The 72,089-nt window shown below is 38.6% G+C and overlaps 1 protein-coding gene across 2 annotated transcripts; it reads right to left on the bottom strand.

Moving 5' to 3' along the window:
• Positions 1–19,812: 19,812 nt before the first annotated feature.
• On the bottom strand, positions 19,813–51,614 carry C4H21orf91 (chromosome 4 C21orf91 homolog). Of its 2 annotated transcripts, none has more exons than XM_030877741.3 (5): positions 51,504–51,614; positions 50,140–50,273; positions 27,556–28,092; positions 26,489–26,551; positions 19,813–24,700 (listed from the first exon to the last, which is right to left on the bottom strand). In XM_030877741.3, exons 2-5 carry the CDS (start codon positions 50,264–50,266, stop codon positions 24,534–24,536), a joined length of 894 nt encoding a protein of 297 aa, XP_030733601.1. In that variant the 5' UTR covers positions 50,267–50,273; positions 51,504–51,614; the 3' UTR covers positions 19,813–24,533. The 2 variants fall into 2 exon arrangements, with proteins under 2 accessions (XP_030733601.1, XP_030733599.1); XM_030877739.3 differs by lacking the exon at positions 51,504–51,614 and adding an exon at positions 51,213–51,321.
• Between the last annotated feature and the right edge of the window lie 20,475 nt (positions 51,615–72,089).

Below are 72,089 nucleotides of genomic sequence, written 5' to 3'. Positions count from 1 at the left end.
TCAAAATATATTATTGTACAAATTTAATGCCTTTTCCACCTTCACTAACCACTTCTCCTGCACTGTGGCTGTAACTTTTGCAGTTTGAAGTACGGCAGGAAAACAACAGCACAAATTTCTTTTTCCTTCTTCATAATTTCATGGATAGAAGATTCTTTCTTACGTAGGTCTTAGCAACCACAGCGTACAATTTTTTCCTTTCCTTAAGTTGAGAACTTTCACCTCTTCACTTAAAGCAAGCCCTTTATGGCTTCCCTTTGGCATATTCAAATTGCCAGCATCACTACTCTTTCACTTTGGGACCATTATTAAGTAAAACAAGGGTTACTTGAACACAACAAGCACTATGATATAGTGACAGTCAATCTGATAACTGAGTGATTCAGATCCCTGGCTTCAGGGAGCGGGACCACACAAGAGTTCCTTCCTCATGCCACTCTGCAGGGGCTTGCTATTTAAAACTTATGCATTTTTTATTTCTGGAAATTTCCATTTAATATTTTTGGACCACAGTTGACCAAGTGTAACTGAGATCATGGAAAGCAAAACCATGTATAAAGGGGGACTACTGTACTAGGATCTAAGAGGTGGCCTAAAAAATGTTCGAGAGTAGTACAATACTTGTTTCTGTATGCTCTTATTTTTTCTCTCAGGCACTGGCTATCTCCTATTCCAAGATATAACTGTTTTGACTACACAGTTCTGTTTGCTGTAGTGAACAGACTGCACTTTCATATTTTTATTTATTTATTTATAAAATAAATTTATTTATTTATTTATTTTGGCTGTGTTGGGTATTTGTTGCTGTGCGCAGGCTTTCTCTAGTTGCAGCGAGTGGGGGGGCTACTCTTCGTTGCAGTGCGCAGGCTTCTTATTGCAGTGGCTTCTCTTGTGGAGCACGGGCTGTAGAGCGCACGGGCTTCAGTAGATGCGGCACGTGGGCACAGTAGTTGTGGCTCTTGGGCTTAGATGCTCTGCAGCATGTGGGATCTTTCCGGACCAGGGCTTGAACCCGTGTCCCCTGCATTGGCAAGCGGATTCTTAACCACTGCGCCACCAGGGAAGCCCCATATTTTTATTAAGGAGCATAATTTCTGTCCTCACCACCCCCATATACTGGTTTCATTTTTTTCCCTCTACTTTCTTCATTTTTCAAAGATCCTTGAAAAAGCCTTGTTTTACAGAACCCTCGAGCAAGAGCTAATTCGTTTTCTCAGCAAAATTAAAGGTGAATCATCCTCAAAATTCATAGACCTCTTGAACTTCTAGGAAGAGTCTCCTGTCTTCTGATGAAAATTTTTGCTGGTTGTTATTTGTTATGCAAACAGCTTTCCTAACTCTCCAGACAGTGGAAGGGAATCTGTTTCTAAAGAAACTATGTAAGATTTAAGAATTTTACGACTATATTAAGGAAACATTTTCACTTGACTTAAAACAAAATAAGGTATAAAGTTTAATCCCCCCAATTCTTTAGAATCTGAGACCTTGTTGAAAAGGGAGGCTGCCAAAGATCCAGAGCCCCTGCTATGGGCAGTTTTGACCTTGAACTTCTCTCTGTTCTCAAAATTGCTACAACAGAATTTTGAAGCTTTGTGGGCTTGAGAACGACAGCAGATTCTTAGAACTTCAGGTTCTCTATCTACCAAATAAAAACATTAATTTCCATCCTATGATGCATGATGATGTCACTTCAATTTTCTTCCCTCAATGTTGTTTTGAATAATGGGGGGTTGGTGTGTGTAGGTGGAGAACATTCATGTACGGGTTCTTTTTTTTTTTTGCTTTTATAGCGTAACACACATAGTGTTTAATAAGGATCCTTCGGTGATTGCTTGTGTCATTATTGAAGGAAGCAGGGAATATTGAAGCAAGCAGAGAAGCTACTAAGTTTTGTGCTTTGCTATTTGGTACAAAGTTGCTGTGGCCTTCATCTCCCAAATTCTGCTCCAGCTCTGGGGGTGGGAGTGGTTTGAAAAATTAGGTAGAAATAGGTTTGATGGGAGGCCAACACTTTCAGCCTACCCAAGAACCACCATTCACCACACCCCTATCCAGGCACACATAGTCGTAACACTATTGGGGCAAATACTGTTTTTTGTGTATTTTATGACATTGCTCTCTTTCCTTCTTTCCCCATTGACTCCTCCGTAAAAATTTTGATCTCCGGGGCTTCCCTGGTGGCGCAGTGGCAGAGAATCTGCCTGCCAATGCAGGGGACACGGATTCGAGCCCTGGTCTGGGAAGATCCCACATGCTGCGGAGCAACTGGGCCCGTGAGCCACAACTACTGAGCCTGTGCGTCTGGAGCCTGTGCTCCGCAACAAGAGAGGCCGCGATAATGAGAGGTGCTGCGCACCTCAATGAAGAGTGGCCCCTGCTCGCTGCAACTAGAGAAAGCCCTCGCACAGAAATGAAGACCCAAATACAGCTAAAAATAAATAAATAAATTTATTAAAAAAAAAAATTTGATCTCCGTGAGCAAAATATGCTGCTGCCAACCCTCGCTGCTGCCAACCCTCAGCATTTCAAGGAAAGCTGAGAAGGTTGAAATATTTGAGTTTGATCTTCTCCCCTGTGTGTTTGTCCACAGATTCAAAAGCAAAATCCTAAGAATTACTGAAACAGGGTTACTTAGAAACTGTCAAAACTGCTAGGGCACCAGTATCCTCTCAGCTCACCTTCACCCATGTGGAAACTGTTTCTTTCAAATATTGCTTCTGTTGCTAAAGACAAAATAAGGATGAAGTATGGTAACAAATTCCTAAGAAACGTTGTACTATTTGCTCATTCAGACTAAGGTAAAGTCGTCCACTTAAAAAACAAACAAAAAAACCCATCCTGCTCGGCAGAATTTGCTTTTGTTTTCCTCCCTGTAATTTACTGCCTGGTTATGGTTTAATAACACAATACAGTCTATTTCACTGCCCCCATAAAACTGGCGGGCTGAGAAACAGCCACGGTCAGATATGTTCCTGCTCTGGGTAAAGAAATAAAATCCTGAAGTTTAATCTTGGTGGAAGTGGAGTTGGGAAATTATAAGGCAAGTTGAGTTTATCAGACATTTTTGCTGAGATCAGGTTGCTAGCCACTCAAGCACTGCAGACCTCCCAGGTGCCTATCTCATCCAGGACACTCAAATGCTCTCACTTGGTTTAATTTCTGAACACTAATTGGTGTTGTTAGTATCAGGTGATACAATATTGCCAGAGTTAGTATTGAGTTGAATAGTGCTTCTAGAGGTTTTCCAGAGAAAACACTCTTGGGTACCAGAAGGGTTAAATCTACAGTGATTTCGATGTGGTTTTTACTTTCTGTTTTTTAAAAGAAGCATTTTTCACTTTGTGGGATTGAAGTGGATGCAGGAGGTGATGGGGTATAAAATCATTGAATTATAGGAGGCGTCTGTTTATGTGCCTGTTACAAAATGGGAGTTTTTATGACCTAAGGATAAATTTATGAATAGGCAGGTGAATGATGGTTGAAGAAGCAGCATCCTTTATTAGTTGTCTCCTACGTTGTAAACTAAAAGATCACCTATGATATAGTCCATTTAATTAATATTGCATGACTATTAGAATGTATAATTTCTCCTCTCATATAGATACTCTTTAGCATAAGGGCTGTTTGGAGACAAATCTCCCGATGCTTAGAAACCCAGACAAGTGGGAAAACTCATGAGTGATAAGAGCAGTATATTTTGTAAATAGATACTAGAATGTTGGAGCTAGTGGCTACAAGCCCAGACACAGTTAACCAGAGTGCCTGCTCTCAAATCCCAGCATCACTATGTACAACTGTATGATGTGGTCAGCCAAATCTTGTTGTGCCTCAGTTTCCTACCTGTAAAGTAAAAGTCCCCTCCTCTTAGGTTTATTAAGAGGACTAACTCATTTAATATATGGAAATCATTAGTGATTATTATATCACTTTTTGTGATCATTATTTGTTATTATCATTTATTCCAAGTTCCTCTGGTCAGATATCCTGATTTTTAGTCTAGTGTTCTTTCTTTTATACTACTGCTACCCAGAAAAGAATATAATCTGTAGGTTCAAATGTGCTGGTAAACACAGACACTGAAAGTGTGTGTGCGCATGTGTGTCTCTAGATATGGCAGTCTTTACTTCAAATAATAGTACATCAGAGTACTTCAAAGAAATGTCTTTGTCTCCTTCCATCTAGGCTATTGCAGGTGCCCCCTAAGTGATCTCTCCTTAGCCATCCATCTCACCACCCTACCCCAGAATGACCTTTCATGTAAATGTTAGGCCTTTCCTTCCAGTGGAAGTTTTAAGGTCACCAGTGATAGTTAGCAGTTAAAAGGTTTTGGCTGAATAGCTTGTTACAGGCTCTGTTTGCACAAGTCATCTGTGTGGGACTTTGGAATTTGGTAGCTCATCAGTGTTGATAATGGTCACAAATACCAGCTCGAGACCAGGAACGTGCCTCCAAAAAACTATATTTTTCTAAGTGGTTTTCATTGCTAACCACAATCAGCACTGAATTTACTGTTTTAGGCTTCAAGACTCTTCCTCTGTTCAGAAAACAGAAAAGTGCTTTTACCTTAAGGCCAAAATGTAAATGTGTGACGTGTACTTTTCCCCAGGCAAGTCACTCACTGCAGATGTAATGACAAGCTATCCTTCAGTTTGATAGTTGATCAGTGAACTGGATGTGGAACTGCAGGAAATTTGCAATGTTAGGAAATTAGATAAGCAAGATTATCTCTAAACTTAACCTCTACTTGTTAAAATTATCTACTATTCTGGCCAAAGATAATGGCCATCAGAATTTGGAAGGAGTATATTCTTCGATTCAATTCATTCCCTCAACATTAATTTAATGAGAGTCTACTAATATGCAAGGGATGAGGATACAAAGACAAGGAGATTCTGTCCTTGCCCATAGGGAGAGACCCTAAATAAATGCTTGCCAAAATAGAGCTATAAGCAAAGTATTATGGACGCACAGAGATTTGGAGAAATCTTTTCAGAAGATTGGACTCTTAGAGTGTATCTTAAAAGGTAAAAAGAAGTTTCTGGAGAGAGAACAGGGGCACGGCATTCCAGAAACAGCCAGAGAGCATATATAAAGGCAGAGAGATATAGGATGTATATCCAAACATTTGTTTGGATGTGTTTGGGGAACTAGCTGGAGGGAACATTTCATAGAAAAGTGTAGTGAGAAATAAAGTTAGTAAAAGTATATGTCAATCCCAATCTCCGAATCTCCCAATTGACATATATACACTAATATGTATAAAATGGATAACTAATAAGAACCTGCAGTATAAAAAACTAAATAAAATAAAATTCAAAAATAAATAAATAAATAAAAATTAAAAAAAGAAAAAAGTTAGTAAAACTAACTGAATCCAATGGTACGAAGCTTCGAATACCCTCCTGATGGATTTGAACCCTCCCTCAGGCACCATACCCTCACATATTTTTAAGTAGGAGTGTGACATGGATAAATCTGTCTTTGAAAGCTTACTTGGGAGATAGCCTTGAGTATGGACCAGTATGGAGACAGTCTGTATAGCAGTATGTATAGGGAGAGTATATTAGCTTGGGCTGCTATAACAAATACTATAGACTGGGTGGCTTAAACAACAGATATTTATTTCTTATAGTGCTGGAGGCTGGAAAGGCCAAAATCAGTTGCTGGCCATTCGGTTCCTGGTGAGGGCTCTCTTCCTGGCTTACAGACGACTGCTTTCTCCCTGTGTCCTCACAAGGCAGAGAGAGAGAGACAGAGAGAGAGAGAGAGAGAGGGAGAGAGTGAGAGAGAAAGAGAGAGAGAGAGAGAGAGGCCCCACCCTCTTGACCTTATACAAAACCTAAGTACATCTCAAAGGCCCCACATCCTAACACCATCACATTGAGGGTTAGAGCCTCAACATGTGACATTTGGGCGGACACAAACATTCAGTGCATCACAGAGAGGAATTAGAAGTCTTCTTAGTAATCAAGGAATTAAATAGCAGGGTTAGAATTAAGGTTGAGATAGTCATGGTGGCAGAGATAGCTCTTAGAGATGTTTTGAGGGACAACATTACTAGATCTTAGCTGACTGATTAAACTTGAGGAGGAATAGAACTAAAAAATTAAAACTGTCAGTGTAATGATTAAATACATAGGCGCTAGAGTGACACTCTCTGAGTTCACCCCTCTGTGTGATGTGGGGCTAGGTTCTTAAAGTCTCTGTACCTCAGTTTCCTCATCTGTAGAATGGGAATAGTAACTGTACCTACATCATAGAGAAATTGTGAAAGTTAAACATGATAACGGGTATAAAGCACTAAGAACAGTTTTTGCCCTTCAGTAAGACTCTACAAATGTTAGCTAGAGAGTATTTATTACCAACCATAACTCACAATAGTATTCACTAAACTTTCTGAATTGCTTCATTCAACTTGGTAACATTTCAAACCCTAAAGATCAGGATTTGTGTTAAAAGACATTAAATGATTTTCTCCTTTGTGAAAACTTTTTCATGTATTTTTTTTATTTCACATACTTTGTTATCATTGAATAGTCTTAATTTATAATATTTGTCGTTTATCTTCTAGGCTTCAGTGAATAAGACCTAAGAATAACAGATACGAATTTTTATTAAATTTTTTCCAATTTAATATTTTTATCATAGTTACACATTTATATTATTAAAAAAGGTCAATTGTATTTCTTATAAGAAATAGCAATCTCATGCCTCTTCCCACCCCACCCTTACCTTCACTCCCTGATACAACTTTTTTTTTTTTAACATCTTTATTGGAGTATAATTGCTTTACTGTGTTGTGTTTGTTTCTGCTGTATAACAAAGTGGATCAGCTATATGTATACATATATCCCCATATCCCCGCCCTCTTAAGCCTCCCTCCCACCATCCATATCCCACCCTCTAGGTGGTCACAGAGCACTGAGTTGATCTCCCTGTGCTATGCGGCTGCTTCCCACTAGCTATCTATTTTACTTTTGGTAGTGTATATATGTCCATGCCACTCTCTCACTTCGTCCCAGCTTCCCCTTCCCCCCCGCCACCCCCCCCCCCGTGTCCTCAAGTCCATTCTCTATGTCTGTGTCTCTATTCCTGTCCTGCCACTAGATTCATCAAAACAATTTTTTTTTTTTTTTTTTTTGCGGTACGCAGGCCTCTCACTGTTGTGGCCTCTCCCGTTGCGGAGCACAGGCTGCAGACGCGCAGGCTCAGCGGCCATGGCTCACAGGCCCAGCCGCTCCACGGCATGTGGGATCCTCCCGGACCGGGGCACGAACCCATGTCCCCCGCATCGGCAGGCGGACTCTCAACCACTGCACCACCAGGGAAGCCCCAAAACGATTTTTTTTTTAGATTCCATATATATGTGTTAGCATATGGTATTTGTTTTTCTTTTTCTGACTTACTTCACTCTGTATGACAGACTCTAGGTCCATCCACCTCACTACAAATAACTCAATTTTGTTTCTTTTTATGGCTGAGTAATATTCCATTGTATATATGTGCCACATCTTTATCTATTCATCTGTTGATGGACATTTAGGTTGCTTCCATGTCCTCGCTGTTGTAAATAGTGCTGCAATGAACATTGTGGTGCATGTCTCTTCTTGAATTATGGTTTTCTCAGGGTATATGCCCAGTAGTGGGATTGCTGGGTCATATGGTAGTTCTATTTTTAGTTTTTTAAGGAACCTCCATACTGTTCTCCATAGTGGCTGTATCAATCTACATTTCCACCAATAGTGCAAGAGGGTTCCCTTTTCTCCACACCCTTTCCAGCATTTATTGTTTTGTAGATTTCTTGATGATGACAGTTCTGACTGGTGGGAGGTGGTACCTCATTGTGGTTTTGATTTGCATTTCTCTAATGATTAATGATGTTGAGCATTCTTTCATGTGTTTGTTGCCAATCTGTGTATCTTCTTCGGAGAAATGTGTATTTAGGTCTTCCACCTGTTTTTGGATTGTGTTGTTTGTGTTTTTGATATTGAGCTGCATGAGCTGCTTGTATATTTTGGAGATTAATCCTTTGTCAGTTGCTTCATCTGCAAATATTTTCTCCCATTCTGAGGGCTGTCTTTTCATCTTGTTGACGGTTTCCTTTGTTGTGCAAAAGCTTTTAAATTTCATTAGGTCCCGTTTGTTTATTTTTGTTTTTATTTCCATTTCTCTAGGAGGTGAGTCAAAAAGGATCTTGCTGTGACTTATGTCATAGAGTGTTCTGCCTATGTTTTCCTCTAAGAGTTTAATAGTGTCTGGCCTTACATTTAGGTCTTTAATGCATTTGGAGTTTACTTTTGTGTATGGTGTTAGGGAGTGTTCTAATTTCATTCTTTTACATGTAGCTGTCCAGTTTACCCAGCACCACTTATTGAAGAAGCTGTCTTTTCTCCATTGTATGTTTTTGCCTCCTTTCCTGACATTGCTTTATCACTTGATTAAGGTGGAGCCTTAAAGTTTTTCTCTTTGTAAATAATAATTATTTAGAGGGAGATTATTTATTTATTTTTTCTGTGTTGGGTCTTCGTTTCTGTGCGAGGGCTTTCTCTAGTTGTGGCAAGCGGGGGCCACTCTTCATCGCGGTGCGTGGGCCTCTCACTATCGCGTTCTCTCTTGTTGTGGACCACAAGCTCCAGACGCGCAGGCTCAGTAGTTGTGGCTCACGGGCCCAGCTGCTCTGCAGCATGTGGGATCTTCCCAGACTAGGGCTCGAACCCGTGTACCCTGCACTGGCAGGCGGATTCTCAACCACTGCGCCACCAGGGAAGCCCCCTAGGGGGAGGTAATGAAACTGAGCAGGACCCTGTGGGGCTCCGGGGCACAGAAACCTTTCTGTGTCCTCCATTCTTTGTAGGAACAGACTCCAGCCTCCATGGCCTTCCCTGAGTCCCAAAGGGCAGGTTCGAACAGTTGCTAATCAGGGAAGGGAGGGGATGCAAGACAAGGGAGGAGCAGCAAAGAAACAATAGTGCATTCTTGGGGCAAGTTCCTGGTTCTGCCTCAAGGTATACACATAACAATATCTTTGAGCTCTTTACAGAACTAAAACTCCCCAGCAAATGGAGTTAGCATTCTTCATTCCAGAGAAGACCACCTGAGGCCAGATTAAAGGAACCAGAGAAGCTCATCAAGAGATTACCTGAGGGCTTCCCTGGTGGCGCAGTGGTTGAGAGTCCACCTGCCGATGCAGGGACACAGGTTCGTGCCTGGTCTGGGAAGATCCCACATGCCGCAGAGCGGCTGGGCCCGTGAGCCATGGCCGCTGAGCCTGCACATCCGGAGCCTGTGCTCCGCAACGGGAGAGGCCGCAACAGTGAGGCCCGCTTACAGCAAAAAAAAAAAAAAAAAAAAAAATAGAGATTACCTGAGACCAGATTAAAGGTGTACAGGCCCTGCACACACTCAAATCTTATCAGCCACCCTGCCCTTGAACCATTGCTATAAAACTCCTCACCAAATCCTCCCAGGTTGGGACATGCAGTTTTCCAGTCATGAGCCCTCTGTGCCCCGCTTTGCCTGGCAAAGCAATAAAGCTATTCTTTTCTACTTCACCTAAAACTCTGTCTCCGAGATTCGATTTGGCACTGGTGCACAGGAGCTGAGATTTTGGCATTAATAACTCTCCCACCTCTCATGACAAACTCTCCATTTATTCATTTTTAAAAATCAGTATGGACACATATTTTTAAATTTTATTCAATTAATTCACTATTTTGATACTTAAATTGTCTCCCATTTGGTCAATGGAGCCCCTTCAACATAGCTTCTGTGTTCTTTTGACATGTCCACATCATGTTTTGAGGACTTTTTGGGGACAAAAAGACTCATCTTGTTCTTTCCCTGCCTCAGCACTAAAATCAATCAGTTCCCTAAAGGGTGCTGATTTAGTGGAGAATGGTTTTAGAAACTAAGATTTGAGTTCTATGTGTACCCACTGCTTTTGTTGGAGGTCACTCTCCCAGACTCTCTCAGTGGACAAGCACACATGGTATGTTTAATTGTGCATGTATGTATATATATATATGTATGCACGTATCTATTTGAAAATGATGAGTTTACCTCATTATCTTCAATTCTAGTCAAACCCACAGGGATCCTTCTAGTTTTTTCCCTTTCCAACTTGTAACTCCTTCAGGAATGAGAAACCAGGTTCCCATTATCCTCTCTCTCTCTCTCTCTCTCTCTCTATATATATATATATATATATTTTTTTTTTTTTTAATTTATTTTTTTTGTGGTACGTGGGCCTCTCACTGTTGTGGCCTCTCCCGTCGCAGAGCACAGGCTCCGGACGCACAGGCTCAGCGGCCATGGCTCACGGGCCCAGCCACTCCGTGGCATGTGGGATCCTCCCGGACTGGGGCACGAACCCGTGTCCCCTGCATCAGCAGGTGGACTCTCAACCACTGACCACCAGGGAAGCCCTATCCTTAATATATTTACTTATCTGATCAATCTCTGTGTGTGTTACCAATTTTCCATTGCCACTCTTCCCCCTGCAGGTGCCCTCTTCAGCCCACTGGGGCTCCGACACCCCACATCCAGGCTCTTATCTCTGCTGATGCCCCCATGGGTGCCCTCCTCACCCCTCTGGCGGCCTGAAAGCCTGCATGAGCACCCCCCCACCTGCTCCAACTCTAACACCCCATACCAGTGGCCCTACCCCTCTACACCCCTGTGGACACCACCCTTGTTTGTCCCATCTAATAGCTCTTAGACTGAATTGTTCCAGAAGGAAAGGAAAAAGGGCAACATAAACTTTGTGCATTTTCTTAGGTCATTTTGCTGGTGCTACTTCTAGTATCTCCAGTCATGAGATTTTACCTAAGTTGACTGGTCAGAACTTGGCGGCACACCCAGACGTGTGGCCAAGCTGCAGGCTGCAGCAGACAGGGATTCTTGCTTTCCAGCAGTCCCGAGCAGTGAGTAATTGGATAGGTCCTCCTTTTACTTCTAATGAGCAGTAAGTTACTGGTAATGAGTAAGAAGAGGGTTATTTAAATAACAGTTTCAGATCTTGTTCTAAAGTTTCTTTGTAGCTAACTAGGTTTCCATTTCAAATTCACTTAGGTATGAGATTGGAATTAGGCTTCATAATGAGCTTCCTTGCTGGTCCCATGTTAGCCTTCTTCTCAATGGTTCTAGGGTATGGTACAGAAATATGTCATTTCTACAAGAGATTAATATAATATAATGTAATGTAATGTAATATATAATGTAATGTAATATAATGTAATGTAATGTAATATACTATAATATAATAAATATAATATAATATAATTAATATAGGACATTTGGGGCTTTGCACACACTGTTGCCATTTCCTTCTGTTGACAGAGGAAATTCCACCCACACTGTGCACAGTCCCTTGAATATATATGACTGTGATCATATTTGACTTTTTCGCCTGTTTTGAAGAAACAGTCAGGAGCTGTGGAGTATGTTTTTCCCTTTATTTTCTAGGTAAAGCAGTGGGCATTTATAAGCTTTGACATTTCGTAGCAATGAGTTTTGCTAAAACTGTCTTTTTGATATAAGAAAGGCACTTGCTGTCTTCAGGCTCTGATGGGAACTATTCTTGTAGCCTATCCTGGTTGCCTTCCAGAATGAGGACAGATAAGGCACCCTCTGGATTCACTAGCAGTTGTCCCGGTTCAGACTAAATCTTGCATTGCCTAGCAGGAGAAACTTACCCTGGCTTTTCTTTTCCCTCTGTTTTCCTCTCCTGGCTGTTTCTGTGGTCCCTCAGAGTGTGGATAAATGTCCTACAATTCCTTTAGACAGAGAAATAAAAACTAGGAGTCCAGACAGAGGTGGTATCATATCATGGGAGCTCTGGAAATGAAATCAGGAGATTTGCGGTTCAGTCTTTGCCTCTGTGGCTAAAAAGTTCTGTAGAGGGCCTCCCTGGTGGCGCAGTGGTTGAGAGCCTGCCGATGCAGGGGACACGGGTTTGTGCCCCGGTCCAGGAAGATCCCACATGCCACGGAGCGGCTGGGCCCGTGAGCCATGGCCGCTGAGCCTGCGCGTCCGGAGCCTGTGCTCCGCAACGGGAGAGGCCACAACAGTGAGAGGCCCGCGTACCGCAAAAAAAAAAAAAAAAGTTCTGTAGAATGTTTGGAAGCTTCTTAAGCAATTTAGGCCAGCTAAGGGGATGAGACTAGATCAGCAGTTTCTAATTGGCGTTTTGTAGATACCCAGGGCCTGTAGGTCACTCAGAGCTGCTTTCAGGGTTCATGGTAGCAGTTTTGGGGAACTGGGGTGATAGTCACTGAGAAGGATGTAAAGTGGGCTGTGCTGTGATAATCTCCATTGTCTTTCACTTAGAGCAGCAGCACTTTCATATATATTACACCTTAGTTGTACTTGAAGGATTTTTATTTTTTGAAGAAAGCATTCTCGTAAAATAAAACAAGAGCAAATCAAATAAAACTTATGAGACTCTCAAAGTCCCCTTTAGCACCACATATTTAGTGGTCTCCTATGACGTGTATGTATCTTACATGCTGGTTCACTTGTTCTCCGAGATGAGCCCCATCTGTATCGATCTGGGAGAGAAATTCCATCTGTACTCTGACGAAGGGCAGCAGAGCCCTGCAGGACATGAAATCTGCTGGCTTGGACTTTGTTCGAACAGGTATGAGGATGAGAAGAGGTGGAAGAAGCAAAGGAAATGGGGTTTTGCATGTCACTAGTTCAACTCCTCCAGCCTTTTCTGTTAAGTGAGGGAAGCTCCCCGATCTCTGTAGGGCAGCAGCAGTGCCCAGGACCCCACATTTTTTGGGGTGCGTTTGTGAGAAGTAGTGTGGCAGCAACAGTGGGGAGAAACTCAGCAGGGGGCCCAGATGCTGCCCTTCCTAGTCTCTGAGCTATCTGATCAGGACAAAGGGAGCCAACTCCCCGAAACGAGCTAGCCAGCAATTTAGTTATTTACCCGGTTAGTCGTGGGGCACTCCTGAGCTCTTCTCCCACCCAGCACTGTGTACATTTACCTCAAGAATGTGCTCTTTGGGCTGGTGGTGGTTGAGATTGAGTGATATCTTTCTCTGATGCAGAATAACTGTCTGGAGAGTTATTTTTGGGGTGGAGGTAGGAGAGAGCAAGGAGAGTAAGAGCGGTACACCAAATATTCAATGTTATAAAACCTTCAGTGATTTATCTAAAATCACTGCGTATTGAATCTACTAGGGGCCATATACATCTTTTACTTTTTGTATAAAACTCGGTCTTCAAATAATTTAAGACCAACACCATGTTAAGAGAAAAAAGAGAATTAGATAACTGTCTTTCTTACACAAAGGATTATTTAAAAAATGATGAAAAGCTGTTCCTCTAAGCCCTCTTAGAACACATGGAAAAATTCAGAATAGTACAAGAACCTCTTGAGTACACTTCCTTCTCTGGAAATCAGAGACCTGAGCTGAGGGGTTTGGGGTAGTGCTGCTTAGAGGCAGATGCCTGGATGAGGTAACGCCGGATCCATGGTTTCCAGACTTATTAAATTCATGGAATATTAAAATAAACATGTGAATCCATTGTGATGATTAATTTTATGTGCTAACTGGCCTTGGCTTTTGTGCCCAGTTGTTTCAACACCAGTCTAGATGTTGCTGTGAAAATAGTTTTTAGATATGATTAATATTTGAGTCAGTAGACTTTGTACAAAGCAGATTATGCTCCATAACTCCCTAATGTGGGTGGGCCTCACCCAATCAATTGAAGGCCTTAAGAGAAAAGACTAAGTTTCCCTGAAGCAGAAGGGATTCTGCCTCCAGACTGCTTTTAGGTCCAAGACTGCAACATCAACTCTTGCCAGAGTTTCCAGCCTGCAGCACCCACAATTGAGTAAGCCGATTCCCTAAAATCAATCAACCCCTTCCCCACCCCATCTCTCTGTCTGTCCACCTACCTACCTACCAAGCTACCTATCTACCTATCCGTATTGGTTTTGTTTCTCTGCAGAGCTCTGAATAATGCACCAACATAAGATTGTGGTTTTAATTTTTACCAGTAAGGACTCAAAACCAAACAAATAAATAAAAATGAAAACTAATCATCTACTGTTATCACTTCATGAAGGAAAGAACAATTTTCTGCTCCCATAATAGGAAAGAAGTAATCTCAGAATAAAGGAGTTCTATTAATTGAAGAAATCATGTCCTACCAAACAGCTTACTGCACTGACTTTACATTTTTCATTTTCCATTCACAGGTGGAAATGTCTGAGCCAGTCTTTAGGAGTTGTGCTCGGGGTGACCCAGCTTCTGATTGTGTGGGAGAACAGCCCCACTGTCACTCCTAAGAGAACAGTCTCCCCAAATACTTCTCCCTGATAAGAGAATGTGGGAAAGTGATGAGGTGTCAAGACTTACTGTCCTTTTTTCCTTTCCACAAACAGTACCTAGAGAATGGTAGAGTTGTTTATGAGCCATGTTCATTCCGCCGTCTCTTCTTTTTTTTCAGATGGTCATAGAAATATCTTGTTGTAAAAGCACCTCACTGTTCCTTCTTCATGAAACCACACTTCCTTTATGTCCTTTCAGCTCAGTTCTGCTGTTCATGCAGAGGCCGAGGAAATTTTCCCTTGCAAGTTTCTTAAAATTCATTATCCTTACAGAGTGTAAGAGCTGGAAGTTCCCCTAAAGATCACAATGTTCAAGTCTACTTTTGACAGGCGAGATAACAGAGGCTAAGAGAGGTGGAGTGGAGACCAGGAGTGGCAGAGGAGGGCTAGACCCCAAGTTCCCGAATTTCAGTAGAGCAGTGGCCTTGCTCATTAAAACTTCCTCTTCTGCCGTCATCACTTTCATTTCAGTTAACTCTTTCCCCCAGAAGAGCCCTTCTCCTTTTACCTCTCCTTTTCTTTGCTTTGAAGTTACAGATCTGAAACTCAGTGTTTAGCTATGCCCTGGCTTTCTTCCACGTTCTGTGTACGGATGGCCTCTCATAAACCTCCTTTTATCTAGGTTTCGCATTTCCCCACCTTCCTCTGCTGAAGCTTGATACCAACTGACCTATAAGGGCTTGCCCTTCAAAACAGCCTTAGTCAACTCTTGCCTGTAAGACCAATTACTGAGAGGACAAGTGAAAATAATTGCTTGGAAATTATTGCTTAAATTAAAGCTACAGAATTCATTTTGTTTCCTACATACTATTTATAGGCTCTTTTCAAATTTCTCATTTTCCACACACTTGAAATTTTATCTATTGGGTAGGGTTTTGTGAATTTTTTTTTTTTTTTTTGGTACGTGGGCCTCTCACTGTTGTGGCCTCTCCCGTTGCGCAGCACAGGCTCCGGACGCGCAGGCTCAGCGGCCATGGCCCACGGGCCCAGCCGCTCTGCAGCATGTGGGATCCTCCCAGACCGGGACAGGAACCCGTGTCCCCTGAATCGGCAGGCGGACTCTCAACCATCGCGCCACCAGGGAAGCCCATTTTTGTGAATTTTTGAGCCACAAATTTATCTGAGTTTCAGATTCTGATTTATTTTCAGTAGTGCTCTCAGTTTAGTTTACTCCAATTGCAAAAATACTCCATCTCTGTAGGTATTTACAGTAACAAAATCTGAATGCAAATTTAGAGAAATTCAATCAATGGTGAGTCATGGGTGCCAATCTCCACCTCATCTAAACAGTCTGGCAACCCTTCCAGTTGTAGCCAGGACTCTTCTCATTCCTCAAGAAGCAGCTATTCACCCCTTCCCTTGAGCTTCTGACCCCATCATCTTTTCCTTTTCTTTCATAGAGAATAGAAACAGCCAGGTAGGCACTTTCTCAACTTACCCTCCAACGAATCTCCTTCAAATACTTTCATCTGCAGTTTTACCGTCTGTCCAATATCAAAGCCTGAGATGATCCTTGGCCTCTTCAAAGACAATTCATTCTAGGTGTGCCACATTGTTCTGCCTCTTCAGTACTTTACTCCTTTGATTACTGCAGCCTCTCCATCTTTAGCCTTTCCACTAGATCTGTCTTCTCAGTATTTACTCATGTTTAAGTATTGATACTCCCCAACTTGAAACAAAACAAAAACCTTGGACCCACCATCCTGACTTCCTCAACTTTATTTTATGGTTAGACTTTTTAGAGCTCATACCCCGAATCCACTATCCTACTTGCCCACACACACTTCAAATCATTATGATCTACTTTTGCTCCCATAGTTCCAGTAAAACTGTTCTCATTGAATTCCTAGTTGCTAAATCCAGTGGACCTTTTTCAATCCTTATTTAATTGCTGGGCAGAATCCTTTTCAGTTGGCCAATATAGCTCTGTTGGCTTTTATATCTCTTAGACCCAAAGCCTACAGGGTTTGTTAAGAGTTCCTGGAACACAATCTCAATTTGATGAAATAATTAAAATGGAAAATAGGTGGGAACCCAATGGTGAAGTCTTTTAATGCTGAGCTGTGAGGATTGATTTTTATTCTCTAGGCAGTGGTAACCTATAAAAGGCTGAGGAAGGAAGTACAATAGTAATATCACATCTTTTGGGAAGTAAACTCTGGGGCAGCGGATGGTTTGGAGCGGTGGTTTGCAAAGTGCTGTGTAAAAAAGCAGGATCAGCGGCACCTGGGACTTCGTTAGATGAAATTCTTGGGTCCCACCCTGATCTACTGATTCAGAAACTCTGGATGTGCAGCCACGTGACGTATGTTTCATGAAGCTCAAAGTTAGAGAACTACTGGTTTGGAGGAGAAACAGAGACAGAATAAGTACTAGTCATCAAAGGCCTAAAATAGAGTCACAATGTTGTGGAGAGTGGGGTATGTGAAGAGAATGTGCAGTATTCAGTCACTGGATGAGGGCCTTAGACATTTTTTTTTGTAACTACTGACATAGAGAACATGCAATCCTGGTGCTGCCTCTGAAGTGTTATTCACTCCTTCATTCAACATATGCTTACTGTGCCGGGTTCATTTCGTATGACCAGGGAGAACACAGGCCAAGCTCAGAGCTAAAGTTATGATCATCACTGGTTTGTATTAGATCACTTCCTGCAAGATCTTTGTAGATACAAACTGTGAGCACTTACAGTAATTCGTGGAGGACAGAGAGAAGTGCTCCAAAGTCACCCCACCAATGAACAATGAACACTTTTAACAGGAAAACAGGGCTTCCCTGGTGGCGCAGTGGTTGAGAATCTGCCTGCCGATGCAGGGGACATGGGTTCGAGCCCTGGTCTGGGAAGATCCCACATGCCGCGGAGCAACTAGCCCTGTGAGCCACAATTACTGAGCCAGCCTGCGCGTCTGGAGCCTGTGTTCCACAACAAGAGAGGCCACGATAGTGAGAGGCCCGCGCACCGCGATGAAGAGTGGCCCCCGCTTGCCGCAACTAGAGAAAGCCCTCGCACAGAGACGGAGACCCAGCACAGCCAAAAATAAAATAAATTAATTAATTAAAAAAAAAAAGAATCCGCCTGCCAATGCAGGGGACACGGGTTCGAGCCCTGGTCCGGGAAGATCCCACATGCCGCGGAGCAACTAAGGCCACGAGTCACAACTACTGAGCCTGCGCTCTAGAGGCTGCGAGCCACAACCACTGAAGCCCACGTGCCTAGAGCCTGTGATCCGCAACAAGAGAAGCCACTGCAATGAGAAGCCCGTGCACCACAATGAAGAGTAGCCCCCACTTGCCGCAACTAGAGAAAGCCCTCGCACAGAAACGAAGAGCCAACACAGCCATAAATAAAATTTTTTTAAAAAAGGCAAAATTCCTTTAAACAAAACAAAACAAAACAGGAAAACAGACATCTACATTACCAAAAGATTTAATTTCTCTTTAGAACCTTCGCATCAGTTTCAGCTAACCCAAGGCAGACCATGTGGTCCTGAGGGATAGTTCAGCTATGTGGTGGCTCTCAGCAGTTCACTTTTAGAAACCAATTCTGTAAGATCTCAGAGCGGGAGAGCACTGAAATGAGGTGTAACAAGGTTCTCAGTTGCAAGCCAGAGAAGGCAACTGGTTGATTTAGGCTGAAAAGGAATTTATTCAATGGGTAGAGATTGCCCAGGAAGCTTGGAAACCAGGCAGCAACAAAGGTGATTCATCGGCTACTAGGTTCATGGCCAAATTCTCAGAGCAATGGCTACTCAACACCAGATGCTAGGAGCTTACCTGTTGTCCCCATTGGCTATACCAGATGTTTCCCCTAGTGATAGTTAGACGCTGCTGCTCTCAGCGTGGATCCTCTCCTACCCAGTTTCTTTGCTTCGCCAATTAGGGTGCAGTGTCCAAGTTGCAAGGGAGGTTGGGTGAAGTTTTTGCTTCCACAGGTAAAAGTGGTCTGTGCCATTTGAACACTGGAATGGGATTCAGATGCAGAGCACATGTCGCCCCTACCCCTCCAAAGAAAAATACACTGATGTAAACTTGCAAGTCGTGTGGAACTTTACAAGGGATCTAAGACATCATCTAGATCAGATTCCAAAGATACAACCTTTTAAAACCTTTTAATTAATAATTTAGAACACCAATATATAAATGATTTAAAAGGCGTTCTGCCTGCAGCTCCCCCTCCTTTCTATTCATCCTACTCACACCTACTTACCAGTCTCTAAGACACCTACAAAGAATTCTGGGTCCTGTAATGACATTTAAAAATGAGGGCGAACAAATCATTTTACAAGTACTTTGAAAATTCTTGAGAAGGCTCAGAACCTGTGCAGGAACAAAGATGATGAAGCATAAGGCTTACATTTTACCAACTGTTGGCTCTAGCTTGTGAATTCAGGCTTAGAAAAATTTAAGTGATTAATTTCCCTTAACGTCACAAAGCAGTTAAAGCTAAATAGGAGAACAACTTCATTTGTGGTCTGGCGCTCTTTCCAGTACTTTCTCCAAACCAGACTCTCTTGGTCTTCATTGCCTCTTCTGGAAAACAAAGTGGTCTTAGACTGTTAGACTTTGAAGAGACCTGCAAGGACGATCAGTATTCTTTGCAACCCATTAAATGTTTCAATGCTCAAACATCCCTTATTTTGTAATCTTCCTCTTATCTCTTGAACAACTGTTTCCTAGTTTCAAATTATTACCACAAGGTATATAAATTACTTTAAAAATCATTTGTGGGAAAAATGATAATTAAAAACAAAATTCAGATTCACAGTGCTAACCATGAGTAATTTTGAATACTTTATTATTTTAATACCCTTTTAAAGGCCAACTTAAAAATATTCACAACAGCTTTATTCATATAACCTTAAACTGGAAACAACTCAAAAGTCCATCAACAGGATGAATGGCTAAACAAATTATAATACACACCAAAGACTAGTCAGCTAAAAAAGAGGAAATGAACCACTGAACCCTGCATTAATATAGATGAATTTCAGAGCAGCTGGCTGAGTGAAAAAAGCCAGAAGCAAATGAGCACATCCTGTAGAATAATATTTATGTCAAGTTCTAAGTCAGGCAAATGCAAATTACGGTGATAGAGATCAGAACAGTGGAAAGGAAATGGAGAGTGAAGAGATTAGAAAGGGGCCCAAAGAGGGGATGGTTACACAGTTGTATACACTTATTAAAACTCAAACAACACACTTAAAATCTGTGTATTTATTGTATGTAAAAAGTACACTCCAAATTAAAAAGTTGTATAGACATCTAGAAAGCCACAGGAATCTTATTTTCTGCTTCTGAACTCCTGGGACAGAGGGAATATTAAGTATCAAAGAAAGATTCTCACAAAAAATTAAGAAATTGTTAGATAACAATTCTAAGTATAGACTCCCTAATCGTGAAAAACAAAACTTTTCATTTGGGTCAATAATTTAAAGAAAATATACGGACACAAAAATACCCACTGAAGCTAGCAGATAATAAAATATTTATTTTATTGTTGTAAAATTAAAAATAGTAGACAAGCATATGTAGTTACAGTTCCAAAGCAGAGCAATACAAATATATAAATTATTGCAGTTTTAAAAGGAAAATATAACAGCCAAGTAATGTCTAAATAAACTTTTTTGAAACCAACTTGGTTTTCATCACTGCAGCTTCATTTTCTTTTCTCAAAGGCCTTAAGACAATTTTGTACGAATTTCTACTCAAGTTTAAAGCAACATTAACACACACACAAATTGTAAAAGTATGAATGGCATTTAACAGAAGTCACTACTGAACACTTTCTAAAATACCTCTTTTGGAGGCAGTAGAATGGAAATAAACATTCTACACGTTTGAAAGAAGAAACACACATTTACTAAAATTCCCTTTGCTTTCTGTGCAGTTGAGGGAAGTTCAACTAACACTTTTTCTGAAGGGAGGGTGGAGGGCAATACTCATCTTCATGATTTTTAAACTTTTTAATTTGGTAGGATTAAAATTGCGGACTAATTCAACATCACTGAAATGCATTAGTAATCTGGATTATTTTAAACTAAAAAGAATAGGAAAAGCATATGTTACAAACTAGGTGCTCAAGAAATCTCAACGCTAGAGACTTGCTATGATATGGTTCATAGCAAGGTGACCAAGCTGCTTAATAGGTTAGACTACATTATCATAAGGGCAGTTATGAAAGGATGAAGTGAATGAAAATACTTAAGACGCTGGACAGAACCTTGTTATTCCAAGCACAGTATTACAGCCCCCCTCCAAGATACCTTTACTTGTGCCAGAGCCTTATTACCTTATTATTTTGGTAATAAACTCTCTCCCACCCCACCACCACAAATTTCCTCAAATAATTATTTCCACCAACCTAAAGTTAAAAATGCAATTGAACACTGAAATGAAATCAATTATCTTTGCTTTTCAGCCACATCTGAACAAAAGATATTTTAAAAAAATCTATTTGTAGAGTACTAAACTTTTTATTAAGTACTTAAAATTACTCACATATCTTACTTTAGCATAAAAATAACACTACAAGAACTTTACACTGTACCATTTGAAAATTTTTTATGTCACGTAACTTAATTTTATGGTCACTAACCTGAACCTCCTACTAAGCTACACAAATAATTTCTTTAAAAGTTCCTACTGAGGTTTTGAGCATATACATTTTGTATTACATTTTACAACATTAATAACACTAGCAGATTTCTTCCAAAACAAAACAAAATAAAGCCAAAACTGGTAAACATTAACACACTCATCCCAAAATATTAAAAAAAAACCCAAAGTGTGGCAAAAACTGACCGAAAGCCTCAACATTGTAAACACCTAGGTAAAAAAAATATATAAACAAAAAAGAATGAACTTTAAACCATTTTCAGTGGTAAAGAATACAGTAAAATAAAAAACCCGAGGAATCTCAAGATGCTTGTCAAGATGCCAACAACAAAAGAATATCTTTTGACTATATTTCTGAAATCACTTTCCAACATGAATTTCTTTTAAAAACAATCCTCAAATGCATATAAAAATGGGCACTTTGTGGTGAAATGAACATATAATTTGAAAAACTAACAACATTTCTCTGCTCCAACACTGTGTGTAAGCAACTACATAATGGAAAGAAACACTATCCTGCTGCCTGCATGCATCATCTATTATTGGTCTCTTAAGTGCATGCCTTTAAGAAAAAAAAAGACTAATTTGGATACTAAATACTAGGATCAAAGGATAATAATCGCAAAGTAAATAGGTTTTTAGCTTAAATAAAAGGCTGCAAGCATTTTAAATCTTTAAAGAGAACAATCTTGTGTGGTCAAAATAACTTTAAACAACTGATGTTTTAAACTTAATTCAACTTGTCTAATTATGAAATCTAAAGTGAAAAAAATATTAGTCTTATTTCACTCCCTTTAGTCACATAAGCTGTGAAGATGTCAATAATGGCTGATTAGCAGTCTCTTTTTTTACCATTTTTGAAACTAAAGGTATATGTGAGGTTTTCTTCTAAACTTCCTCAAAAAGTACTAACAACTCTGCAGAAAAATAGCCAAGCATGGTAACCAATATTTGCGGTATTTCATGTTCTCTGAAAACTCAACTCTATCCCTTACCCTTATTTTAGCATATACAATAATTGAATATTCAAGAAAACTAACATAGGAATATAAAATAAGTTTACCAAATATTTGGATAAACTGCTGTGCAAAATACTTTTTTCAAAAATTTTTTTTAACTAGGATATCCTTCCAAATTAAGTACTAGTGCGAGTACCAGCACCACAGGTATTTTTTAAGAGCACCTTGCCTTTGAAGGGCTTAAGTAAGAAATATCTAAATGGAATAAATTAGACTCCTCAATTAAGACCTTGGTATATACGCCCCCATGCAATTGTGCCAAACTCATTAGTAATGCTATAAATTCGCCAGAAACTCTAAGAAATAAGCAAACACTTTCTTTGGATAACACTGTTATATTTGGGACTGCACCATATGGCTCATGTTCTGGCAACAAGCTACTACTTACATCAAAGGCAACACATCCCAAACTTTTACGACTGTCCCTAAGTGACCTAAATAGAACCACAAATGTGTAGAAGCACCCTGGCTGGGAAGATTCTTAATGAATTATGTCAAAAAAGAGTAAAGTCAAATTTGAAAATCTGACCATAACAACGAAGCACTGAGATACTTATCGGCTTCATCAGGAAATGTCTTTATTCAACTTGTAGTTTATAGATTTTGATATTGCACACATTCAATTAAAGCTTATCACAACTAAGGCAATGCATTCCCACTCCCTGGATTTTTTTTGTGGTACGCAGGCCTGTCACCGCTGTGGCCTCTCCCACTGCGGAGCACAGGCTCTGGACGCGCAGGCTCAGCGGCCATGGCTCACGGGCCCAGCCGCTCCGCGGCATGTGGGATCTTCCCGGACCGGGGCACGAACCCGTGTCCCCTGCATTGGTAGGCGGACTCTCAACCACTGTGCCACCAGGGAAGCCCCCACTCCCTGGATTTTAAATTCATTCTGGGTGACTCAAAAGATTGAGAGAAGTTGAAAACATCTTTCAAAAGCTCCCTCCGAAAAGCAGTTATGTCATATTTCAAAGAAAACAAAATCAGTGAGATATCAATTGATATCCTCAGGCAAATTTAACACATTTTAGCGTTACAAAAAGTTGTTTTCTACTAGATTGAGGTGTTTCTTTGCTTAGTCAAATACTCTTTGTGTTCAAGACTAAAATCTGACCCAAACCAGGGCAGGCTGCCAAATTTAAGGCAGAAGTTATTCATATCTTTATGTGTGAAACTGCCAAGTTAATGGGCTTTTCTGTGGATTCTTTCAAGCAAAGGATCTTACCTCATAAATACATTCTAAGTACTAGTTGAAAACAGAATTTAGAGCCCATTTTAATTCTGCATTGGTTATAGCTTTTACTATATTATTTGAAAACTTATCTAGCTGTTTGAGACAAACTATTTGTTCAGAATTCTTTGGAAACGTGATAGGCAATAAGAGTATCCTCTTAAAAATGGACTTTTTTTTTGAATTAAGAGTACTGTTTTTCTGTGACTAGCAATCTTCTCTTTTCCTTTAGATTCTAAAGTTTAGAAAATGCTTTCTTTGGGCACTACTTTCAGTGATGTTGATAACAGAATTTGGACAGTTGAAGGATTCTTGAACTTTTATCTTAAGTGGTACACAAAATGATTTTAATTTTTTTCAAAGATAGGACAACAATTTCATGGCATATTATATTTGAAGATAGACATTACATTTGACTTGGAAGTGAGACTTTACTTAAATTCTGTCCAAATCTAACACATCGAAGTCATTAGGATGAAAGTAATAATGACGTAGAATAGGCTTTTACTTCTATGGAGACAAGCTGACATACAGAAACTAGATTAGCATTTTCTTCTTGGACTCATAACTATTTTTGTTAGAAAAAAATAATGTCTTTTATTTTCCTGTATACTTGCTTTAAAAAGTTATTAATTCCTCTTTCATAAGAGTTATTAGAAGTCAAAACAATTCAACTAGATAGATTTCTATGCCAAAATACATTTATCTTTGGAAAATAAGGTAACAGCTGTAAAAACATTATTAAGAGAATAAAATGCAGTGATCTGAAATATGGGTAACATTCACACATGAAAGTGTAAATATAATATACAGAGCCATTCAAATACACATTTATAAACAGAATGAAAAGGTACCTAAAATACTATTTTTATATATAAAATTTTCATATTAAAATATTGCTCAATAAATAAGAGGTGATATTATGAATTCCATTTACCTCTTAAATGTTATCTTTAGTAGTTTAGACTAACCTAAGAACTTTGTTAACCTTCTGTTGTTCTGACAGGTGAATTACATTAAACCATGTTTAACAAAGTCACACTCTAATAGTATATTTAAGTAGTCACATATGGTAAAAGTTAGGGAGGGCTGTTTAGTAATTATGGGAAAAAAGATTTCCCAAATGAACCAAAATGATTAACCCTAGAAGACTAGGGTGTAATGATCTGCTTTATTTGACAAAGATGTTAAACACTGCCTTAAGTTTTGCAAATTTAATGACCATAAAATAATTGACCATAACTTTCTTCAACTTCTTCAAAGTGTGCATGCCCGGCAGGCCAAAAAAATGGCAGGCCATAGGAAGGACGTGTAAGTTTAGAGTTCAGTTGTTTATGGGTAGGTGTGACTTCATTCCCGTTCGTCCCATTTGCAGACACGGTAACTTGGAATAGTTCTTGAGAAGCTGTTCGATGGCAATGTGGCGGACATGGAGCTCTGAGGCCAAAGAATCTTTTTCTTGCACTTGGTGGGCTAACTCTTCAAAAACTTCTGTAAAGATTTAAAAAGTAGTTCCATTTTTAGTACACAGAAAGCTAATCTATGATTTATATTTCAAGTACTTTAATTAAAATGAATGCACTGGGCAAATGTTTGCAATGAAAGTAGTTTGAAACCAAGGAAACGGTTGTGTTTTGATCATCCTAGGAAGTTGTATGCTTTGCATAGCCAACTGGAATACTGTTTTTCTTTTCTCCATCAAATGAAACTTGAGAGTCAAGCAATGACTTAGAGATGCATAGCAGAAATGGCAGTTACAGCTACCTCTGAGATACTTTTCTCAATCTGAACAGATAAACAGGTTCAATCAATTTCTAATATGACTTATGGACAGTAAAGTGCCCATTAATACCCAGGTCTGGAACCCCCCCAAGAGGCTTTGGAATCAGACTACCGGAGTTTTGAATCCTTGTTCTGACTCTCACGAGTCTCAGGCAAGTAACTTAAACTATGTTTTTTTTTTTTTTTAGTAATTTATTTGTTTTTGGGTCTTCGTTGCTGTGCGCGGGCTTTCTCTAGTTGCGGTGAGCGCTTCGTTGCAGTGCTCGGGCTTCTCATTGCAGTGGCTTCTCGTTGCGGAGTGCGGCTCTAGGCGCACGGGCTTCAGTAGTTGTGGCTCGTGGGCTCAGTAGTTGTGGCTTGCGGGCTCTAGAGTGCAGGCTCAGTAGTTGTGGCGCACGGGCTTAGCTGCTCTGTGGCATGTGGGATCTTTCCGGACCAGGGCTCGAACCCATGTCCCCTGCAATGGCAGGTGGATTCTTAACCACTGCGCCACCAGGGAAGTCCTAAACTATGTTTTAATTTCTTCTTATATATAACCTCGATAATGAAAGTAAGCACCTCACAGGTTTATTGTGAGTATTAAATAAGATCATACTTGTACTTACCGCAGAATAAGTACGTGATAAATATAAGGTGCTATTATTATTATCTTATTATTCTGAGAGGGTGTGTGGTCAAGAAAGACTACTAGCTTTGGAGTTAAAGACAGGGGTTATAATCCTTAATCTGTTACTGACTGAAAGCATGATCTAAGCAACTAAAGCAACTGCAAGCAACTTAATGTCTCTGAAGCACAGTTAGTTTCCTCACCTAAATGGACATCAATTGCAGGAAAAAAAAAAAAAGGAACAGTTGGGGAATTTGAACACTGTTTCAGCATCCTATTTGATGATGTTAACAAATTACTAGCCATTTTTTTTTAAAGATGTGATAGAGGTTGTGATTGCCTAAAAAATGATGTTATTTTTTTGAGAAAATCCTACACTACTTACGGACAAAACAAAATGTTGTCTGGGATTTGTTTTAAAATAATCCATGCTGGAGGTAGGGGTGGGTCGAGGGGAATGAGTGCACGCAGAGATGAAGGAAAATTAGCTATGCTTTTGATTATAGTTGAAACTGGGAAAGATGGGTCAACAGTTCCACTATACTATTCTGATTACTTTTGTGTTTAGAAAATTTAATAATAATTAAGAAAAAACGGGGCCAATACCACCTGCCCTAAAAGAACTGCTAAGGAGCACACGTGCACAGTGCCTGGTACAATAGTAGGTAGTCAAAAACATGTTAGTAAGAGGTAGAGATTAAGTTGTCTCCGTTTTCACCTAAAAAAGAACCTATTTCACCTGCAGTTCATAAAGAATAATAATAAGAATTCTTTTTGCTCTGGAAACTCGAGCAGGTTCTAATCCCATAATTTAAATGCAGATGAAGCTAACAGGGGATTTTCTGTATCAAAATTTGCACATGTAAAAAGCACTGACACTGAGTCTTTACCCTGTATTTGTTGTCGGAGCTCTGCATTCAGTTGCTTTACCTCACCAAGAGTCATCGAATTCACTGAAACATGAAAACATATTCATTATTACCATGACAACCTGGGAAAAGAAGTTATCTACACCACCAACACAATATCCTATTTAAAAGAAATATTTGCACTTATCTTCCCACATAACACTCTGCAGGGCCCCAAGATTCATTCATTAACTCCTAAAGTGTTGAGTTTTCAAGTTCTGACCACAACCCACAGTAAGAAACATTTCAGTCCCAGTCTACCTCCACCTGTAATAAAACGTTCACTGAAAAACTCTTAGCATTAGGTCCAATGGATTCTGCTATTTCTCATTCTGTTTCAGTTTTTAAAAAGTGCTAGTCACTACCCATCAAGTTGATTTTGCTTAAGCACTACATGCTTCATGATGTGTAGCTTGAAAAACACTAAAGTGCTATGGAAATAGTTTGAAAAATCAATTTGTCTACCTAGCTATATAACCTTAGATAATTCATATGCAGAATCCCAAGCGCCCTTCTAGCTCTAAGATCACTTGATTTTAAGTCAATTAAAATTATCTTAGCTTCTATGAGTTTTTGAAGAAATAATATGCAGACTGAATGAGTCACTTTTTCCAAGTACACACATTACCTTTGGCCTTTAGTGAAATGTCAGATTTCTGCTTTTGAAATGCCACCCCCAATTAGTCTTGTAGGGATTAGCAACGTGCCAGTGTGTGTTTGTCAATGGTTGAGGCTGTACTTCTAAACTATATGAACCCTGAACTTTCCAATTCACAGTTGTCGATTCCATTCCGTTAATAATTTAAAATGGCAAAACAAATGATGGGCCTGCAGAATTCCAATGGTTTAGGACCTACTAAGGAATATTCCAAAGAAATGACGAAGAGTTTTAAGACATCTCATTTTTTGCTAGGGTGAACCTGTCATTTAAATACTGTATTTACCAAATCTATAATATCACAGCAAAATTCTTGACACATCACATATATAAAACATATAAAACCCCAACAAAACTCCAACCTTTACCTTTTCTCCCTATTTTTACTTACATTCTTCTCTGCTGTAATGTGGATGCTGGGTTTGGACATTAGCCTCTGGACTAGAGACTGTCTCTTCTTTTTTCTGTTCCTGGTTGTGACTATGAGGCCACAATTGACTATTGTGGCATAAAGTGGCACCTGAATCTTGTAACACAGCAAGCCCAAAGTCCGTATTTTCCCTCTGTTCCAATATTCTTTGTGTACAGTTTGAGAGGCCACCTGCATTTCCATCTATCCACTTTGCAGAATACTTTGGTACTTGGGAGTCAAACTGTGGGAGTAACTTTTTATCTGGCTTATGCCTGAAATTAAACAGGTGATGCTGGGGATTTTTAGAACATTCGGAATCTGAATCCAGATCCTTATTTTGTGCATATTGTACAATCCAGTTTATCTTCTTACTCAAAATGGTTTTAACTTCTTCATAAGTACTTTTTGAAAGCTTAGATCGAGGACACTCCTGGTTTGCAATCAAATGGTATTTTTCAAAGCAGTCTTTATGGCCCCTTAATGATTTGGTGTGCAAGAGATTAGATTTTGGTATTCCTAAAGAAAAAAAAGAAACAGAAGACTTGAGACAGTTTTGTTTTTTATAAGGTGCATTGAGAAATACAAATCTTAGTAAAACACAGTCACCGATAATTTGTAAATCAGAGGAAAAATGCTGAAGAATATTGGTATTAATATAAAATACAGACTAATAATTTATGCTTCAATTTAACTATTCAGTAAATTCTGAATAGCAGAAATATTAAATTCTTATGAATAGTAAAGCCTTTCTAAGGGCTTAATGATTCAATTTCAACCTCAGCCCAGAGGCATGTTGTTGCATAATATTAAAAAATACTACTGAACCAGCAGTTTACATTTACAGAATCTTGGCCTTGATATTATAGTGCTTTCTTCACTAATCCTCCTGAAGTACACACTTGAAAAAAATTTCTATTATAGGCTCAATAAGAGAAATGCTTGACAATTTTTTTCCCAACAAAAAACACAGTAAATCATGAACTTAAGTTATTAGTTACGTTTTTACTGGGGAAAGATAAACCAGAACCAGAAAAATACACATTAATAAAAGCCTCAAAAAGTCGATGAACTGTTTATTTTTTTAAGTAAGAAAAGCATCTAAAATGTTTTCACATGTTTGATACTTATTAAAACTTTATCAAGATAATTTTATCTCTAAAAGAAATGCATTACACACAATTACTACTCATATAGCAACACATTCAGTCTACCAAGATACAATAGCCAGTATAATTCTTGAACTCACAAGTGTTCATTATGCACCATAAATAATGGAAATATTCATATTACATGTTTATGTTTCCCAACTTTTTAGTACGGCTTAAGCATACTATCTCAATTGTTTTTTAAAATACAGAATACCTTTTCAAATACACAACACACTTCCAAATATAGAATACATTCATACATTTTCGTAAGTTCAAACCATTTAAGGTCAAACAGCAGTGCTTTTATACTGAAGGTGAATAAGGGATGTGGAACTGAAAATTAATGCCTGCCAGAATTAAGCAGTCTAAATCTGCTTAGCTTTGAAAACAGAGTAAGTGGAGAGCCACTCAGGTGCTAGGTTAAAAAAAAAGTTTTAGCTGACTTCGTCAGAAAAAATTACATTCTGTATTCACCCCTTGTTTTAAAAACTGAAGTTGTAACAATTTTATTAACTGAACTGCAAATGCTGGCTAATACTAAGATAATGAAGTATTTGTGCTTTAATGGCATCAAATCAGGTATAAAAGTGCTTGCGAATACTAATTTGTTCCAAAATGACATAACATCAGCCAATGGTAGGTCCTGCTAAGACTGCCAAAACCAGCGCTAACTGGGCTGTCAGTTCCCTCACAAGTAAGCTATGGGGCATGCCTCCTAAACACTAACAGTCTAAGCAGACGAGAGTCAACGACTCTCACCAGGAAAACTCAACTATCTCAGCCTTGTTTCTTCCACTGAGTGTAAAAACTGAACTTAAACAGAATTTCATACACGTTTTATTTACCCCTTTGGTACCTGTACTGCAACTGTGTGTATACATATTTTTTACCAGTTATTGTCTGGTTGGGTCAAATTTCCAGCAGAATTGAAATATTTAAGTGCAAAACCTCACAGCTGTATTTCAAAACCTGGTAAATTAACATAAAAAAGGAAGTTCACAAACCTTGATTAGAATAAAAATATTAAAAGTATTGTTATTATGCATGTTTCATATCATAAGTAAGACAAAAAGGTAGTTAGTATCAATTATAGACAAAATAAGAAATACCTCCATTCTGCTGTTTGATTCTAATACTTACTGCTAGGCAGAGAGAACCTGATAGCTTGCTTACTTTACTAACTTTGGAGGATTCATTAAAGAGCTTCCTTACTCTTTATAAACTCTCTTAGGGCTCACTGGCCTAAGATGAGGCTGACGGCTAGCTAATCCCTGAAACAGTAAACAGTCTCATTCTCACTCGGTCCACTGCCACAGCACTAATCATGTAGCAATGCTTTAGCTGAATCTAAACACCGTAAATTGTTTCTCCTTTACTATGTATGAAAGGAAATCCTTCAGCATATAAAAAGAGTTCTAAACTAGGCTACAGAAAGGCATTATTTTTTGCTGTTTTATAGTGTGTGTGTGTGTGTGTGTGTGTGGTACGCGGGCCTCTCACTGTTGTGGCCTCTCCCGTTGCAGAGCTCAGGCTCCGGACACGCAGGCTCAGCGGCCATGGCTCACGGGCCCAGCTGCTCCACAGCATGTGGGATCTTACCGGACCGGGGCACGAACCCGTGTCCCCTGCATTGGCAGGCGGACTCTCAACCAATGTGCCACTAGGGAAGCCCTTGTTTTTTCGGGCTTTTAAAATTTTATTTGGAATGTTCAGAAATTGTATTAAAAAAAGATAAAAAATTATATGAAACAAATTTCCTGATGTACCCCACAGCTTCAACAACAAATCAGTATGATGGATGTTTATCTGAAGACTAATGTGGGCTTTTAAAGATATTTTTACCCAACGTTGCTTCTTAGTAATTCATGTAATATAACTTTTTGTCCTCCAGAAATAATTTTTTAACTTTTACTTAAATCCCCAAATGAATGCTTGGAACCCGGTAAGCACATGATTATATGCATATTGGTAATCTGCTGAGATAAACAGCAAGTCAGAGAACTACAATATTCAATTTAATGTGAAAATACATAAATGTAAAATAAATTTCCGATTCAGACACTCAGGTGAAAAATCCCCTATAAAAGACATAAAAAAATTCATGTCAGGAAGAGTTCTGAATGTGGGAAATATTTCTACTTAGATGTCCCATAGGCTTCTGAAACTCACCCTGCCTAAATGACACTCCTCTTCCTCCATTTTTACCACCCAAACCCAATCTTCTTCCTGAGTCTGGTACCACCACCTGCTCAAGGAAGAAACCTGGATGTCCTCCTTGACAGTTCTTCCCTGTACCCCCATCCCAGATGTTTTACTGTCCATCTTAACAGATTTTTTTCCCCCTAAAGTCTAGCAGTACAGCATATTAAATCCTCCTTCACTCCATTATTACTCCCACTACATTATCTGGGTCTTCCTCACCATCCCATCTAGTTCTCACTTCCTCTAAAGAAGCCTTTTCTAACCAGTAATATCTGAGTTAATCACACCAGACTGTACAGTTGCTTCTTCACTGGCCTTTATCCCCTGCTAGAAGGTAAGTTCTGTGAGAAAGGGGACCATCTGTTTTATATGCATCCTTATTGTCATAGTGCCTGGCACACAGCGAATACTCAAGGAAAATTAAATGAATAAAGGAAAATTAAAATTATATTAAAAAACAAACCTAAAACTTATTACCAGTTATTATTTGAGGTCTACTGCCATGAAGTTTTGCCCATCCTAGCAAGGTAAGTAGGACGTGCAATTAGGCCAGGCTCTCAGAAGTTAATTAAAGGCATCTTCCAGTAAAGTTACTCCTATGTTTATAGTTTAACGTGCCATTAGTCCCAAGAACTAATGAGTGGCACTGATACAGAAATGGCATTCCTGTGGCATCATTCAATCGGCCATACAAAATCAGGAACTTCTATTCAATTACATATTTTCATTAGAAATGTACATACAGTGAATATACAAGAAGGCTATTTTATGTATACTGTAGCTCATTCATCCAGATCTGTACCTGTAACTTCTTTAGCTCACTAAAAATTTAAAACTTGAATCAGTTTTAAAGTTCAATTTGAAAATGTTTGTCTTATAAACATAGCTTAAAATATGCAGTAGCAGAAGAAACAAAAAATTTAATACACGGACTACTTCGTATACTTGAACAAATTACTTTTTAATCTAGAAAAGAATGTGAGTAGCCCACTTAATTTGTATCAGCAATATAGGTGTCATTGTATAAACTCCTGAAGTGATTTTGTTTTTTCCACTTTATCAGTTCGAATATAAGAGTAACAACCACTGCTATTATCAGAGATCCCAGTGAGTTTCCCAACTGACTTTACAATTTTAATTGCATTTACAAGTGTAAACCGCTCTGAGTACCATTTATTTCTTCAGCAGCTTTTGAAAGGGAATGAATCTAAATGCAATTAAATAAGTTGATACTTTTGAGAACCTGAGTTATAAGTAATTTTCAAACCAGTTCAACAAAAATTGCACTGAAACTTCCTTACTAATAAAAATTCTGAGGGCCAATATAATTGACACCTTAACTATCATAAAATCTTTAAAACATAACACAAAGATGTCCATGTAACTGTGTCTTGAGTTCATGATTATTAGAGAACCAAGACCTTACTTGGCAACTGTAATTGCTAATATTTTTTAGAAGTATGTACTAGTTTCTTCTGGATAGAGGCTGTTTAGAAATTTATATAGGCGGTACATTTCTTTTTTATTTATTTATTTATTTTGGGCTGCGTTGGGTCTTTGTTGCTGCGCGCGGGCTTTCTCTAGTTGCGGCGAGCGGGGCTACTCTTCGTTGCGGTGCGAAGTCTTCTCATTGCGATGGCTTCCCTTGTTGCTGAGCATGTGCTCTAGGCACGTGGGCTTCAGTAGTTGTGGCTCATGGGCTCTAGAATGCAGGCTCAGTAGTTGTGGCGCACTGGCTTAGTTGCTCCGCAGAATGTGGGATTTTCCTGTACCAGGGCTCGAACCCATGTCCCCTGCATTGGCAGGCGGATTCTTAACCACTGTGCTACCAGGGAAGCCCCTAGGCAGTACATTTCTGTATGAACAGTGGTATTTTAAAAAGTTAAGCTGTTTCTATTCAACAGTTTTCTTTTTAAAGTCTTCCCACTTTCATTTCTGATTTTGTTACACCATTCTCACGCACTTTGAAAACCCTCCCACTAACCCATCTGGCATGCTATCCCCATTTTTATTCTTTAAATTCCTCTTTAGGATCAATTTGCTTTAAGAAAACTCGGTTATACTCATAAAAGAGCAAGAGCCACTCAAATGTAGATCTTCCTGTCTACCTATCAGTGTCACCCTTTTAAAACAAAGATGTTTCCATGCATATATTTAATATGCCTACTGTAGTAACATAATTTTTCCTCTCACAGGATGATACTCTCAATGGCACTAAAAAATAGCCACAAAACCCAAAACACTTAAGAGTTCTATGACGTGTCCCATTACCTTCTGCTTTTACCCCCAGCCTCTTGAAGAAGATCTTATTTATGATTTGGTGGTAATTATGCAATCTTTCCCTGATGGTTCCCTAGCTGGTCCTGTCAAACAGTACCATCTCTCAGCCGACTACACTGATGTTACATGCCTTTTATTTCACACGTTCTCAAATATCACATCGTCTGACTGCCTCACGCATATATACTCTCTGTCAAAGAGTATTACTCTCTGTCAAATTCCTTCTGAATTTGACTACTATATTTCATTTCTCAAAGGACTGGCTTCATATAATTTGGTATTCCATAGGTAGAGCAAATATAATACAACCAATAGTTGGATGTAAAGCTGTAATACATGTTACCATATCAGTAGGAGACTGGAAAGCTCTAAGGGAGTAAGCACTTCGACTTTTACTACAAACGTAAAAGAACCAGAATTAGAGAACTGGCAGTATTAGTTTTCCAAATGGTGGGTTTGTGTGTTCTTTCTTAATTTTTAAATAAGACAAGATAATTTAGTTATAATTTAAGTTCCAGGTTGTTAACAGGCTGTGAAGAAATTTTAAGCACACTGCCTTTAGACATGACCAACATCTGTGCAACAATTCACGCAGTACTGCTTCAAAATCTTTTTTATGGAGGCTCACATTTTGCCCAGAGTAAAGACTTTTCCAAGAATTAAGGTGTTTTCTTTTTATGATGATCTTATCTTGGTTGCTAGGAAAGGGAGGACAAGCACCTGCATGTTTACATGTTGCCCATATTAAGCCATGTTTATGTACTTCTTTAAGTAACTGTTAACTGTAAAGATGGAGGGAGAGCTAAACTTTGTTGTACTAAGAATGAAAGGACTGAGCTGTTATGCCTTTGATTTTGAGGATCAGGTTCCCATTTCTGATAAAATGACTAGAGGAAAAGTTCTGTAAGTAGAGGTGGCACACCCACAGCCTGAAGTCTGGATCCATACTGCAGCAAGTTAAGTTTAGCCTACAAGTGTTCTTTTTCTTAAAGATTCACTTACAATTTTCAATTTCTTGGTTTCTCTTAAAAACAAAATCAGAAGATCTGACAGCAACTGGCTAGTAATGAGAAGCAGCTACTGCCTGAACATTAGGTAAGTGCTCTCCAATTCAAACAGTCCTTATCCTTCCTTTCATGAGTGTGCAGGAACTTGTGACCTAGCAAGCTCCGCAGCCATGTTGGTTAGTGACTCTCACACTATACTCAGACTCTGTGATGACACAGGTCTGGATTGCTTCTGTGTAAATAATGGTTGTCCCAATGATGCTTTGACGCCCAAAGCGACCAGGCTACTCTGCATTTGACGATCAAGCAGCAGCCAAGCCATGATTCAAGAAGAGTTATTACCATTATACCTACTGCTGGTCACACATGCAGTGGGAGGATGCTCAGATTGTCTATCCTGTCACTGACAAAAGGCAGATCAGCCTGAAGGTGGGAAGGCGAGGATGGATAGTTGGAGCACCTACTTCCTTCCTTAAACCCAAAACAGGACAGGCTTCTACCTCTTGGAAAATTTTACCAGTTGTCCTATGTGCCTTAGTGAGTACTATGATAAACAGTGCTCCTTTCCCCACCCCCTCATGCCACCTACAGTCTGCCGTATTCAAATACGCAACAGTGTATTACTGGCAACTGTACTAAGCCGATATACAGATGGGTTCAGCAACTTGCTTTTTCCACATTTTGAGAATCACTGCCTTAAAGAAAGACATACCAACAGGTGGTCTTTAGACAGCATATTTCTGCTTAGGAGATGTTTACGCCATTTTAAAATTTTTGTGTGAGCTAAGAGGATTAAGCAGTTGGTCAAAGCAGCTTAATCCAATAAAGGAATTATAAGGGCAAATTTCAATCAGCAAAGTGTTCAGAGAGATGATGTTAAAAGATAAATCTCAACCTCAAATAACCAAGGTAGCCACAGCAGAACTGAGTTCTTTTATTGATGGATATATAAACTGCAAATGATGTGTCAAAAAGAAAACCTTTCTCAGTGAATTTTACTTTTTCATTATAATGGTTGGGAAATTGGGGAAACACACCTACATAACAACTGTTTATTACTAACAGGGTACAAAAAAATAACAATCCACACTCAGTTCTGCTCTCAAACTTAGCTACCTGTTTTAACAAGAAAGGTCCAATAGAACTCTCTGTGAAGATGGACACGTTCTCAATCTGTGCTATATAATAGGATAGCCACTAGCTACATGTGGCTATTGAGCCTTTGAAACGTAGCTAGTATGACCGAGGAATTAAAGTTTTAACTTTAATTTTAATTAACTTAAATTTAAATAACCAAATTGTGGTTAGGTTACCATATGGGACAGGGCAGCTTTTCCATAGGTAATTGATGAAGTGAAAGGGTACTTGGAAAAAAATATGAATGGAAGCTATCCATGTTCAGGATACTAAGCTCACAGCAGCACAGAATATAAAAAGCTAAAATTGTTTTTCTAGCACATTAAAATATATTATATTTAGACTATAATTTTTAAGTGGCACAAAGAATTAAAAGTTATATTATAAAAAATTTTAAGTCAATAATCCAGTTGACCCAAGTAACCCTCTACTTGTTCCATTTTTCTCCTAGATAAAACTTCCCTAAAAATAGGCAAGGTTAAAAAAATATACACATTACCTAAACAAAAGACAGTCTGGAAAAAAGGCTTTCATAGTAACACTGGATGAAAGAGGATAAACCACTAAAACAAAGGAAATTTATGGGTTCAAAAGCCAGAAATGTGATAGCCATATGCACTCTGCCCTTTATCTCCTGAACTGCCTGCCATCTGCCCAGTTAAGGTTTTGACTGATTTATTTTCTTACAAATAAGAAAAACAAAATGAAAAGCTGTCCTGCAGCTATTTATAAAACATCTGTTTTGCATCTCAACTTCTCTGCTTATATTTGAATCACTGTTCCTGAAATTCTAGTTGACTATTCCTTATATAAATGCTTTATAGCAATATCTATTAATTAGAGATTTACTAGCAAGTGAATTTGAAGGCATTTATAATTTAATTACTACTATAGGTAGTAAATGGTAAAAATTAAGACATGGGAAACAATCACTACAATTCACCAACCATTTGATTAGAAAAACTAAAGATTAAAAAAAGGTGATAACTGATGAATCATACTGTAAAATATTAAAAAAATATTGTGACTGTGTATTATAATTGAATCATAGCAATTCTAGAGTAAAAAGAACTTTGATTAGAACAAAGGGTTTGGAGAACTAGTGTACAATAAAATCATTCCATGATGAAACAAAGTTTTAAAAATTATGGTCCAATGCAATGAAACCTTTTACAAAAATGTCAGCATAGTAGAATTTTACCTATTGACACGAAAAAGATGTTTCTGATATATTAAATTAAAAGACTGGTTATGAATAGTATATATAGCCTGATTTCATTTTTTAAACACAATTTACCACGCACACATGCATACTCTATGCAGAAAATAATTTAGAAAAACAACATACCAAAAATATTACGAGATTATTGGTAGATAGGTGGGATTATAATCTTAAAATTCTTCTTGCTTCCTGTATTTTGATTTTTCTGTAATAGGCATAGTTTGCTTTTTTAATGGAAAAAAAGACTATTATGGGAGAAAAAAAATCTTTTCTCATTTTTAATAGTGAAAATTTAAAACATTAAAAAAAAATGCCCATAAGGAAACATTTCGGTCTGGGAAAGGAAATGGTGTTCCTTAGTCCGAGACAAATTAGGTTTTGTACTGTATGTTCCAGTGAACTAAGTAAAACAAAAAATTTACAGCTGAAATGGTAAAGATACACATACCTAAAATATCCCAATATTCTGAATATGTTTTTAAATTGAGAATTTCCTTAGGCTAACAATGTATCTATCAAAGGATAACCTTCAAATGCAAGAAGTCCCTCTCCCCCAAAGTAAGATTATAATGACAGTATAGTTTTATCTGGCAATCCTTGTTGGAGACCCGGAAGACTTCAAAGGGAATGAGGGAAAAAGACACTGATACAAGAACAGAATTCATACTGTTGAAAGAAACTGTGGGGAAAGGATTGGCTGGGCAGCTCCTACATGAAGGAAATTACGGCAGCTAGAGCAGAAAAATCTACTGAAAGCCAAATCATAAGAAGGTAAACTCAGGATAAAGTCAAACCTCCTCAATGTACATAAAACAATGAATTATTTTGGCAACGGAGGAGTTGTTCAATATACAAACAAATCATAGTAATCTTTTCAGTAGAATTTCATCTTTTCAGATGAGATGAAAACAAAACCCTTCTATATTTCAATTTAAATCAACACGAACATTTGCATCACATACTATATTTACCAAAGAGCTCCTATATTCATCATCTTTCTGTGATCCTCGCAGCAGCACTGTGAACACAGGCAACATCACCTCTATTTAATACATGTACTCCAAAAGTTAAGCAGTTGCATACTTGGAGGAAGAAGTCAATGGTTCAAAACAGAGGGAACTAGATAAACAAAAGTGTGGAAGTGAGAAAGAAATGGAGGAAAAGAGAGGAAGGGAGAGACAGCGTGCACAAATGATTGGCTTGTAGAGTGCCTTTGGAAGGGTAATGAAAGGTCAAGGTAGCCAGTTAAGCAGATACCTGGTCATGAAATGTCCTACATGTCATGTTAGGGAGTTAACAGCCTAACCAGATGAAAATAGTAAGGAATCGAAGAGTTCTAAGAAAATAAACAGCATGCTCAGATTTGCATTTTAAAGACCTTTCTGGTGATACTGAGAGAGAACTAGGGGTGTGCGGTAGCAATGGGGAAAGGGGGATAAAGTCTATGAAACTGATTAAGTGGGTCTTGAAGTAGTATTGGTAAGAAGGAATAAAGGCCTGGTCAAAGGTATAGCAGTGGGAATGAAAAGTCAGGAACAGATTGGGGAGAATCAACAGGACTCAGGGACAGACTGCATGGAGAGGGTGGGTGGGAGGGAAGCAGTGAGGGAACAGCGTTGCTGCAAGGCCACAGGCCAATTTGCCTTTGAGAACTGAAAAGCCATCCCTGCCAGGGTGCACGGCTTGAAAAGCAGAGCTTAGGTAAGATTTCAGCCATAATTCCTCACTGCATCTACACAACTTTATGTGGACAGTCCTGAAGAAACTGGAACCATTCATTCGCTAAGGGCAGTTTTTCAAAGTTTGGTCCTGAAACCACCTGCATAAGAGTCAGCTGGGATTCTTATTAAAATGCAAATTCCTAGACTCAACTGTAGACCTACTGAAACAAAATATCTCAACTGTAGACCTACTGAAACAAAATTTCTGGGGTATAGGGCCTGGAATTCCATGTGAACCAAAGATGAAGGAAATAAAAATGCATGTGTATATGGAAATAAGGAGAGAAATTTAGTTTGAGAAACGTAAATTCAAGATGGCTGTAGAATATCTAAATGGAGAGGTCCAGCAGGTGGTTGGATGTATATTGATAAGTCTGGTGCTTAAAAGACAGATTTGGCCTGTGATATGTTTGTGGAGTTCCATTAGCTTACAGAGGTACAGCTGAAGCCAATGCAGTGAAAGAAATAGATGAGTGCGATATGAGAAAAAAAGAAAGACAAGGACAGAATTCAATGAAACACTAGTATTTCAGGGACCTGTAATAAGCAGTGACCCTAGGAAGAAAAGAGGGCAGAAATAAGAGGCCCGAGATATTTTATCACAGAACCCAGGGAGCTGAGTGTTTCAAAAAAGAGGGAAATGTTAAATGTCAGATTTTGAAAACGGCAGGAACATGAACCTATTTATTGTGTTGATAACTAGGAAGTCAATGATGAAAGCATAGGAGGTATGCCAGTTACAGGGGCACGGAAGATTAAGTTGGGAGGAGAGACAGAGGGAGAAAATGAATGAACACTGCTCTTTCAAGAACTATGGCTTAAGGGAAAGAGAGGAAAGCTTTTTCCCTTGATTTTTTCTCTTTTTTAAACATGGGCGACATGAGCATTTCTGCCATTCTAATCATCTTTTTGGTCAATCTGCCAGGTTACGACGGAGAAGATAACTGTAGGTAGGCAAGATGATGTGTCAATATATGATAAAACAAATGAAGGAGAGGATAAATAAATGAAGGAAGAGTGGGTGGTAGAAAAGAGAGACAGAATGTAAGAAGCATGAAATTAAATTGTTCTGTAATTAGTCTCTACCGAGAATTGTGATATTTTCTTTCTGCAGATACTTACGACTGCTATTTCATTTGGTTAGTAAATATACTAGTAATCTAAGGCTGAGTTTTATGGAGAACTGTCTGATTTACTATATAGGAATTATATTTTATTATATTGTATTTATTCTACTTTGTAGTAGAAATATAGCCAAAATGTTGATTGACATTGAATTGAAACTTGATGGTTGATATACTGAAATTATTCTGGTGAGATTTGGTCAAGATTATAAAAGATACTTTAATACTAAATAACAGAAATGTGCTCAGGGCAAATACTGCGAACAGTGTTAATGAGGAAGTAGTAAGAATACAAAACCTTTAAAATCTTTCCCAACACTTAAAGATACTAAAGATCCTCTTTAATATTTGAAGATAAAAATATAGGAATAAAAGAGGACTTCATGTTAATTTTGAAACACTTCCCCTCCAATAACACCAAACTTCAACATGTGAACTCTGTTTTCAAAACAGACTGGGGGCTTCCCTGGTGGTGCAGTGGTTAAGAATCTGCCTGCCAACTCAGGGGACGTGGGTTCGGGCCCTGGTCCGGGAGGATCCCACATGTCGTGGAGCGACTGAGCCCATGAGCCACGGCTACTGAGCCTGCGCTCTAGAGCCTGCAAGTCACAACTAGAGAAAACTTGCACGCAGCAACGAAGACCCAACGCAGCCAAAAATAAAAAAAAAAAACAAAAAAAAGCCAGACTAGTAATTATCATTCACTAAATTCATTGTAGATATTATTACACCAGTTATCATGAGTTTTAGATATTAAAGATGTCATTTAAGTATATCTGTATAACACTTTAGAGGATGGAAGGCGTTTTTACTGTCTATTAATTTTAATCTCCACATTATATAGGAAATAAACACTAACTGTGAATTTTATGTAAGGTAATACGTGGAAAAATGTATCAGCGATTGAATTTATTCTTCATAAAAGGCAAATAATCCTATATCGCCTTCCAATGTACCATATAACTTATTCTGATGTCTTTTCCGTCCTCTCATGTAAGCTTCACAAGTTTATGTTTGTTTTGTTAACTGCCTTATCCTTAGCTACCAGAACAATTTCTGGCACACAGCAGTTGCTCAATTAATATTTACTTAATCAATGTGTATAAAAATTGCTATGAACATAGCTTTAACTCTGAGATTCAGATTTTGATGGGTACACACAAACCATTATTTTGCCTTACTGTTTTACAGTTGAGACAGTAATGCCAAAAAGCTAACAGAAATAGATACACTAGTTTAAATTTTTTTGTAAATAAACAGACACTGTCCCCCTTTATTACAAACTATAAATCCAAGGCTCAGTGTTTAATGGGTTTATTCCCCTTATCTAAATCCTAATGTGTGCCAAACTGGATTAGAATAATTTAAATCCACTCTATCTAGAACTATAGTTGATAACATTTTGATAATTCTGCAGCGTTACTTAGCCACTTTGATTTCAATCATTTATACATTTTGCATGTAACACCTTATCTGAAATTCAGAATGTTAATATCCTTTATAATGTGGAGATTAAATTAAGATGCTGTAAAAGCACCTCTGAACATCTACAGTGCCTTATAAAGTTATGTTGTCTTATCACCTGTTTCTTCTCTCTCTTTCCGGAAAAGTGTTCCAGGCGACTACCGGGGCAGATGAGCAAAAGGGAGATAGCGTGCAATTCCAGGATTGGTGCTAATCTTTTCACTGTTGTTTGCACTGTCTGCCTCCACTTACTTAGAACCCTATTCTGTCTTCAGAGGAAGACTAATCAGGATAAGTATGTTAGCCTCTATTACTTGAATGGTTGGAAGGACGGAGAGCAGTGTTAGAATTGCCTCATCACCAGCTGCCACCTGTATGATTCTGTAGCAAATGTCAGTGTGCAGCTCAACTTCCTTGTTCCTTCTAGGCAGGGACTAGCAAGACTGTCATGTGTGCGTCTCTTCTTCCTAGTTCTTTCCTCCTCTCTGATAATCATCAATCTAATCCAAGAGTTCTAAAAGACCACATTTTCTTGACAGACTATTTAGATTGTAATCTATATGGAGATTGCATCATCCCACTCTCTTAGGTCATGAGAAATGTCTATTTTTGGATATTCCACCAAATGTGTATTAATCAAATAATATCATAGGTAGAAGTAACTTTTAAAAAGCAAGCATTTCTTGAGACCCAAATTTTGTTCCTTGCTTGAACATTCACATTTGTGTAATTCATCTGTAACTTTGCCTGAAAGTTACTTAATATCTCCTAGATTCTTAAGAGTTCATGTAATTTTTTTTGGAAGGAGAAATGATTTAGGCACTTGGACTTTTTGGAATCAGATACCTTAGGTTTGGACTTCCAACCTGTGTGATTTTGGACTAGTTTCCCAGACTCTCTACTCATTTCCCTCATTCATCAAATTGGGATAAGCTAGCACCTAGCTCATATAGTTGTATTAAGAACGAAATGATGCATGTAACACAGAATACCTGACAAACAATACTGACTTCAATTATTTAGGTAAGTCACTTACCTAAAAGTGTAAATCCCTTAAGTATCTGACAGTTGGACTAGCTTCTCCCAACTAGAGAGTGATTATTTCACTTCTTCCAGAGTAGAGACAGAAACTTATCTTTGTCTTCTTTCTTCACAGGCATTATTTTGCATGCAACAGAAAAATTACTCTTTATTTCTGGGAAGCTAATTTCTCTTTATAAACTCTCTAGTAACAGTTATTCAAATTATTTCAACCATGAAAAGTGCATCCCTTTTCTGAGAATAGATAAGCTAATTTCTCTTTATAAACTCTCTAGTAACAGTTATTCAAATTATTTCAACCATGAAAAGTGCATCCCTTTTCTGAGAATAGATATTAATATTTTTGACCTAAGTATTAAAAGATTTTCAATCTAGGTTTAATTTGTTTCCGTATAACTCATAAAACATTTTTTTTCATCTTTGTCAATACACTGGAAGGAATGAATTATGAATTTGAATCAGAATGTCATTTTTATCTATTTTAACAAATCCTTTATTTATAATTATGATGTTTCTATTAATAAGATATTCTGGGTTGTATATTGTTTCTTTGTTTTCAACTTAAAATCATTGATTTAAAGAACATACTTTTATTATTACTGATTTAAAAGGAACTCTGGATCATCAAATACCTTGGGGGTCATCATTATGAGCAAACATCACTATGCTGAGGTGTTCTGAATAACAAGAGTTGCAGTGTGTAAATGAATGTAGAAACTCCCACTCTAAACACAGCTCTGTTTAAGACTTCTTACTCTGTGTTTGGAGAAAAATACTATGTCTGTTTTCTACCTTCCTGACTAAAAAAGATAACCATATATCACTCTTAGTATTATTCGCTGCATTTTTCTTTTGAATATGATACAAAGTTCTTCTATTAGTAAAATTTGTAAAACTTTTCCGAGACTCCAGAAAGGTCTCAGGCAATTCTGTGAAAGGGCAGAAAAATAGCAGAAGAGTTTCACTGTGAGCCAGTTTAAGGGAAAAATATAAAAAAAGACAGTTCTCTCAAGTCTCCTTTAGACTGATTCACTGATCAATCACATACTCATTCATAACTTCTTGCCAGTCCTTGTACTACTGTTGATTATATACTAGTAAATAAAAGACTCTAATCCATGTCTTTACGCAATTAGAAATGGGGGAGGGGTGGCGCATTAAACAAACACATAAGCAAATAGTTACAGCAACAAATTATAGCAAGTGCCATGAAGGAAAGGGCGCTATGAGGACAAGCAGGTTGGGGCTGACAGCGGTGGCAGGGGCGGGAAGTGCTAGGGCAGGGAAGACCGCTTTGAGAAGTGCCTTTCCAAGCGCCAGGGCAGGCAGGTTCTTTCCTGCGGCGCTGCCTTGCACGCATTTTCGCCAGGCATGTAAGTCCGTACCTTCTCCACAGTGCGCTTCCAACCCCAACACTTCTGATCGCGGGGGTGGAGGGGAATTCACTTATTTAATTTATTTACTCATTCATTTTGAAAGGAGATACACGTGGTACAGGAATAATAGTTTAACTTTAGACATGTAGTTGGAAGTACTTATGGGCTATACAAGTGAAGATGTCTACAAACTAGTTGCATATATAGATGTGTAGCTTGGGGGTGGGGAGAAAGAGGTAGGAGGAGATCTGCTACATATCAGCGCATAAAAGGCCATTAAAGCCCAGACAGAGTGACAATGGAAGGTCTAGGACAGAGCATGCCAACGTAAAAAACAACAACAACAAAAAAGACACTACAAAGATTATCAGGACTAATCAGAGGCATTAGCAAAACCAATAAGTGAATGCCATCAACATAGCAGGGCTGGTCTGCAATTTAAAACTTAAAATATGGCAAAGGTCAATGTCCATTTCTCACAATGGTTACAATTGCTCTGACACCAGAGACCTGATCTGAATCCCTTCTGTGTCAATCCCTTCTGAGTTCAGCCTTTTGAATTAGATTCTGGCACAATAATTTCAAGATTAAGAAATAAAAATATAAAACTGCTCTTACTGGTAACATTTGAGAACCAGTATGACACAATAAACTTAGGTATCTCGCCAAGAAAACCCAATTAGTAAGTGGCAGGGTCAAGATTCAAGGCCAGGTCTGAGCCCAAGGCCCACATGCTCAATCACTAGAGCAGATGTATCCAGCTGTAGAAAAGCAATCTTTCCTGTAAAGGTATGAGGAAGGTGGCATTACCATGTTAGTCTGTCATGAACAGAGGCTGGGAGAAAGCAGGAAGTGGTTTTCCTAAGTTTGTAACATCTAACTTACCGATAATGAGCAGTAGCGTTAAACATCACATTTTATGTACCGAGATGGGTCAGAAACTTGAAAATTCTTATAAGCTTTTTGGCAACAAGTTCACATGAGATCTGGCTGCATGCCCATCCTCAGAATACAATGCCTCATTCTCTAAAAATCCCTTCCAGTTCAAACTCCTGGGTTAGAAGAATCACCAGAGCATTACTTGTTGGTCTTAGTTATAGCTCAAATAGTTTGTCTTCAATGTGGTAACCTTTAATTACCAGAAAGGCCTCTCTATGGCCGATTTTGCTAGGTGCATACTCAATGTCCTTTGTCCCTTTCTTTGGAAAACACTGATTTTATTTGGAGCAGCTTCTCTTGAAAGGGGAGTGGAATGTATAAGAAATTGTTAGGTGGGACTTTAGGAAAAGCTCCTTTTTAGATGCAGGAGAGAATGCTAACATGTATCTTTTGTCAGATGTCCTTTCTTTTCTGTCTGAGAATAAGGAAGCAATGGCTGGAGTTCTAGCATCCACCCTGGCTCATGAGATGACTGACGATGGCAAATATGTGTTAAGGGGCTTCCCTGGTGGCGCAGTGGTTGAGAGTCCCCCTGCCGATGCAGGGGACATGGGTTCGTGCCCCGGTCCAGGAAGGTCCCACATGCCGCGGAGCGGCTGGGCCCATGAGCCATGGCCGCTGAGCCTGCGCGTCTGGAGCCTGTGCTCCGTGACAGGAGAGGCCCCAATAGTGAGAGGCCCGTGTACCGCAAAAAAAAAAATATATATATATATGTGTTAAGGAAAGTGGATTAGAAAAACAGAAGCAGCTTGGGTCTTTCTGATCATGGAGCTACCATACCAACTCCAGACTCAACTTCTTTTAATATGAGACATATAAATATCCATTCCATTTTATTTCATCATTATTATTTGGATTTTCTATTACATACAGCCAGACCTAACTCCTAATAGAATACACCATTCCAACTGAAATTCATGTATGATCTCAATTTTAAATTCATCCTAGACTTTAAAATTAGACAGCTTAAAGTTAAAAGGAGAAAAAGTTGGGAGTAACTAAAAAGAGGCCACCATTACTAGGACTGGGATAAGAATCTGGAACCTGGCTCCTCAGATATGGGTTGTTAGTTAAGTCACAAGTCTTTACCAGATGTTGTTAGCCTAGTTTTATTTTTAAAAAATATTCTATAATTTAAAGTTATCACCAATTAAACCTACATTTCACTTCTACCCTCCCTACTCCTGTCCAAATAATGAGATTTTACTATCAGAGCCATTTAAAAAGTGTTCAAATTTATTTAAAGTAGAATTAAAAGGCAGTTAAAGAAAAAATAAACCTTTCATCTGTATTTCTAAGTATATCAAAGATAGCCAAGCTGAAGTTCAAAAGGCATATTAGGCTTTATATTTAAAAGTGCTCTTTTAGTTAATAGCAAGGCATGATGTTTGTCATTACGGGAAACAAGAGAAAGAGGTTAATGCCAGATTGAATTAGCAATATACAGTGTCCTTATCACAAGTAAAGTGGTGGGCTTTTATTTAAGTGGAAAGATGCTGATGTGCCAGAAGCAAGTCAAAGGAAGAGCTGTTGACAGGCTTTGAGTAGTTAATAATCAATCTTGACTTCCAAGCTAAGTCAAGATTTAATATTGCTTCAATATTCAAACTGCTTGATTCAAACTGCAAGATTCAAACTGCTTCCTGACTACTGACCATGTGAACCATGTTTTGGTCAAAGACACAGAGAATCAAGGAAGAATGAAATTAAAAGTGAGCACTGGGTTCACTGGTGCCTTAATCAAGAGAAAACACCTATAGACTTCTCTTGCTGGAAAGATTACTAAGGATCTGCATTAGGGTCTGTTTCTAGAAAAGTTCCTGGGCAGTTCAACGAATTAGAGGAAAATGAAGTCTGAGATGGATTTTACAGTCCAAGATGGACCAGTAGGCATTAAAAATGCTTACTTATCAACTAGCAAGATCAACTCACACTGAAAACTTTGGCATAAGAGGAACTGATCGGGCTTCCCTGGTGGTGCAGTGGTTGAGAGTCCGCCTGCCGATGCAGGGGACACGGGTTCGTGCCCCGGTCTGGGAGGATCCCACATGCCACGGAGCGGTTGGGCCCGTGAGCCATGGCCGCTGAGCCTCCGCGTCCGGAGCCTGTGCTCCGCAACAGGAGAGGCCACAACAGTGAGAGGCCCGTGTACAGGGGGAAAAAAAAAAAAAAAAAAAAAGTTTCTCTCTATAGAATAGAAAGGAAGTCAATTATTAGAGGAAGGTACAAATACTAACTATTTGCACAGTATTTTGGTACAAAATGAAAACTGACAGTATGAAGTAATAGATTGGAGCCCTGGATCTCTCTCCCATCCCCCAGCTGTAGTTTCATTTCTGACTTTCTTATATTACAGTTGAGTTTCATTACTGGCTCCTGACCACTCTGGGCTACCTTCCTCCCAGACTTAATAGCCTAGGTAATAGTAGTTGGTAAATAACTTTAGAGATTTTAGCACCATGAACCATGAGGCATATTAATGTATTTGATCATTCATGCATATAGCGTCTTAGTGTCAAGGACAGGCCATCAGTATTAAGAAGTTTAAGCAGCTATCTCCTAATCCTAGAAGTGGACAAGTAATTCTAATGGTGAATTATAAGTGCCCCCCCATCAATCTCCTTAAAGTGCATTTATTAGGTCCTTGAAGTATATCACCTATGGGTTGAAAGTATATGAAATGTAGGTACTCGTTTACTTTTAAGTACTGTAAAGTCATAGAAAAAAAGGCAACTTAGAGCCAAGCTCAGAATATGAAATCTCTCCTACAAGATTAGACTGTCTTTTGTTATTTCTTTCTTTCATCTTAATTTTATAAATATATGCATGAGCACATTTTAAAAACTTTGATTAGACTAGTTTTGATTTGACATAAGCAACACTTGATTAGCGCAGTTTTGATTTGACATAAGTAACAATCCAAAAGGTGTAAAATATTTTTGTTTACTACAAACCTGTGGACTCAAAACTACCCTAAAAATTCCAAGAAAATTTTTATCTAGCCTCTTAGCTGAAAAAAGAATAGAAGGCTTTAGAGCAAACTCAGCAATTAGAAAGCTAAGAAACCAAGTAACAGGCAACATTACCATACTACAAAAAAGTTATACCAAAAATAGTAAAGTTAAATGTCATATTTTTTTAAAGTCCCTCTTATCTATTTATTGATTGGCACTGTGCTGAGAATTTGGTAGGGGAAAGAAAACTTCAAAAACGTTTAAAAAGGTTTACTGACAAAGAACAGACTTTGTTATTTTTCAGGTATGTGATTACTTTATTATCACTTTTTACCATTGATTTTTAAAAAACCTGTATACTGGGCTTCCCTGGTGGCACAGTGGTTAAGAGTCCGCCTGCCGATGCAGGGTACACGGGTTCGTGCCCCAGTCCGGGAAGATCCCACATACTGCAGAGCGGCTAGGCCCATGAGCCATGGCCGCTAAGCCTGCGCGTCCGGAGCCTGTGCTCCGCGACAGGAGAGGCCACAAGAGTGAGAGGCCCGCGTACTGCAAAAAAATAAATAAATAAAAATAAAAACCTGTATACTGATATAAAAATAGAAATTTTGAGGAATTCAGCGTTCTCATTTCCCTCCTTTTCCCCTAAAATTCCTAATACTTAGAAAAAAAATCTCATGATATTAAAATGGTTATATGCACAAGCTCATCACTGTAGTAAATATAAAATGTATTGTATCTGTGAGATCTAGGAATTGACTTCAGATAAATTGAGAAGAAAATTCTAAAATAATTTTTCTTATGAAGATTTAATTGGCATTTAAAAATATACAACCTTGAGTGTACATAGAATATAGAGTTCTAATACAAATTGAGAATAATTTTCGTCTTTTAAGTTAAAGACAACTCTTATTTCAACACATAGGGCTTATGACAAGCTTATATATTGAGATAAATGTTATCAGAGATGAAATATTTATAAGATGGTACCTGAGGAATACTTGTATATTCTCTATACAATGATGAAGAACCAGTTAAAAGGCATTAAAAACAGGCTAGAAAAGCAAATATGAAAGTTTACATTTCTGTAGATAAATCCTATCACAGCATGAACAACACTAATGATTTAGCAGGAAGCACTGATAAGGAAAAGTTGGCTGACCGAATATCAAGGAGAGCAATTAGGACTCAGGAAAACAGGTTTCTAATATTAGCCCTATCAACTAAAATAACTACTGACAGTAGATCAATGGAATTAAAATCACATATACTAGAACTAGATTGGCAGGCTTCAAAGCCCAGCACTGTCATTCACTGCTGGGCAACTTCAAAGTGCATTTTTTAGGTCTTGAAGGTTAGACTCCATCAACTTTAAAATGGATAATAGTAGCCATCCCAGAGCTATTTTGAGCTGAAATAGATAATCCATGTAAGGTGCTTAGTACAATGCCTGGCACATAACAACAGCTTGCCATTACTGCTAGAGCAACCTTGAACAGTCCAACTACCTGGTTGCCAGTTTTCCTCAATGTAAATACAGGTTTGGCTGAGTCATTTCTAATGCCTTTGCCCATCTAAAACTAAAATCTACAATGTAAAAGAATGTATAGGGCCAACTCTATTTCTAAAGAACATACATTAATATCTTTCACTCTAGCATGATTAAGGACATGGTAATTTAAATGCTACAGAAGAATCATGTTTTTAAGTCACCCCTTTGAAATTAGTTATAATGCTACATTTACTAAAGCCAAAGTTTTATGCGTTCTATGCAACCCACAGGAAATCCATGATCTTCCATCGATTATCATGTTTAGCAACTACAGTTCTGAGTACAATGGCAAAACTGTCAAAACCAATATGATCTTAAATGGAAAATGAATGTCATATAATTAACTCTACATGTTTTTAGTAGTCTACTTATGGTTATAATTTTGACTTTTACTACAGAGTATCTATATATATTAATTTGGCGCTTACAATTTCTGAAAAACAAGTCTTAATAGGAATCTCAAGGTACATAATCCTATTTTTTTTTAATGGCAAGAACATTTGATATTTCCTATTTAATAAATAGAACAAGTAGTGATAATACAAATTAATCTAAAGATCTAACAAAATCTCTCTACTGAAATGTTACAATTCAAAATTCAAATGGCAGGCCAACTTTTTTTATTGCCAGAATATTAAGATTCTTTTTTAGTGTGACTCAAATATTAAAAAAAAAATCAGAATTTATCACGGTAACATCAAGATTAAGAAAACATATCCCACATGTTTCTCAGGGACAAACTACTGATACCCACAGACACATTAATTGTGCACCAACCCAAATACTTTAATAGAGATTTTTTTTTAAGTATTTGGAGAACTCTTTTTCGTATACTCTTAGAGATACTACTGAGAAATTTTAAAAGCCTTTTTAGTTTAAAGGTGTGTGTGATCACCGAAAAGAGGTTATCTAAAAATTTTAAAATGTGTTGCAGATAATAAGATAGCACTGGGGAAAAAAGTTATAGCTCACCTCAATTAGGTACTAGCACGGTAGGCCAAAAGAATAAAATTACATTCGCCTATCAATGTAAATGTTTGGTTATGTTATTTCTTAATATTAAAACAAAACAAAACACACACACACGTATGTTAAAATCTGACAACTTAAGCTCTCAAACCAGCAAAGTTTACTAGTCAATACTCATTCCTCATTTTTATATTAGTAAAATTGGGATTAATGCTGTGGGAGTTAAAAAAAAAAAAGTTTCTCTTAAATTCATAGCTGTGCTACCTTCAGTTTCATTTCCAGAAACCCTTATCTTTAACAGATCTCCACTTCCTACTTGACACAATTTACAATCATTCAAGAAATTTTAGTTTTACCTTGTAACTAGTTCAGCATAAAATAGTTCTGTAAAGTTCATGCCATAAAATTAATTACACTGTGTCCTTACCATCAATATTTAGCTCAAAACAAACGTGGCAGAAGGAGAGTGTTTCTTTGTCTGTTCCCAGTTTACAAACACTGCAGATGTTGTCATCATTCAAATCAATGCTTACAAACTGCTCCTCTTCGTTCATAGTGCCCCTGTTAAGAAACAGAAAAAGAAAGTTACACAATTTCAAGAACTTGCTATTAACGGCAATATTAGGAACTTCTAGGAAGACAAAGGATGCTGTTCAGGTTATCTAAAGCAACAGCCCCATCAAACGAGCATTGCAATACTTGTACTTCAATATTATACTTTTATTGTGCAAAGACACAAAGCTAGTAAAACTTAAAGCCTAGCCGTAAGTGACACTACGCCTAAGCGCCTTTTTCGGTCTTGTGTTTTATTTAGTTGACGGGGTCTGACGGAAAGCAGTTTTCGGGTATTCTAGCCCACCCCCATCCCTGAGTAGGTGAATGATCTTAGCAGCGACACCTATTCAGCTACCGGGGTCAACCTACTTAACGCTGTTAAAGGTAGGACGAACGATTAGCTCGGGACACTGCTTTGCTAACTTCATTGTGGGAACCTCAGATGCGTTTCGCTAGCTCGGCGTAGCGAGGTTTCCTATTCGAGATCCGGGGCAGGAAAATGCACATGGAAAAGTGAACACTAGGGAGGGGGCCCGGCCGCTTACAAAGCATCCTCACGGAAGGTCGGGCAGCGGCTCCGCTGTGCGGCCCGGGCACGGCCGGAGGCGGGGTGGCCAAGCAAGGCTGGGGGTCCCGGAGCCCGGCCGGCGGGAGCGCCGCGTCCCCTCGCCCCGGGCTTCCACCCACCCAGGAAGAAGGCGTTCGAGGGCCACGGCAGCTGGTCCATCTAGACTCAGCGCCTCTGGGAGCCGGGTCCGCGGCGTTGCGGGCGCGCGCTTGCCCCTCAGGGTGCCGCGAACCCGTGTCATTCTCTCCGACCGTCCGTCGGGGGAGCCCGCGCGGAGCAGCGCCAGGGGCCGCGTGGCTCAGAGTGCGAAAGCGGCTGGACCGAGGGTGCGGGGACCGGGGCGCAGGCAGTCGGGGGCAGGGGAGCTGGGGCTTTACCGTCCGGCTTCGCGCGCCGCCGCCGATCCGCGCGGCCCAGGCTCCTCCACTATTGTTTCCGGCCGCAGCGCAGGCGGCCGCAGCGAAGAAGGCTGCCGTGCGCCGGCCCCGCCCCCTCCCGCCGGTGCCATCCCTTGGAGGCTCTGGGGGGGATGGGGGACGGCGCGGCTGATAGCGAAGCCGCGCGCTCGCTCGGCGGCCGCGGGCACCGCCGCTTCCCTGCTGCACCGACGCCGCGGCCTCAACTCGAATTTTCTCTTGATTCCGCCCCTCTTGGCCGGGGTCTCTTACCGTTCTGTGGAAGGTAGCTCCTCGCACGCCCCCTCCTCTAGGCAAGTAGATAGAGGAGTCCGTTACCACCTCCCCCTTCAGGGTAGTGGAAACTACTGCCCCCGGGCGGGGGCCGCAGGGGCGGGGGCAGAAAAGTGACGAGTGGATGGGTGAGAGGGCCAGAGATGCGTGGGTGGAACTTCGTGTGAAATCGGTAGACTGAAGCAAAATAGTATCATTTGATCTTTGAGTTAGGTGCCAGTTGAAGTATTTAATGAGGGGAAAGTTCGTTTTCAAGTTTCATAATTTAGGGATAATCTTAAATACAGAAGCTTATTTTTTACAGATTGTCTTGGAAATGGGGCGCCCCTCCCCTGTAATATGGCGCATTCCTTACACGCCCACGAGGATAATCCCGGAGCCCCACCTCTTACTTTAGGGCCTGCCTCTTTAAAAAGCTGATCTCTTTTTGCCCACTTTGCTTGACATTTTAAACCATTTTTTTAAGGTTATAATTCATGTAACACTTTCACTTACATTTTCTATTGTAATCCTCAAAACAGCCAGAGAAGAGAAACGAAAAGAGTTTTCATCTTTTGCATCCTAAAAATGACTAACCCAGATTATCTATTGGTTAGAAACAGAGCTGGGACTTGAACCCAAGGCTGCTGACGTAAAATCGCTGCTATTTTCCAGAGCATCATAAACAGCTGTCCTGGTTACACCAACAAAGAGAAAGGGGACTAGCTTGTCAGTCTACATGTAACCGGTGGTAGGAATGGATTCCATAGATCTTGGGAACTTCTAGACCAAACTGACACTTGATATAAACCATCAGTGCCCCAGAAAAGTGGTCTGTGTTTTTGCTACTTGAAGTGTAGGAGATGAAGCAGCAACATTGGCCTCACCTGCCTCGTATCTTGTTAGAAACGTAGACTATCGAGTCTCACCCAAGACTTCTTGAATCAGAACCTGTATTTTAACAAGACCCCCCAGGTGATTCCTATGCAGATGAAAGTTTGAGAAGCACTAATTGAAATAGAAAAATCTATGCGTTTTCTACTTGAATTTCACATTCTAAGTAAATATGACTAAAATGTCTTACATCTTGGATTCTACCCATCTTTTCAATGAAAGTGCTTTCTAAAATCACTAACAAGGGACTTCCCTGGTGGTCCAGTGGGTAAGACTCTGCTCCTAAAGCAGGGGCCTGGGTTCGATCTCTGGTGAGGGAACTAGATCCCACATGCATGCCACAACGAAGATCCTGTCTGTGTGCTGCGGCTTAACGATTTTCTTGTATCGAACAAGTTCTTTTCATTTCTCAGGGTTATCTTTCTGTGGCATTTTGCCTTTTTAACTCTCCTTAAACCTTTCACCTTGTTTTTTATTTTTAAATTATTTTTAAAAGCCTACACATTGGGATTTAACTTACAGAAAAAAATTTTTCCCGTTTTAAAAGTACAGTTGCTGAGTCCACCACCCCAATTAAGATACAGAACATTTCCACGACCCCAGAATTCCCTATACCCCTTCTCAGTCAAGCCTCCCACCAACATCTGATCTAATTTATATCACTGAAGACAAGTTTTACCTGCTCTAGGACTTTATGTACATGGGAATAAATGGTATGTATTACTTTGTGATTGCTCTCATTCAGCATGTTTTTGAGATTCACAATGATGTTTTGTAATAGTAGTTCCTTTTATTGCTGAATAATATTCCACAATTTGTTTATCCATTCACATATTGATGAATACTTGAATTGTTTCTAGTTTGGAGACTATTATAAAGCTGCTATGAGTATTAATGTAAAAGTCTCTGTGTGTTTATGTTTTCTTTCTCTTAGGGAAATAACTAGGAGTGGAATTGCCGAGTCGTACGTATGGTAAGTGTACACTTACTTTTAATTTTAAAATAAATTGCCAAACTGCTTTCCCATGTGGTTATGCCATTTTACATAGTTAGGACTGTTTTATTTTCTTGATGATTTGACCCTTTTATCATTGGTGATATTTTTATCTCTGGTGGCATTTCTTCTCCTGAAATCTACTTTATCCGATATCAATATAGCCACTCCTGCTCTCTTATGATTAGTGTTTCCATGTGTTTCTTTTCTCCTCTTTTTATTTTTAACCCCTCTATGTCTTTATACTAATGTGCTGCCTGTTTCTATTAACGGACTATTTTTTCCGCTGCTGGGTACGTCATATTTTCTTGCTTTTTATATGATATGCATTGATTAGTTGCTGAACAATGTAAAAGTGATATTGTTGAGTGTAGTAGGCAGAATAGCTCCCCAAAGATGTTCATACCCTAATCCCTGCATCCTGTGAATATGTATGTAACATAGCAAAAGAGATTTTGCAGATATAATTAAGGTTGTGGACTTTAAGAGGGAGATTATCCTGGATTACTGGGGAGTGATCCCAGTTTAATCACATGAACCCTTAAAAGCAAAGAACTTTCTCCAACTAAAGTCAAGCGATGAAGCAGAAGAGGAAGTCAAAGTGATTAGAAACTTTGAGTTAGCATTGCTCTAGGAGCAAAGACTGGATCCCAGCTGACAGCCAGCAAGGAAATGGGGACTTAAGTCCTAAAACTTGGAGAACTAAATTCAACCAAAAAACTGAATGGATTTGGAAGTTCAATCCAGAACCTGGTCTACATCTTGATTTTAGCTTTGTGAAATTCTAAATGGAGGATTAGAAATCCATTGTACCTGGACTTCTTACCTACAGAACTGTAAGATAGTAAATGGTATTGTCTTAAGCCATTAAATTTGTGTTAATTTGTTATGGCAGCATTAAAAAACTAATACATTGAGTGTCTAGATTTTTAAAGAGTGTTGGGCTTTATTTGGGAGGCTGTTACTCTAGTAGCCTATTAAACTTTTGTGAGACTCTAGACTATCCTTTTGCTGTAAGAATTTCTAGTTCTCTCTTAAGGAGTGGCTTAGGCTGTCTATTGTATGTCACAGGTCTTTAATAAAGTTTCTATACTCTACTTGGAGAAAACTCAAATAATTACTTTCCCTATGAGTTCCAGTAGTTGTTCGTATTGTAGTTCCCAAGTAATTCTTTTTTCCCTGGTAATTAATTTTTTGCCCAGCCTGTTGGAGCTTCACCCTGTACATGCACAGCTTAGTATTCAGGTGAAGACTTAAAACGTGTTCTGAAACTCTTTCTGTGTATAGCTCTTCCTTTCTAGCATTCCTGATTACAAATTCCAGACATCTTGTACTCCCCAGACTCAATCTTTGTCTCCTCCTCCCAGCTTTGCTTGGATCTCCTCATGTGGACCATGGTTTGAAAGTACCTCCAGGCATAAAACTAGGGCAATTGTAGGGCTCACCTCATTTGTTTCCTTTCTTTCTGGGATGACATGTTTGCTCTGCGTGTGTTTCAGTGTCTGAAAATAGATATTTCATAAATTTTGCCCTGTTTTCTAACTTTGAAGAGCTATTCTGGTACTCCTTACTCCATCCTGGCTAGAATCTCTTGTTATTTTGTCAGTGGATCCTTCATTCATCAAATAAGAGCTTCTTCCCAGATCTCTTTGCTTCCGATCTAGTTTTTTTTCAGTCTGTCTTTCACAGTCCATTATGAAATAAACACAGGTGAACTCCCCTTCTCAAAAACTTGTCATGGCATGTTGCCTTTCTCCTAACAGTAATACATGAATCTATTCAGCATTTAGACAGTTACAATGGGCTTTCCAGTTTACTGTCTCATTTGATAAAACCTAACATTTACTTGGATAGTCAAGGATTTTATTTTTAATTAACTGCAATCCTTTCTAATTTAGTAACTGAGTAAAGTGTGCAAAAATGTGTTACAAACTGTAAGGGGATAGATACAAAGATTAGTTATATAATTTGTTCTTGACCTAAAACCGACATTACCTTGACTTCAGGCTTAAATCAGTTAGGAATCCTTTCAGATGAAAGTAACAGGAAACCTGATTAACAGTGTCTGAATCAGGTAAGGTTTTATTTGTTTCACCGAACAAGATCTGAGGAGCCATCTCCCGGCAGTGGTTCACTGGCTCATTATATCGGGACTACCTTCTCTGCATCTATTCTGGCTTTCCCTTTCAAGAGCAGAATGGCTGCCCTACAGTTAAGCAACATATTGTCTTCCAGGCAAGAGGATGGAAATGGAAGATGTAGGGAGAAGTGGGAGGGAAAGCTGCCTCTTTCATTTTTGTGAGGAAGGAAAAGCTTTCCTGAGAGACCCCAGCAGATTTCTGCTTATATCTAATCACTAGAAATTACATGACAACAATGGATTCTAGGGAAGTGAGTATTTAGTTTTTTCAACCTCTATAACAGAGGCGAGGAAAACAAGTTAGGTATATAAACCAACAATGACTGCTAGAGAGTTTACATAATTTTCTTTTCTGAATATCATTTTTATGTCTGCTCTGGTGCAAATGACCCTCGCTCATCATTCCAATGAATGTCTGCTATAAAAATTTCTCTAATCTTCTCGCTTTTCTGAATCCCCACAACTCTTGTTCATACCACTGCTATTCTTGGTATTTTTTCTGGCATGTTCCTATTTTAAAGTAAAGGATTCAGTATACTTAGTGTATCTATTCATCCATCTCTTACCTTTGCTGTCTTTGCTTCTCTTTATGTGTTAATTCATTCTCTGCTGTTGGAGATGTGCTTCATCCATTTAGCCTGGAAGACTGATGCATGCAGCCCCAGGCTTAGAGCCTTCTAGTACCATGACCCTAAAGGACCCAGAAACTCAAGATGTGTGCATAATCAATTGCATTATTAGTTCCACTTCTTCATACCCTCCCTCTGCCATGTGACCTCATAGCTCACCTTAGTGGGCAGAATATATTTCCCCACCCTGATGGAATATTAATGAACATGACGTGAGCAGAGACCTTAAATGAGCTTGTGTGATTTAACTTGGCTTCTTGTGCCTCTGTCATATATCACTAAGAGAATTTCGCCCAGATAGTTGCCAGTGCAAGGAGGATGAAAGATGTGGAGCAGACCTGCGTCCAATCAGCAGCCTAAAGCTAGGGAGGCCTACCTGACCTACAAACCTGTGATAGATACTTGTTGTTATAAGCACTGAGTTGTGGGTTGTTTTGTTATGCAACATATTGTAGCGATGGTTGTTAATACAGCAGGATTCTAAATGGCCAAGTTTAATTCATATGCTCATTTCTGAATCAATTATAGTGGCTAGTATTGGGTTGGCCAAAAAGTTCATTTGGCTTTTGCATTAAGATGTTACGGAAAAGCCGAATGAACTTTTTGGCCAAACCAGTACTTCAATTGGCCAGGCTTGGATTACATTCCCACATCTCCCACCTCACCCCTCCCCAGAAAACAGGTTGGCTCAGGAATGGGGCTGCAGGGATTAAAATTTGATCTCATAATATGGGAGAAGAACTCCTCCAAAGAAAAGTGGTTGTTGTTACCAGAAGAAGGGAGTTGGTTTGCAAATATAACAAACAGGCAAAAACTATTGTTAATTCACTCTGGTGTTCTTTATACTTCAATATTCATCGCCAGAATTTAAGCCGGTTGTTTGCAAGGAACCCTGCTTTAGTCATCTTGTATTTCAACACTTACCTTACAGATTGTGCTTGTATCAGTTAGGATTAGGTTTCACTGCAGTAATATAAAAACCCTGAATACAAGTAACTTTAAAAGATAGGGCTTTATTTTTTCTCTTACATTAAAGTCTGGGGATGTGCAGTCTAGGGTAGGTGTGGTGGCTCTGACCCACAAAGTCCTCAGGAACGCATGCTGCTCCTAGTTTTCTACTCTGTCATCCCTAGGACATGGGCTCATCTTTTTGTGCAAGAGATAGCCCCTTTCATTAGAGACAAATGTTAAACAGCAGGGTGGAAGAAGATGAGAAGACAGGGCAAAGAATATATACCAGCTGCTTTTTAAGGATATTTCTGAGAAGCTGCTACAAAACATTTCTGGTTACCTCCCACCCTTCCAGTGGTAAGAGCCTGGATGAAAGGGAGACTTGGGATCAGACCTTTATTCCAGCATCCATGTGCCCAGCTAAAAATCAGGGCTTCTAAATAGGAACAGTGTATATTAGAATAGGCAACAAACAATCTCTGGCACAGTACTCAATAGATATTTCTTGAATGAATGTGTTAAGTGAATGAATCATGTATTAAAAATTAAAATTGGTTAATAAACTCTGAACACTAAATTTTCAATCTTAGATTCAATGCTGGCTTAAATAACCTATTTGAGGTAAAATACCTATCCTATTTCTCATTTTTAGCAAGCAAGAAAGCAAAAATCGACTGTTTTAGAATTCTTTTTGCTTTACACTCAAATTGAGCAGTGTGGTAGGCTTATTTCAGTGTTGTTGATCAATTTTCTAAAAGTCTAATTTTTATAGGATTATAGACAAAGTTTAGTACTGCTCTATTGGAATTCTTAACTCTGAAGAAAATGTCTCTCTTAAAATTATGGGTCCTCTTAAGCTTAGACCAGCATCCCTTCGAAAGTTTGGGCTACAAATATTTGCATTAAAGGGATTTACCACTTATAGTTTCAGTAATGCTGACTTTATGGGTAAGCTGTCTGTTGATCCATTGTCCTGTTGTGCAAGCAGAACAAACCAAACCTATTTCCAGTCTGTAGATGAATTCACTGTTGGCATTGCTGGGAGGAGATTGGGAGTTAACTACTAAGCTATTGATTTTTTTTTTTTTTCCACTGTGGTTCAAATCCAGTCCTTAGTAATGTGCACCATTCCCACTGTTAAATTCAAGGTGATAAAAGGGAAGTTTGGGATTGATGTCTGAAGTTAGAAAACAGTCTGTTTCACAATATTTTACCAGAGGTTTATTTTTATATTTCATTGTATAAATATAAGATGTCTGGGTATGGAATACTCAAGCTAGACATTGAAATCCCGACATATTTCTGAGTTAACTATTAGTGTACCAATTGAGTTAGAGAATTTTAAATTTCAGAATTTTAAAATTTTCAGGATTTTCTTTAATTCAGTGAGGTTTGTGGACGGGAGATGATAGCATTAATGGTAAGTGAAAAAGAATACAACTTTTTTGTTTTTGGAATTTCTACTAAACGTGTACTTTTTCACAAAAGTTAAAACTAATTCAATTTTTAAAATACTTTTTTTCATTCATTTAATCATTCATTTATTTATTTGTTCATTTAACAATTTCTTATTAAACGCTCTTTATATTTGAGATACTTTTCCAGGTATTAGTTATACAGTAGAGAGCAAGAGAGTGCCTACTCTTGAGAAATTTACCACCGATGCAAGGGACAGGCATTAAGTAATTGCTTTTGGAATGGAGTTTTTAATGGCATTGAAATATATTTACATTTTAATTGCTGTAGCACTATAAAGATGTCTAAGTACCACATTGGCATATATTTTTGTATTCTGCTTTTTTTTCATTATTCTGATAAATTTTACATGTTAAGTATAGTAATGATTCACTTATCTATAATCTGTAGGAAATGAGGGGTTCCACCACAGTTTTTTTTTTCCAGAATAACTGGAAAATGATAGTTTTTAATACTTTAAAAATTTTAGCTATTTTGAAAGAAAGCTGCAATAGATTGAATGTTCTCCCCAAATTCATATGTTGAAATCCTAACCACCAGTGTGATGGTATTTGGAGGTGAGGCCTTTGGGAGGTGATTTGGTCATGAGGGTGGAGCCCTCATGAATAGGATTAGTGCCCTTCTAAAAGAGACCTTAGAGGGCTCCCTTTCCCTTCTGCCACATGGGACTCAGTGAAAAGGTGGTTGTTTATGAACCAGGAAGTAGGATCTCGCCAGACACTGAATCTGCCAGCACCTGAATTTTGGAGTTCCAGCCTCCAGAACTGTGAGAAATAAATTTGTGTTGTTTATAAGCCACCTAGTCTATGGTGTTCTATGGTATGGGTAATAGCAGCCCAAACTAAGACAAAAGTTTTCAAAAATGTATCAACATTATGTTCTTTTTTTGCCATCTTAAAATATATAGAAGATAATTTCTACATTAGCTGGGGAGTTAAATTTCTGTGTTAGAGTAGACTAAGTTGTAGTAAAAATAGACTTAGAAAATCAGTGACAATGAACAAGAAGGTTATTTCTCCCTCATGGAATAATCGAGGGTGTTCCAGGTTGGTAGCAACTCTCTTCCACATGGTGATTCAGGGACCCAGATTCTCCCATCTTGTCATCTTGTGACTCTTTTATCCTCTGGCACCTTGTCATCATGTCAACGCTTGTTCACCACCTCAGGTTCAGCCAGTGGAGAGGGGAACAGTGTGGATGAGGCACACCTCTCTTAAAGGCTGGAGTCCTGAAGAGACAGGTGCGTATCACAGCTACTCACATTATCATAGCTGAGATTTTAGTCACATGATTACATCAGTCTGCAAGGGAGACTGGGAAATGTAACCTAATTATGTGCCAGGAATAAGGAGTGGATGAATATTGATGGGAAGCTAGCTGTCTCTCACATAACCTGCAATTCTGGCTGCCAAGTGTTGTGTATGTCCTTCTCACATTCATCCTTTCTCCATGCAAGACACATAGAGCACACTCACCCCTTTCCCAAGGGAGACAGCTCAAAGTTCCATTTACTTACTGTATCCAGCTCAAATCCAAGGATTTCTGAGTGATGTTTAGTCTTTTCACTCAGGTCCAGATGTAACTCAGGTAGATCAGGGTGGCCCAAAAAATTAAAACCCCTATTCAGGTAAGAAAACAATGAGAGACACAGCAGTCATTGGTCCATAGCACTGATGGAGACCAGCTGGGCAGGGGTCTCAAAGACCCCTGGAGGTGCAGTGGTTGAGAGTCCACCTGCCGATGCAGGGGACACGGGTCCGTGCCCCGGTCCGGGAAGATCCCACATGCCGCGGAGCGGCTGGGCCCGTGAGCCATGGCCGCTGAGCCTGTGCGTCCGGAGCCTATGCTCCGCAACGGGAGAGGCCACAGCAGTGAGAGGCCCGCGTACCGCAAAAAAAAAAAAAAAAAAAAGAAAAAGACCTCTGCTCTGGCAGTGGCAGAAGTGCCTTGACTGCATCCTGTTTTTACTCTCTGGGAGGGAATTCTTATCCATTGCTCTCTGTGGCCCCTTGCGCTACCTTCTGGAACCTTCCTCATCTATTATTCTTCCTGGCCACATCTGAAATGTGTTGTGGGAATATGTTCCCCTTAGGGGCTGTGTGTATTTTGCAGCTTTTTGTAAGCCTGTAGGTTGTTTTAAGGCTCAGAGTCAGATGGATCTTTGGTTCTCAGGCTCATAGATTCTTTACCAACACAATTTCATCAATCTTAGTAAGCTCGTAGTTTATTTGCTTCCAATATGTCTGTAAGCACAACCAAAATTTTTTCTGGATATATTCTATACAGTACTTCAGTTTTTGCTTTCTTCTTCTTCCTCTGACATGTTCTTTTATTTTAGTTGCAGTTATCTTGAGGCCATCTGAAAAATTAGGGTGGACTGGGAAGGTAACAGTCTGACCTTTTGCTGTTTAATCATTATCACTCCCTTAGGAGGCCTTCTCCAATCACCCTACTTAAAGCTTCCTCTCAGTCCCACCTTACCCCAGTCTTTAAAAAGAAATCATTACTTTCATGTATATATGAAATATGTATATATGAGATACGTTTATCTTATTTATCATACTTATTGTTTATTGTCTGTCTTCTTCCTCTAGCATGTAAATTCCATGAGGTTTGGAAGTTATATTTTCTTCTCTCATATATCTCAGGGACAGAGAACAGTGCCTGCCAAATATTTGTTGAATGAATAAATGAATGAATGAATGATTTGAGAGTGTGCTGACTTTTCAGGATCTGCTATATACTATTTTGTTAATGAGCTATGCAAATACTGCTGGTTATAGCTATTTCCTCCTCTTCCATGTAAACCATCCTCATTGTCTTCATTGGTAGAGTAGGGCAGGGAGGATCCATCTTTGTTCTCTGTTCTCTAGCCCTAGAGAACTCTTCTATGCCAGTTATGGAAATTATATTCTTCTTCATCTAGACTAACAATGGACAAGTTTCAGTCTTGGCAAGTGAGAGGTAAGCAAAAATGTGGTAGAATGGAAAAACCTCTGGAAATAAAAAAAAAAATTCTGCTCACCCCCTTCTTTTTGCTTTGGCGATTCTTTACTCTTGTGTTGATGTGATGTTGAAGCTTTACCTGCCATCTTGTGACCATGAAGGCAGACATTGCTAACATACTGAGGTTAGAAGAGTGGAAAGATAGAAAGGACCTGGACCCATGTGACATAATTGAATCACTGCAGCAACCTTGGATTCACCTTTTTAAAAATAAGATAATAATGTCTACTTCATTTAATCCATTTTTGGTCTGCTTTTCTGTTACTTGTTGATTATAGCTGAAAACATCCTAATTGATAGAGTAGCAGTATCTTCAGTAGCTGCTGAGACTAAATGACCACTGTTCTGTTCATGCATATCCTTGAGGAATTGACAATAAGGGTACAAATGAATAATCACAGAGTCATCTATCTAACACACTGTTATCACAGAGCAAGTGCTTATTAGCATTCCAATTCAGTATAACTAGTGGAACTGGTTAGTCTTTTAGGCACTCCTAGTTGGTACCTCCTAGAGGTAGTCTATCCTGTCATCTCTGCAATGGGCCCACATGGATTCTACTATAAGGCACCATTTGAGAGAGGCTCTTTTCTATTGCCATAGAAGGAGTGACACCAGTGTAGACAATTTTGGCCATATTGTTTATTTCTTATCCACTCAGACATAAACTCATTGGTGGAGAAGATTATAGGGTTAAGGAGTCGGGTGGGTTAGTTTTCCTTTTTCTCCTCCATCTCTACCCCTAGGTACTTCTTAAACACCCAGGAGAATGGAACTGACTCTGGCTAGAATGTGTCGATCAATTTGTGGCAGCTTAAGTATTTTGCTACAGGCTATTGGTAAAATTTGCATGTATGCCTAGAAAATAAATTAGAATTGCAGATTGTTAAATATTTCAGTTTAATCATCTGGAAAACTGTAGTGGTTTTATGTCCTCAAAAATAAAACAAAACAAAAAAAGCCTTTATCCGCCCAAAGTAGCTATCTAGTCATTGATATGTTGAACCTTTTTTTTTGCAAAGTCATTCAATATGTGCAAATGGTAATGTTAGCTGACAAATGAGGATGTGGGCTTTCTATCTGGAACTCAGTAAGAGAAGATGACTATATCCAGCTCTTTTTCATAATTAAAGTTCAAATGACAAATTCATGTATTCTCAGGATGAGTCTCAGTCTCTCTACAGTGCATCATAATATTAGGTTCATTGGCTTACTTTTTAGGTTGGGAACATTAAAAGTTTCTGTAGGAAAAAGGTTTATATAGCAAAACTCAAAAAAAGGTAGTGACTTAGAGTATTATACTGATTTCTGATAGACTCAACAGATAGATTAATTTTTATGCTCATGGGAGACTATTCAGGAGCTACTCTTAGTTTATCTATTTAAAGTTTGTATCAAGTGCCTTTAAGTCTAAATATCCTTAATTTTTTTCTCTCTGCTTTAGAATGGTTTGGGGATTTCCATTTTTTGTTTCTGTCTACTCTCTGGTCACTAACTTCTCTAATGGTATTTGACTCTTCCCTTTGTTTGCTTCTTGTTTGTGATATTTAATGGCTAGTTTCAGTTAACCAGATGTAGGGGAGAGATTATAATTTTCATCTTTGATACACATAAACTTAGTATTTTAAAAAGAGGAACTGCTTATGTATATATCTGAGAGGAAAACAAAAAGTAGAATATTGTCAAAAATGTCCAGGGACGTAAGGCTAGCAGCTGTGCCTGTACCAAAACATGTTTTTGTTTTTTTTTTTTTTGCGGTACGCGGACCTCTCACCGCCGTGACCTCTCTCGTTGTGGAGCGCAGGCTCCGGACGCGTAGGCTCAGCGGCCATGGCTCATGGGCCCAGCCGCTCCGCAGCATGTGGGATCTTCCCGGACCAGGGCACGAACCTGTGTCCCCTGCATCAGCCGGCAGACTCTCAACCACTGCGCCACCAGGGAAGCCCCAAAACATGTTTTGATTTTCTTCTGAGGAGGTCAAAGTATTTCATATATTATTTTATGTTCATGACATTCCTACTGTTGTACAGGAGCAGATGCTATCTCCACTTTATGTTGTGGCATTGAAGAGTGACTTATCCGTAGGACAGAGATGACAATGAGTCTAACAGCAGTGAATTTCCCAATCATAAATTCTAGAGCCTGCCTCGTTATTAGAGTCATCATATGCAGGGAGCCCCATACTGTGGTTTCCCACCAGGTTTTTATAGTTCATGTATAGTTTCTCTCCTGCCAGATGCAATTTGTAATTTTTTTATCGTGAGAAATATTGCCTAGTAGCACCACTGCCATTCTACCTTTTTCAGGTTTCCAGGGAAACAGTACTGTAAAGTTAACCAGGGTCAAGTTTGTTCATAAAGGACAAGAGGTTTTGTTAATGCTTTACCTGCAGTTATGTAGTCTCTTTTGTACTATTAAGACTGAGTTGGAGTCTTAGCAGATCTCGGTCACTGATCAAGTGTACACTCACCCTGGTTCGAGTGGGTTACATGTAATTTTATAGCTAACAAAAATATTTTCCAACCTTGTTATTTTATAAATAAAACCCTGTTATTCCATGTTTTGTATTTACAACTTTCGGTAGAGATTGAATTAACTCTTGGCATTTGCCCAGTAGTACAGATCAAACATAGTGGAGAACACAGCCCCACTGTTGGGAATTCCCACTGAGTTACAATGTTGTAATCCAGAGTGAAACAACCTTCAGCACATAATCTGACTCTCTACTTAATACATCTAAAAGGGCATAGACAAAGACAGATCTTCCCAGGCATGTAGGAAATACAGGCATACCCCAACAGGATTTCTCCTAGTTTAACATTTTTCTAGTAGAATGCCTGTGACTTTTAATATGTCATAAAGTGTACATATCTCAGCTGTAGGAAAAATTTATACTTGTGCTTCTAAAATATAATATGCTCTATATTTTTTAGGTATAATTTACATGTGGTGAAATGCACAAATTTCAAGTATACAAGCCAATAATAAATCAATACACCCAGGCAATCCACACCATTGTCAAAATATAAAACATTTTCAACACCTTAGAAAGTTCCCTTGTATCCCTTCCTGTTCAATCCCCTATCTTTCCCTCTACCCCAAGGCAATCACTATTCTAATTTCTATCAATGTCAATTATTTTACCTGTTTTGAAATTCATATAAGTGGAACCATAAAGTATGAACTCTTTTGTGTCTGGCTTCTTTTGCTCATCATATTTTTGAGATTCATCTATATTATTGTTTGTAGCAGTAGTTCATTTATCATTATATGAATATACAGTACTGCAGTATGTTTTTCTGCTACCTCTTTTTGGACAATTGTGTGGCTTCCATTTCTAAGCTGTTACGAATATGGTCGCTGTAAGTATTTTTGTATAAACTTTTGATGGACTTGTTTTCACTTCTCTTGAATAAATACCTAGAATTGCTGGGTCATAGAGTAGGTATACGTTTAACAGTTTCACAGCTTAAGAACCTGCCAAGCAATTTTCCAAAGTACTTGTTCCATTTTGCAGTCTCAGCAGCAATTTATGAAAGATCTGGTTGCTCCACATCCTTGCCTATATTAGGTGTTGTCAACCTTTATTTTCAGCCATTCTAGTATGTATAAAGCTTCTGGAAGAAAGAAACATGAGAATATCTTTGTGACCTAGAAGTAGGTAAAAATTTCTTATAGAAACCACTAACCATAAAAGTAAAAATTAAATAATTGTATTCATTAAAATTAAAAGCTTCTGCTCTTTGAAAGATATTTAAGAAATGAAAAGCCAACTATAAACTGGACAAAAAATTTTCAAAGTAATATATTTGACAAAGGACTTGTAAAAATACATACAATTAAATAAAAGAAATAGCTAAAATACTTGAACAGAATTTAACAAAGGAAGATATACAAATACCCTGTAAGCACATGAAAAAGTACATAGCACTGTTAATTGTCAGTGAAATGAAAAATCAACAAAATATGTCCAATGAAACAATGTATAGGAGTGTTTTTGAGTTATTTCAGCCGCAACATCAGACCCACATGTTGATATTTGAAAAGCTCTTGAGTCTTCAGAGAGGAGATGTTCAGTATATTGCTAAGTTATTAACTATATTGATTTATTGGGAAGTAATGTTTAAACATTTTATGTTCTAACATGATAGTTCGTTAATTCTTTAGGGGTGTTTTACTGCATTTTAGGAAATTGGCTGTGGGTTTGTGGTTGACATATACATTATAATTTTTCCCATTAAAATCATGATAATTAGGTTCACAGTAAGTATTTTTTACTGAACTATTCAAGAACAGATTGCTGAAATTAAGAGGGAGGCAATGTATTTATTTATTGATGAATTGAATTCTACAATCAAAGGAGGAAAGGAAAGTATTTAAAGACTATTTTTATTTAGAATTTAAAATATTTCTTAAAACAATCTAATGACCATTTTAAAATTTGAAGTTTATATTTTTCAAAGCTAATATTACTAAATGACCTAGTTATTCATTCCCCAGCATAATAGAAATGATAATATTGAGCTTCTTTCTCTTACAGGCTTCTTCCTTTCCCTCTTTTCTGTCTTTCCCCTGATAACTATATTTAAGTGCCCAGAATATAGAATCCAAAATAGAGAGATGAGTAGATTGTTATCTGGGTCTTTCTTGCTCTAAACTATGACTAGAACTAAGTTCACCTGAATTTTATCATTATCATCATCAAGAGCCCTTTAAAAGAAAAAGTATTTTTTGTAAAAATTCTAGAAGTTCTATCCAAGCTCTTCCTAGAACAAAAGATCTGATGAACAATAACTTTTTTATATTAACAATTCAAAGTGATAGGTCAACTTTATGAAGCTGCCAGGATCCTCAGCGTGGTTAGTCTTCTCACTCACCTCTAGAGCAGGTCTCTCAACCTTGACATTATTGACATTTTGACTATTGATTGTTGTGGGGACTGTCTGTGCATTGTAGGATGTTTAGCAGCATCTCTGGCCTCTGCCTACTAGATGCTCGTCGCACCACCCTAAGTTATGACAACCAAAACTATCTCTAGACATCGCCAACTGTCCCATGGGGTGCCACCCCCTTCCTCCTTCTCCCCTCCCCCGCCAACTACCTGCTGCCTCTCCCCCATCTTCTCCCTTAAGAACCACTTCTCTAGAGTTTATCTTAACTATCAGGTTACCTTCAATACCTATACTGAAGAATACTGGTTAGTGACCCTTATCCCCTTAGTTATTCAAACTCAGCACTAAATTAGAATCAGACCATGCCTCAGAGGGAAGGCCAGGCATGAGGAAAATAGCAGTTCACTTTGTTAATTTCAATTTAGTGTCACAGCATTTCAGTCAATGATTTATTATGTTTTTTTTTTTTTTACAAAATTTGTTATAGTTCCCCAAAGAGAGTTCTTAATCCTCTTAAGAATGCAGTAAATGCCTTTATACCTGCTGTAAGTATAATTTTCGTGGGCCCTGAAATCATATATGCAAAACAGGTAACATTTTATTTTCCTGTTTTTACATTTAGTTTCTATTATATGCCTGATTTCTCCTGATGCTATAAAACTGTATCTAGTCATTTCCAGGTGAACTCAGTCTTTGTCATACTTTTTCAGTCAAGCTTAAAATTGTGTCAGTTCTGGATTTTACCTTCCTCTCCTTCTCTTTAGGGTGGCACTCCTGTTCCAAGGCATATTTATGATAATGACAGGATTGAAGTTGAGGTGGGAAGTCAGGGAGAGAGAGTATCTGATCTTTGGTGGTCATAGTATTTGTCACTCTTCCTAAGGTCACCTTCTGAAATCTCTGCACTTGTAAAAACCTCAGTTCCATGATTCACACTGGCATTTGGGTTACAAATTTAAGCCCCTTTGGCCCTCAGCTGTCTCCTTCAACAAACATCTGAGCCCTTCTTGGGGAAGTGGGGAAAGTTTATTTGTCCACTTCTCGGTGGCGAGTTTAAGGTAGAATCAGAGCCTCATTATTCCCTTGTGTCATACCCAGCCGTGTGTAATTGTTGGCTCGATGTTATTATGGTGTAGAGAGACCCACACCATCATTTGTGTCCTGGGGTACCAAATTGAAGTGGTAGATCTAGAACACCACACTTTTCTCCAACCTTCTGTCTCCCTAAGCTACACACTTGTGAGAGAAGATCCTGTTCCAGTCCTCCTCATGTGTGCGTTTAACCCCTTTGCTTCTCCTTCATGACTTCTTTTCATCCTAATCAGAAGGCTCTTATCTTCTGGGCATGGAAGGTTCAGTGGAGAGGAATGATGTAGTCTCTTTCTGCAAGTACTTTTGCAATGTCTTTGTTGTCCTGGAACACTGCTTTTGAAGCTAACAGTAAAGAATCTGAAATCCTTTTCTGCTGTTCTGCAGTAATTTTTCTTTTCCTGAGTTAGAAAATGCCTTAGAATGAATAGAGTGAGGGAAAGTTCTTGGGGCAACTTTTTTTTTTTACAATAATAATTATAGAGCATGGATTTTTAATGGATTTCATACTGCAATGAAGACATGAAAACATTCCTTCCTCTCTTCTTTCTCCACCAAGAACCAATCAGGTTCTAGCATTTTCTTAATTTTATCTTATGATCTGATTCTCTTCCATTGCCATGGCCACTCCCTTCTAGTGACCTCCCCAGCATTTTGCAATAGCCTTCCAGCTAGGCTTTAGTCTCACTCTGACTTTTGCATCCTACATACTGATTCCACATGAATCTTTCTAATAAATAGTACCAAAACCTTTAAGGATGTTATATTGCCTCTGAAATAAATTACATTGACATCATGTGTAGTCCAACACCAACCTATTTTATAAAATTTACCTCCTATTTCTTCTTGTAATGAAATCTCTAATTTATTTGTGCAGAAGAAAACACTGAATACTTATTATGTTCCAGACACTGGGAAATGGGCGAAAGATTTCACTCGGACTGAAAGATTCTTAATGCTAAGAACCATGACCAACAAGAAACTAAGGAAACAGTGGGAGTGCTTATTACTTTGATAGGTTTCATTCCTCTATGCATTTTTCTAATTCAGCCAGGCTGAATTACTAATGTGATTAAAAAATTTTGGTAATGTGGCTACATTGTAAAAAGTAAAAACAAACGTGAAATTAATGTTAATAATACATTTTATTTAACTCAGTGTGTGTAAAATACTATGATTTCAACTAATCAACATACAATTATTAATAAGATAGTTTACATTCTTTTTTTATTCTAAGTTTTCGAAATCTGTTGTATAGCGTACACTGTCAGCACCTCTTAATTTGGACCAGCCACGTTTTAAGTCCTCAATAGCCATGTGTCACTAGTGGTTACCATATTGGATAGTTGTATCTAGAACATTATTTTGCCAAGAGTAAGTCCTTGATAAGGACTGGAAAACTGACTCATCAGTAGAGTGAATGGCATTTAAGAAGAGATGCAGGGAACGGAACCATCATGTACCAACCACATATTATGTACTTGCACTGTTAAAAGCCCTTTAGTTTGTTTGTTTTTTTTCCTCAAAGTGGAGTCTGAGATAAGCATTTGGGAGAAGGTAATCTATTAGAGAGATGACTCCAGGAAGCTAATTAAGGGTACATTATTGAGCCAGTTTTGCTATGGGCAACTGGTGCTCAATTCCACTGCGGACCCTCCAAACAACTGTATAGAATGGGCTTCAGAATTGTCCCTTCAAAAACGGAAGACTGAGGCATTTATCCACTGACTCCCGTTCCTCATTGGTTGAGGGTTGCCCCTCTGGTTGTTAACTGCTCCATGTTTCTGGAATGTTCTCAGAAGGATGAAAAATTTCACATCTTCAGAACAAGTCCTGAGGAAGAAAAGTTGAGAAATAAGACAGACACTTGGGGTAGAGTTTGCCATCAGCATGGGAATTATCTACCACCAGTTGGAATCAGTGATGGACCAGGCACATGGCAAAGCCTCTGCTATCCATACATTATATAAGACTTGCGAAATAGACATTATTATTTCCAGTTGAAAAATGGGGAAACCAAGAATCAGACAAATTCTCATTCCTGTTCAAGATGACATAGCTTTTAAGTGATAAAGTGTGTTTCTATACACATATGACTCATGACAAGGTCCACAAAGGACATATTTTGGGAGATTTTTCTTTTTTTAGGGAAAAAATCCAGAGTTTTTTTTCTTTTATTACATCTAATTTATTATTCCAGAAATTTAGACGAATCTACAAAGTAGGTGTTGATTGAAGTCTCTTTAACCAGTGTTTCTTTTTTCAAATTAATTTATTTATCTTGGCTGCACCAGGTCTTAGCTGCGGCATGTCGGATCTTCGTTGCAGCGTGTGGGATCTTTAGCTGCAGCATGCGGGATCTAGTTCCCTGACCAGGGATCGAACCTGGGCCGCCTGCATTGGGAGCCCAGGTCCCACTGGACCACCAGGGAAGTTCCTAACCAGGTTTTTTGAAAGGGAAGTACAATAAGCTTTATAGCAGAGTCTCATAAGAATATGATATACTATTAAAAATGCACATTTGCTGTTGTGCTTGATATGTTCTCTGACCTTCAGAAAGAAATTTCCAATAAATTTTGTAAGCTTACTTATTTCCGTTATTCACTGCTGAATTTCTAGTGCAGAGCTTATTTTCAAGTCGATTATTAGTACAACAGATCCTCCCTAAATGGAAGAGACTGAACACATCACACACTGGACAGCTCCCATTATCTGAAATAGGCATAAGCCGCTGTAATGTTAGAGATTTGGTTTAAAGGATTGTCCTCTTGGAAGACTGGCTGTGGTTATTTGTGAGGCAGAACAAATTATAAAACTATTATGGCTTCAGAGATGTATGTTTCTAATGATGCTCTTCACCAGTCCATAAAATGTCTGCTTTAAAAAAAACGGGTGAAATATTAGAGCCTTAAAAGATTAGATCATTGGGATATTATTAAAAATGTCTTTATGGAACCTGGATGCAAGGCCACTGGGGTATATAACTTACCAGGAATACTGACAGGAAGTCATCTGCATAAAGAAGGAAAGGCAAGTTTAAAAATGAAAAAGAAAAGGCTTAATAACAAAACAGTAATAAAACTAACCTAGAAAAACGGTTGAAAGAATACTGTTACCTGTGTTTTCCTCTGCAAAGGGCTACGGAATTGGGGTTACTCAGGGGTGAGAGAGGGAAGACAAAGAAGCCTTTTCTTTGTCTCTATATGCTTCTGTATTTACTTGAATTTTATATACGCAAACATGTGTCGTGTATAATTTGTGCAACTAAAAATAACTAAATATACATAAAAATATCTAAAAATAACCTTAGACTAGAAAGCCACAAATAGACTTACATTTCAGTTTTATTCTGCTATTTTCACCTCCAATATAGCATTCAAATCTAATAGCTGCAGGAAAATAATGATGAAGGGAGGGAATCTTCAGAATATTTGATTTTATCAACAGTTCCATTTTGTTAGGGATGCATTCCAGGTTCTCAATGTTTTCTTCAAAAATTAAATTTTACTGTTAAATATGATTTTATGCCTGTCAGACTCATTCTATGCAGTGGAGGACATGGTGCCTTGTGCTAATAAGCACTCAATAGAAGCTTTTTGGACGTTACAATGATGAAAAACCTACCTGAAACAGAGAAGGAATATTTGACAGAAAAAGGGGAAACTAAGTGTTTAATACTTAATATCTCCTTTTGATCTCTTCTTTAGAAGTATTTATCTTAAAGTATTTGTTCTTCTTATTAAAGTCATATGTAGATGACTTTAGAGATATATTTGGGGTCCTGCTTGGCCTGTTTCATTGGAGTTACCTCTGTTCCTGACATTTGGAAGAAAGGGGTTGGGTGCCCATCATATTTTGAACAGCTGACTTCCCATTCCTGGTCCCAGCTGATTGAACCAAACACGGAGCCCTAATTCAAGCTGAGCCAATCAGCTTGCCTATTGTGTATCTGAGGAAGACAAACAGTCAGGTGATGGTGGTCTCTGGAACTAAGGGCTGAGACAAAAGCAGCCACATTGGGATCCTGTGCATTGATCCACAAGCAGAGGAAATCAGAGGAATGATTCAGATTCCCAGAGGAAGCATAAGAGAGTAAGAGGTGATGTGCTCAGTGAGAGCAGGGACAAAAAGAATTGTTGTCTTGTTTTATTGCTTTCAGATTTAAATTTCTTGTGAGACCTGGCCCTGCTTTCTGTCTTTGGTTATATGGGATGGTCCCGAATACTAGCTTGTTTAAGATAGATTGAGTGAGCTTTGATTTTTGCAAAAACATTTAGAGAATATGTAAGAAATTCAAATTGCCTGTAAAATCATACCCAATGTAAACATTTCCTTTCAGTCTGTTTTGTTCCTATAGAAGTGCTATAATCATACTCTCTATAAAATCTCCTGTTTTTCTTTTTTACAAACTTGTGAGCATTTTCCTATTTTGTTAATCCCAATGCTGGTTGAAGCCAACTCTCATTTATTAGGACCTACCATCATACAACTGAACAGATCTGGAGAAAAGCATCA

The sequence above is a fragment of the Globicephala melas genome, chromosome 4 (assembly GCF_963455315.2).
Source record: "Globicephala melas chromosome 4, mGloMel1.2, whole genome shotgun sequence".
NCBI classification, from domain to species: Eukaryota; Metazoa; Chordata; class Mammalia; order Artiodactyla; family Delphinidae; genus Globicephala; species Globicephala melas.
This window is presented reverse-complemented; position numbering and strand designations above follow the sequence as displayed.

Bases quoted from the DNA above. Each gene is read 5' to 3' on its own strand.
- C4H21orf91 (XM_030877741.3), bottom strand. From the start codon at position 50,266: ATGAACGAAGAGGAGCAGTTTGTAAGCATTGATTTGAATGATGACAAC. The intron at 26,552-27,555 runs GTAAGTAAAAAT...TTCATGTTTCAG, and splicing joins ACATTACAGCAGAGAAGAAT to TGAATTCGATGACTCTTGGT. The intron at 24,701-26,488 runs GTAAAGACTCAG...AAATCTTTACAG, and splicing joins GCTCCGACAACAAATACAGG to AAGTTTTTGAAGAGTTAGCC.